The sequence below is a fragment of the Topomyia yanbarensis genome, chromosome 2, assembly GCF_030247195.1.
Source record: "Topomyia yanbarensis strain Yona2022 chromosome 2, ASM3024719v1, whole genome shotgun sequence".
Taxonomy (NCBI): domain Eukaryota; kingdom Metazoa; phylum Arthropoda; class Insecta; order Diptera; family Culicidae; genus Topomyia; species Topomyia yanbarensis.
In genome coordinates this window covers 32,734,206-32,802,881 of record NC_080671.1, presented here as the reverse complement: position 1 = coordinate 32,802,881, position 68,676 = coordinate 32,734,206, and the positions used below count along the sequence as shown (strand labels likewise).

Sequence of the window (68,676 nt, the reverse complement as noted above, 5' to 3'; positions counted from 1 at the left end):
CTGAACCGATCTTATCCAAACCAATTTTAAATGAAAGAACTAAAAAACAGTATGAACGCTATTAATTTGTTTTTGATTCTGATGTTTAGTTTCCAAGATATGAATGTTTGAATGCGCAAAAATGGCGTTTTTTGCAGTTTTTTTGAATTATCTGCCGAAATTGACAATATAGATTAACAATTTATAAGTTTTTAGACAGCTTTAACGAATACCTTTCGAACAAGCTATAGATTGTTGAAATCGGACTATTATCAAAAGAGATATTTAACATTAAATGCGGACGAAAGATTTTTATCATTTCCCATAGCCAGAAATATGACCAAAAACATGTAATCTATTATTAACGACAAAACGGCTTATTTTAGGTCAATAGTATCTTCGGAGAATTTAATGGAGGCAATATGCCCTTTCTTTTGGTATTATGCTTTTGCTGATTAATCCCCCTATGAGTGAGATATTTTCACAAATTTTTTTGGAAGTGATTATATCGAAATGATGCCTTCAGCAAATTTGTAGCTCTTACTTTTGCGAATAACTTTACTGAAGACTTCAAATATCTATTTTGAATACTTTAAAAGTTATGGCTTGTTGTTTGTTGATTACTCTTTGTCGCCTATTTATTGTTCAATATAGTAATAATCCATTGAAATAAGCCAAACATTATTTCGATAAAACGAATTTTGTATTTCATTTTACTATCTACAACCGCTAGAAATAATCACCGAACACTTCCAAGTTGTCTGGAAGGAACTTGATAACTTATCAGTACAAAAATGTTCATTTGTGCGAACCTTCTGACTGCAATATTTCTAACTTATAACTATCGGATCGATCTGAAACATATCGGAAAATGAAAAGCGAAATAAATAACTCCAAGCAACGGCGTAGCCAAGAGAAGGTTTTGGGGTTTAACACCATACAACCCCCTTCCCCCCTCCACCACACCCAAAAAAAATATTGGATTGAAGTTGAAAATTTATTGATGCAGACTGATTTAATTCAATATTACAATAACAATTATCTGATCCGTAGATTGATAACCTGTTGTTGTAAACATCATGAGGACTTTTGATAAATTGTCGGAATGAGGTCCGGATATGTAACTGATCTCTTGGTCTTGATGTCACAGTTATCTAATAGCATCAATATCAAATTTCTGCCTGAAAACATTCCAATAGAAAATTCCAGAGTTCTGTAATCAATCATAATCCTCAGATTTATTTTCAAATTGATCTCGTTTTTGTAGAGATGTACTGTAATAAGGGTCTTTATTTAATAGGAAGCGAAGTTAAAATTGATTTAATGTCTATGAAACATAGAACTGCTCACCAAAAAATGCATAAATTTCAACATTTGCTAAAAATGTTTTTGCCTTTCTCATTCACTCTAAAATTCGTCGATCTAATCCCGACCGGGAGGGCCGAGTGTCATATGCTAATCGACTCAGTTCGTCGAGATCGGAAAATGTCTGTGTGTGTATGCATGTCTGTATGTATGTGTGAGTATGTGTGTATGTGGAAAAAAAATATGACCTCTGTTAATCAGAGATGGCTGGATCGATTTGCACAAAGTTAGTCTCAAATGAAAGGTACAATCTTCCCATCGGCTGTAATTGATTTTTTTTATTGATTGGACTTCCGGATCCGGAGTTACGAGTTGAAGAGTGCAATCACACAGCAAATTCCAATATAAACTGAAATGAAAAATTTTCAAAATCAAATTTGTATTTTTGATGCCAAATGACATTATAATGCATGAAACATTGAGATTTGATGTAAACTCGAAAAAATTACGTTTGACAAAAATTGATTTTTTTGGACTTTGGTACTTTTTTGCTTGTTACTATTTTCTGAAAAATTAATTCTGCATAATTTTAAAATTTCAAAAATTACGGTTTCGGAATTATGCCGTTTAGACATTAAGATCGATTTTCACCAAACCCCCACCAATTGTAAAATTGGTATTGTAAAAAAACGTAAGGGCGATACTTCAATGCTGATAGGTGGGACCAAAAAAGTAAACAATCGCCAAAGGGACTATATACTATATATACAATCATTTTGTCAATTTCAATAGCAAACACAAATTTTAATTTAATAATTTCAAATACTTCATGAAGTTTTGGGTTTCGATCACTGAATCATGCAATCTAGGATGTAAAAAACACAATAGTTCTTAAATAGGAAATAAAACCAAGTCTAAAAATATGCACTGTTGATTTTCTTTGAATGGTGGGTTTTTTCAAAAAAAAACGTTGATTTCTTAATTCTCAGTCGCGTTGGAAATTTGAGTAAAGTATAAACTTTAAATCGATTAAAACAAATCGATTTTTTTTTGGTTCAGTACAATATACATAACCCCTTTAGAAAAATCAGTTTTCCCACCACAATGCATTGATTGAGGAATTTAGATATTTTATTAACAGAGCATTAGCAATAATTCGTTTGTATGTCTATTTTATGGGCCATTTTTTCGCCTTCCCATTGATTTGGTTTGAGATTTCTAGCACTGATGTTGTCCTATGCTGATTTGAGTGATTCTCTGAGTCCTGCCACTATCCCATGTAGTATGTGTTATCAAAAACATCGCGAAGAATCAAGTTCTAAATGTTCTCAAACGATATAATATCCGAAGATAAGAGTTATAAGAAATGTCTCATCACACTGTTAGGTGGATTAATAACGTTTTTACAGTACAGATCGAAAGACGGTGGTTTTAACTAGCATATTATGCAAAGAGTTGAGGGATAAATGTTAAAGTGACCGAATTATTAACAGAAGAGAAAGTAAACAAAGAGAGTAACTCATTGCAGATATGACGTTTTGAAAAAACGCTCAAGATTTGTGCGATGATGTGCGCTGGATTCGCATGTTCGGGAAATAATACAAACGGAAATGAGTAACTGCCACTGCTGCTCAAAAGTGCAAAACCATGTCATCACTGCCCTTATAGTTTATGATACTTTAAACTTAGATACTTTTACTGCGAAGTACTGATATGATATCACCTGAAAGTATTGTTGATATGAGGAATGCCAGAAATGATTGGCGGGCGGCTTCTATCCGACAAATGTTGAATTAACTTGTTAACCCCATGTTCCCATATAGGTAACTTTTTCCTGCGTATAGTGCACTTAAATAATCATTAATCATTATTTATGAACCTATCTAGTGGCTAGAACTCGCATATCGCTGGTAAATTTAGGGTTTAGAGAACGCCGAAAGCTCAACATATTATCAAAACAAAATCATCACCTACATCCCCACCAATTTGATGATGCTATAAACTGTTCTCTCCAATATGCAGCATGTGATCAGTAGAAAGCCGAAAAGGAAACTGGTCCTTGAGTGTGTATTAGTATTTTCAGAGCGCACATGTATCCCAGTGGAGATGTCCTTTACATGTGCATTAGTGCGGAGTCATTTTAATACTAATACTCCGATATCGTTAAATTTACTAATACATTCCCAACTGTGGGTTTGTGTAAGTTTCTGTGGTGTAATCGCCTTAAGGTTGCACAGAGAATGCGCAAAATTCGCAAACGAAAAAAGCAGTTTTTTTCCACACCGTATGTCAGATCTTCATAACAATCAATCAGCAGTACAGTAACAACATTCTACATACGCTGATGAATTTTTATGAAGATCTGACATACGGTGTGGAAAAAACTGCTTTTTTCGTTTGCGAATTTTACGCATTCTCTGTGCAACCTTAATGCATTTTTGTCCCGGACTAATATCGCTTTATATGCCTTATGCCAGTTATAATGCAAAATTCTCATTAGAATCATGCTTATTCGCATGTAATTCTTACGGTTCGCGTTTTGGGTGCACCAAACTATAGGAAGAATCAATGGTGAAATTGGTATTGCACTCTAAAGCTTACCATAATATAACATTATTTAAGTCTTTAAGTTAATGATCTTTTTCAACTATATGTACACACAATTATACAATTTCCTACATTCGTTGGCCAAATAAACTACACCAGACAAACAAAATATAAGCGAAAACACGCGAATTACTCAAAAAATAATTTAAAGCTTAAGCCAAACATGACCACCATGTTAGCGAATCGCGAAATATAACCAAGTTCATATCAGCCGCCAGAAAATTTGTCTAAGTATTGCAATTTCCTTTACATCGCTTTCGCAAATTGCATTTAATCCTAGGGTCTATTAGCACAGGCGAGTAGAGGAAAACGTAAAAATATTTAACTCCCAACAGCGATAACAACTTTTCAACTCGGACACCGGAACGCATATTTGTCGCAAGCTCTAAGGAAGCCTCCAATCCTCCAAGCACAGTCGAGCCCTTCCTGCCAGCGACCTGCAGCCGTCCCGGTCCTGTGCTTAGGTCTGGAAAGGAGGTCTTTCAAAATCGTTTCACAGGGAAGTACGATGTTAATTTCGACAATTCGTCACCTGAAACTTCTGTTGCTTCCAGCCGACCCCCAACCTTCGGCCCCCACCATCGCCTTTCGAACGCAGCTACCGGGCAGCAAAGCTCTCCGGGTTCCGAAGTAAAATGTCTACCTGATAGTCTGATGCTCTATTACCAGAACGTCGGCGGAATAAACTCTTCCTTTGATGACTACAAGTTAGCTGTTACAGATCGCTGCTACGATGTGATCACGCACATTATCCTCTCCTCCCCCGCAACCCATGGAACAGTCAAAAACTATCCGGCGGAGGCGTCGCTGTCGTTGTGGACAAACAACTGAAAGCTAGAGTTGTCGAGGATGCATGGAAATGTGTTGAACAAATCTGTGTTGCTATTGAGCTTGGTGATCGAACCGTTTTCCTGTGTGCAGTTTATTTCCCTCCGTGTCGCATGCGGGACAATACGTTGATCGATGCTCACATCCAGTCGATTTCGCATGTAATGGCAAGTATGACTCCAGTCGACGAGATCATTATATTAGGCGACTTCAACCTACCTGGACTGTCGTGGCAGCCATCTCACAGTGGGTTCCTGTATCCCGACCCTAATAACTCAGTGTTTCACGCAAGCTGCATCAACCTCATCGACAGCTACAGCGCAGCCACACTTTTTCAAATCAACGACGTGGTTAATGAAAACGGCCGCAGTTTGGATCTTTGTTTTGTTAGTGCCCAGGACGTTGCTCCAACTATCTTTATCGCACCAGCTCCATTGGTGAAAACTGTACCTCATCTCAAACCTCTTGTTGTCTCGCTGAACCAAGAATGGCCTCGTGTAGTCGATAATGTCCCTGATCCGGTTTTCTACGACTATCGTAATGCAGACCACCGCAGCATCGTTGTTTTTCTATCTGAGCTTGACTGGGATTACTCGATAGCAATGATGTTGATCAAGCAGCACAGACCTTCACTCATATCATGGCGTATGCCATCGATTGATTCATCCCGAAGAAAGTAAACCGGAATGAGAGCAAATTCCCATGGCAATCCGTCGAGTTACGGCAACTTAAAACAGCAAAGCGAGCCGCCTTGAGAAAATTCACGAAATACCGAACTCTGTCACTCCGGAACCCCTATGTGAGGCTCAATTTTGAGTACAAAAAGGTGAGCAAACGTTGTCACTCACGTCACAAGCACAATATTCAACGCAAACTCAAATCGCACCCGAAATCCTTTTGGAGGTATATCAACGAGAAACGCAAAGAGTCTGGCCTTCCATCGTCGATGACTATAAATGGTGAAATGGCTACCGATAGCAATGAAAATCTCTTTTCCATTAAATTTTCCAGTGTTTTATAAGCAGAAGTATTAACTCCCGAGCATGTTTTCGCCGCCGCCAGAAACGTCCCTTTGCAAACACGGACTTTTGGTCAAATGGACGTGGATGATACGATGATTACGAGAGCAGCCCGCTAACTGAAGTCAACTCACAAACCAGGACCAGATGAAATACCGTCCGTTCTTTTGAAGTATCATATCGACTACTTGCTGTCTCCCACACCACCACCTTTTCTAACTGTCCTTATTCGAGGGGGTTTTCCCTTCGTGCTGGAAATATGCGCCAATGTTTCGTGTATATAAAAAAGGCAAAAGAAATGACATCGAAAACTACCGCGGCATCACATCACTATGCGCTGTTTCAAAACTGTTTGAACTTGTGCTCTTTTCACTCACTGCAAGCAATACCTCAGCGATGACCAACACGGTTTCATGCCCGGACGGTCGACCACTACGAATTTGCTATGTCTTACATCATACATCACTGCAAGCATGGTGGAACGGAATTAAACGGACGTTATTTATACTGATCTATCAGCAGGATTCGATAAAATTAATCACGATATAACTGTTGCAAAGCTGCAGAGACTAGGACTACACGGCTCACTCCTTAGGTGGTTCAACAGCAGCTATCTTACGGACCGGTCGATGAGTGTCACCATAGGCGATTTTCAATCAGATAGTTTCAATGCTACCTCCGGTATCCCACAGGGGAGTCACCTTGGTACGATAATTTTTCTACTGTTTTTCAACGATGTGAATTATGTTTTGAAAGGACCTCGTCTGTCATTTGCGGACGATCTGAAAATGTATATGCAGATTCGTTCGATTGCTGATGCCCATTTCCTGCAAAATCAACTCGACAGTTTCACAGCTTGGTGCGACTTAAATCGAGTAAATGCTCGGTGATTTCCTTCACAAGGAAAAAGCAACCGATTCGTTTCAAATATACCTTGGGGAGTGTTGAAATCGATCGTGTCACTCACGTTAAAGATCTTGGAGTCATACTGGATAACCAACTCACGTTCAAGCAACACGTTTCGTTCATCGTCGGTAAAGCATCACAAACGCTGGGCCTCATCATGCGTATAGCTAGAGACTTCACCGACTTATATTGCCTAAAGTCGCTATACTGCGCACTTGTACGCCCAATCATCGAGTTCAGCTCTACAGGGTGGAGTCCTATTTACATGAACGGTGCGGAAAGAATCGAATCCATTCAACGGCGGTTTATTCGATTTGTCTTGCGCAGGTTACCGTGGCTTGAACATAAATTATGTTTTTCCCATTGCTAACTAACACGTCGCACCCTGCAGTGTGCTGAACTCAGTCCAATCCCAACCTACTAACTTAATTTTGCAAATCATCAAGTGTACACGACTCGAACTATACCACAGCATTACTATACTCGTACGTTTAAAACCGCGCGCGTGATATGCTTTGCACACAGCAAAGAAACGAATGCAAATTCGAACATGGTTGACGGTGTTTAACCGCTTATTGTACCGTCCGGACATTGTAGTCATGATGTTGCTCGTTTGACAGGCGAGCCAAGAATGATACAATCGGACACGCAGCACTTCTATTTATAACTTCACGTTTTTGATTGAGTCTCTCAAGCGCCACATCCCTCCACATATTGACGACTCTGGCTAACCAACGAGCGATCTGCATATGACGGGCAACTGCAATCATGCTGCAGCTGCTACGGCGTCAAAAAGTAAACTGATGAATTTGACGATAAAGGAACCATGCTAACAACGCTAGCTCGCTCGGTCGAATAGTACGGACCAATCATGGTGCAGATAATCACTGCTTTCACAAAATCAATTATTTTTGTTATTTACACTAATTGTTCATTCTACAAAATTAGTAAAAATTTTGGAACGGGACTCCTGTTTTGGAACGTTAGAAGTATTCTACTAGTGATCCTCCACACACCCATGTACAAAACTCATGTCTGCATACTCTCGTACAAAACTTTTATCTGGCTACAGTACAAGATGCAAATTCAAGATTTCTGAGATAATTTTGCCTAGAAACTGATCATCTAGCAATATTGATTGATTGATTGTTTGGTTTATGAAGGTGTGATTTAAAGTCATCTAGCAAGGAATTTTCAGCTGCGGACTCAAAACTATTTTCAAATGATTATAAATTTACTGTGACTATTTTAAGAAATTGATAAACGCTAAAATATTTGTTCAACTCGAAAGAATTTTTTTTCGCTATTGAAATGGATGATTCTGTAAAGTCGTGTTGTCGTATTTTTTGTTTAAAGTTGAGTAATCAGGAAATGAGATGAATAGAGGTAATGAGATGAGTTAGTGAGCGTCTACCCTATTTGCACTAAGCAAATATTTTTTGTTCACTTATCGTTTCTGCCCAAAACAATCTGTTTACTACAAGAGTAAAATCAACATTTACAATCGGCTAAGGGTAAACTTCGCAAACCGGATTGGCATTCCAGAAACTAAAGTTGCTATATGCTCGAGGAACAGTCCTCACTTACAAGATATGATTTTGCCATCAGTATTTTTTTTCTATACTAGCAATGTTAACCTTTTTATTAATTACAAACCTCCAAATGATCAGTTGTGGATAAAAATAAACATTTATGCTTTGGAACATGGAACCACCAGAAACGTCAACAAAGTACTCACCTCTTAGACAAACAACAAACAACGATTGACAACCCCATGAACAGGGTCCGTACAGTACAAGTCTTGACTGTAGGTGATTCTATCAGTACTCAAGGTCATTTTTCGGATACTTCAGATTATTCAGCATCGACAAAAAATAAAGCAAACAGGAAGAATTGCGAATGACGAAAGCCGTTCTGTGGGATTTCATCTTCATATATATATTTGTTTTTTTTTGGCATCGAAGCTTTTGTTTGGGTAAGAACAACCGTGTTTCCCTTATTCATCAAGTTTGGTTACCAAAAATGTTTACCTTCTCACGCTTAAAAACTACATTTCGTTACAATCATAAAATATTTACACACACAAACAAATCAATCACAGACAGCTGCGTCCCGGTGCACGATGTAAAACCTGTGCCCCTGAAATCAAAAAGATCACTGAACTGCACCCGGTATTAAGTCGATCGCAGCACTCATCGGAAAACCGTGCGCCGCTAAAACTAAAGTCGCTCATACTGAACAGTAGTATGTATGTAATTAGTTGGTAGGAGGCTTGAGAGCACTTTTTTGGTGTTTCGATTGCCGCAACCCCGCAAAGATGGGGCTGTTTGTTGGATTAGGGTTTTTGTTTATTTCGTTTCACTCCGGGAATATGTCGTTCATGGTTGCCGTCTGTAGGATTTCGTTTGCCGTGTTTTTGAACGTCTCCGACAGACTCCGCTCCAAACCGGGTGTCAGCTCATCCAGAAAGAGCCGCGAGTTGTCGTTGATGAACTGATTGCCAACCTGACTCAGCACCGGGTCACCGTTGAAGAGGTCCTTCAGATCGAACTGACCCTTCTCGATCTGGATCTTAACGAGCAGGCGCTTGACGCGCATGTACTGCTGACCGTCCTTGTCGTATTTCTCGTTGTACAGCTTGACACGTGCGCGTGAGTTCTCTGTTCGGGAGGGGGAAGGCGATTATAAGAGCAGGGGGTTAAACAACGATTTTAATTACACAGGGACTGCGAGGAAGCAGGAAGCCAGTAATAAGAGAGAGAGAGAGAGAGAGAGAGAGAGAGAGAAAGAGAGAGAGAGAGAGAGAGAGAGAGAGAGAGAGAGAGAGAGATGAATGCCCTTACCGATCACACCCTTCAGGTCTCCGCTGCCAGCAATGTTCAGCAGCAGCAGCCGCATCTTGAGGTCGTACTTTCCACGGAAGGACAACTTCGGCAGGTAGACGTTGAAGTCGAATGTCAGCTTTTCGATGTTGGTTCTGGAATAGTGAAGGTAATCGAGTGTTAAGTTTATAGTTTTTTAAATTATTGGATGGTGGTGTTGCCATAGAGCAGCCGGATGATAAAAATTTCCATTATTGGGTGTTCGAAGATTGCATATTGCTATTGATCACTAAATTCAGCTAAATTCTTCTCGAATATGTATATGAAAAACTTTGTCGAAGAAAACAACTTTCTATCGCTTTAGGTGAAAAAGTAATTTTTTTGTTCGATCATAGTATTCTACACCAAATTTAAATTTTTAAAAAGGTAATAGTTCCAATAATCAGCCTTTCTGTAAACAATTTACATAGATTAAGTGTCAGTAGAAGACACCGGGTTCAGTTCGAAAGCCTGCTCATATGACCCGAATAGTATATTCGTAATTTAACCTCACGACCTCTTGAGTAATATGTGACTCGTAAACTATTGTATCTTTCTCAAGTAATCTCTAGCTAATTGAAAGCCGTTAAAACTAAACGAACTATTTAACACGGGCAGCTGAACCCTTATTCATCTCATTAGTCAGACGTTTACGCAGGAAGTACGATTAAGCTGACATGTGCGCCGCCACACAGTGGTTGTTTTCGCCGTGCGATCTATTGATTATACCTAAATCGTTAGATTTGGGTCAACGATGTCTTCGGAGAAATTTGTGAATATTACAAGCCCTTCCATATGGTGTTGTTATTTTGATGATTAATCTCCCTAAAAGTGAGATATACATATCTACTAAATTAAAATTATGTCTTCTGCAAAATTGTAGAGCAAGCTTTTACCAACAACTTTGCTGAAGACACGAAGTCTTCATCTTTAATATCTTCAACATTATTGTTGCTTGTTTGTGGATTATCCCCTTAAAGCCAATTCATTTCTATAACATTTAAATATAATTCTGACAAGTTCGGTATGTTCCGTACAATGGTTTGAATTATCAAAATGAACAACTTTCTATATTACAACAACGGCTTATCTCGTGTAATTTCTAAATTATTTCGCAATTTTTGAAAAAATAAAGTGTTTCAAATGGTGATTAGTTGTTAGTGTGGAAACGGCTGATTTTACGTCAATAGTTTGCGGACTATTTATCAAAATTGTAAGGTCTGCAATTTGCTGCTGTGATTTTCGTGATTAATCCTCCTATAAGTGAGATTTTTCAACAACAATTTTTTTTTGATAAAAGAAATGAGCTAACGTCTTTAAAAATTTGCTTTTATAAATATTTTTTCTGAACACATGAAGTCCCTTTTTGTAATGCTTGAGAAGTTATATTTGGATGACCCCAAAAAAATTTTTTTTTTCTAAATATCTATTCAATTATCATTCCTACGAGTTTTATACAGGGTGTTTGGTTCATGGTTAAGAACCTCTCGGGGGGTGATAGCCTGTCATATTTGGAGAAAAAAATTGTTCTACACATACCATCAAATCTCAACCGTTACAGAGTTGTTGAACTTTATGTGTAAAAAACTTATTTGTTTTAAAATTCCTCTAACTCAAAAAGCATACTTTGTATTTCAAATATTTTAGGTCCACTGGGAAGGTGAGAAAATTTCGCATTGAGTGATGCCCTCATATGTTACAGCTAATGAGTTTAAGTGGACTTTTCAAAGTAATTTAGTGAAAATTGAACAATTTTAATCGATTTTCGTTCATTTCTTGAAAATCCTAATAGTTAACCTCATCATTTTAATAATCCAGATTGTTAGTCTTGAAGAGCTGCATAATTCGTTCTTTGACATGATACACTTACCTTTTCTTATTTTCATGAGTTTGGGTTATTCAACTTGGATATTCTTATCTTATTTTCACTAATACCAGCTCTAATTGAAAAAGTATGGTACTTATTGTACTTTTTTCTTTTTATTCGAATGCCAGGAAAATTTTACAGAGAAAAATGTATTTATACCTTTCAGTTAAGTGAATTTAGTATTCTTTTAGAAGTAAATTAGTTTAAAGTTAGTGCTATTATTTGCATTTTCGTTAATTTTCTTAAAATAGTAAATAATAAACATCACCATTATTATCTTGGAAATAATGCATCTCAGAAAGTTCTACAGTTCTTTCTTTGACTGCATTCAATTATCTCTTTTGGTTTCGACACAAAATCGTTTTTATCACATCGTTTCATATTCAAAAATAACGATTTCGAACCCACTACATTTGTGGCGATGTCATGCTGTGTTAACTATTAAATAGCAGCAAAATGAAAAGAGATATAGACAAAGTGTCAAATAAAAAGTTATAGAGAACATTAAGGGGCATCAAATGAACAATAGTAACGATAAATTTTGTTGATTAATAATTAGAATAATTAAAAAAACTCTTCAAAAAACACAAATTGTGAGTTATTTCGTTAGTAAAAAATCAATTAGTACACTTAACTAAAAGATATTTGTACATACACTGACAGGACATTTTCTCAGCTTTCCAATAAAATCTTGTAAATAACGATATAAAGCATATTTTTCAGATTAGAGCCTTTTAAGTACTTGCAAGTCGGTTACAGGAAAAGTATAGTAATGAAATTACAAAGAAATGAGAAGAGATAGGAATATGTCGTCCAAGAACAAATTATGAATCGTCCTAAAACCCAACTTTTGGATAAAGGATATTGTTATAATCATACTTCATTATTTCGAGAAAATTAACAAAAACCTACTCAAAAACTAACTTTTAACTACTTTACAAAAAGGCAATTAAAACTAATTAACTAAAAGATATGAGAACACCATTGAATAGGAAATTTTCTCACCTTTCGAATGGAACTAAAAGATTTAAAATACAAAGTATACTTTTAAAGTTAGAATTATTTTAAGACAAATAAGCTTTTTACACAAAAAGTTCAATAACTCTGTATCGGTTTAGATTTGATGGTATGTGTAGAACAATTTTTTTTCTCCAAATATGACAGTCTATCACCCCCCGAGAGGTTCTTAACCATGAACCAAACACCCTGTATATTCTATGAAGTTATTTCAATCGTCAAAATACAAAATTTTTTATTAACGTATAATTTTTCATATCTCGAGTATTTTCGAAGATTGGACTTTTTTAAAAAAAAACAATAGTTTTTTCAAATCATCTATAACTTTACTGAAGACAACGAAAAACAAAAGAAATCTATTGAATTTTATAGTGTTGGTGTAGCATTTTTAATTGCAATTAGAGTTGGCTGTCCGTTTTTCCCGTTCAAAAGTTTCTAAAACTTTTACTAATTTGATCAAAAATTACTCAAAAACTTTTAAATCGCAAGAGATAGACTAATGATTTCTTCTGGAAAGATACGAAAAACGATAAACCTATTTTGATCAAGCTAAGTGCTTCCTTTGCTGTGCTGCAAGCTGCTCAATTTCTAAATTCCATTACATTTCTACATTACAATCTCCAAGAATATTTACAATGCTCCAATTGCATGGAAAAGATAGTCGAAGACCACTGGCGGATCCAGAGCTGCGCACTGGGGGGACACCCCCTCCTTTTTAGCCAGAAGCTGTATTGAAAAAGGTATTTGCATTTTCATCTGACGTACGTAGCTTGGTTTGAACATTTTGCCGTATATTTTCAGTGCAAGGAGTCAGGAAGCAAGTTATTGGTCAGGCATGTCGCAATCTCATCGTTCAAACATCGTTGAGAACATCCGTATGGCAGTTCTGTCAAATTTCAATTGAAATTGATCTCACTTCTCTTTGTTGTGCCATCTCTGTCAACGTTCTTGTACCCAGGGGTGATCATCACGAAAAGACGGACAGGTACGGCAATGCTTAACATCAACTACTACGGTGTGACTTTATACACTGTCCATAAAAGCATAAGAGTCCCATATTGAAAAACAGCAAGCCGAGAAAACACTGTTCAAAATTTATATTTTTAGTGAGCTTTATGGATGGGACAACCATGTTTTAGTTTGTTTTTTGATAATTTCTATAAAACCTGGTAATCATTTTAACTAGGAGCCGTTTCAATAATAATAGCCATCCTACATTCTAACTTCATAGATTCATAAATAGTATTGTAGTTTCCAAAAGCCAAATTCTACTAAACGCATTAATATCAGACACAGGTTATTTAGATCCGTAGGTTTTTGAGACTTCCAATATTACAATCTTTTTTGACTCAGAACGAAATTGATAAAATAAACCTTAGGTGGCACTTAAAACTAGGCTATTCTATTGAAAGTACTCATAAATCAGAAATATAATCCATTTCTTCAGTCCATAAATTTTCTAAGGATGAAACAAATGAAATAACATTTCATTTAATAAAACTAGCTGTGTTTATCTTTAGTTTTCGCTTCATTGTCACCCTAGATTTCTTTCTGAGATGGAACTGGTAACAATTTGGCGGCCTCAGTTCTTTTGAGATGAACCAGCTCCATTGTCGTTGTGCCATGGCACGCTTTCTTTGCTATTCTGAGAGTGGGCTAAATATGGCTAAAACGTAACTGGTCATATGACTTAATGATGGCAATAATGTGTTTATTGAGGCATCCTTTTAAATACTTTCGAGTGCATGATCTTATCCGTCACAAAAATCTGGGTTTATTATCACAGGAATACATCTCTTGCTAAATCATATTTTGTGAACTTATTCTGGAACCTTCTAGGAACATTATCGCGAATAGGAGCTTTAAAGAATTTGAACCCCGGGTTTTGCTTGAAATTCTCATAAATTTCATCGTCGATCAAGTCATCAAGTTTAATAAGCACGTGGTCGTGCAGCCTACGGACCTGTGTTCTGAACGCTGTTTGTTATTTAAGGTTGAATTGTTCACTTGCTCCCTAACATGTATACAGTACAGTATTCAGTTTTTTCGTCTAATCATAGGCCGAGGTACTGGGATCAGACTTGATTTGTCGTATGACCTTCGACCGCAGATGACAGTAAACGATTCCACTCTGACACTCGGATGACGTTTATGGAGAAGTTATGAGATTTTCTTTGTACTTTTCAATCACTCGAATCAGCATTTTTTCCAGCTCGCAGGTTCACACTATTGCATTTTTGAGTAACTGTGTATTAATTTTTTTTCTCCTTCCGCATGAGAAATATCTCGGAGCTACGCTATGAACTACTGTTAAATAGATAGACGTAGCGAAACTGTTTACAAACAACAAAATGCTTCGAAAAGCTTCCATATTCGACCACTTGGAGCGCTGCCATCACCAATTTTTCCCTATTTCTAAATGATCTAGCCTATAGAACTAAATATTTGTAGGTCATCACGATGGCAGCATAGAGCAATTTTACAAACAACGGCATGTATCGAAGGCACAAAGTTCAATTGTCCTAGGTGGCTTCCTTGAGTGAAACCTACAGATATTTTAGCTCAGATTGAGCTATCCCTATATCGAGATTTTAACCAAGTGGCAGACGACTGGGCAGCACAGCATGTTATCGCATATCAACAGGCTGACCTACAATGTCAACATCTACTTGGACTTCTGCTACATTTCCTCTTACTTCTTCCTTTGCTGTTTTTCTGAAAATACCAGCTTCAACAGCGAATCTGAGATGGCCTCGGTTATTTCGTTTTTCTGTAATTCTTATGATTGATTTTGATCGAGTAGCAGCATTCTTCCTGATGTAGCACTAACAGATCTGCTATACCGAAATCCTTCAGATCACCCATCGTATTCTGATCGTTTTCGTCCGATTGGATTCGACTAACTGGAACGCAGTGTACCGCGAACAACAACTAGCAGCCTTTCGATTTGGTGTACATTGTTTCAAGAACAATGGTAATATAATAGTTTTCGAAATCTTGCTGCTTCGACCCAACACCGCAGTCATTGACTTCAAATTTGTTTCTATATGACTGAATCTTCATGAGTTGGAGTATTTCGGTACAAGTGGAGCTTAGGCTTATGGAAGTCGACTATCCTCAGTATCATCGCCTACGCAATGCAGGACTGATATTCCACAGGTTATACCAAGCTGAAAAATTTGTTTTACAACAACCTAAAACAGGTGGTTGAAATTGACAGCATTGCAAGCAAGATTTTCATGTACATGGAAAATGACAATATGAATGTAAGGCTACATGACCTACCGCCACGTACCCTGCCACGAATCCGTTACTCCTAATACTAGGAGAAATTTCTTCCCGGATATGCGTTTTGGTGAGAATTTGGGTTGAAAGACCTATGCTCGCCTACTTCATAATAGAACTCAAACCACACTGTAGTGTCCATTAACCCTTTCATGCCCAACTTTTTTCTAGTTCCGGTGGCGTTTAAAAACTATTTTTTCTTGAAAACGGTGGGGTCAACAAAACACGAAAAGCCTTTCTTCATAAAGCTAGGTGCTACCCTCGCAGTGCTAGAAGCTGCTGAATTTTTACCTTCCAATGCTCAATAAATTTTTTTTAGAATATTTACAAAAGTCCACTTGCGTGGAAACTGTAGGCAAAGACTGTCTTAATTGATAGAATTTATCACTTTTCAAAAATATTGCAACATAACGAAGATATATGAAAAATTCATTTTCCGTCTTCAACGTAAACTGTCCCTGGCAGCACTGCTCCATCTGAATCCAATCAGTCTAATTAAAATAACTTCAGTTCTAGAGCGGATCCTTGTAACTGTTAATACTCAAATGAAACGCAATAGTCACATTTATTAGCCTTACTTGTTTTTGTGAGCAAATGTTGCCTCAACCAAAAGTCATAGCTGTTTAAAAACGTTGTTGTCCACAAACAACATGGGCATGAATGGGTTAAAGCATAAGAGTCCCATATATTTAGTATTATATCTATTTTAACCCTTCCATGCCCATCTTTTTTCTTGCATTTGTAGGGTTACGGGTGTACCCCATTAGGCATAAATACGTTAAGCATACTGACGATTGGCATACGTACGTTAGGCATAATGGACGTTTGTCATAATATACGTTGGGCATAATGGACGATAAGCATAAATTATCATTTTGAAGTATCACTTTAAGGATTTCACTTAGTGGTGGTAACAGCCTCGGGTGGTAAGAGCACAAATGTTTGAAATATTTTGATGTTGTGAAATTACTCTGGGAGCTGATCAAACTCGATCAACATCTTATGCTATCGTGCATACCTAAAAAAAATTCACACAAATAAAAGAATCAGAACGAATGCTTGGCATGGGGAAACTCAGCTTGCGTTAATTTCTCGGCAAATGACAGATACATTGCACAACACTAAAATCGGCTAAACTCTCTTGTTTAAAATTAGTCTCATTTGTATTTAGGTATGGATAACGCACATCAACCCCTTTATGCCCATGTTGTTTATAAACAGCAACGTTTTTAAATAGCCAAAATTTCTGATTTATGCAGAATTTACTCACAAAAGCAAGTAGGACTAATAACTGGGACTATTATCTTTCATTTAAGCGCTTAAAGTTATAAGTATTTCCCCTAGAACTGAAGTTATTGCTATTAGTCAGATAGAACTCTGCTGGAGCAGTACTATCAGAGATATTTCCAGGTAGCGCTGATAAATAAAATTTTGATATATCTTCATTATTTCTCATTATTATTGTAAACTGCTAAAACGTTTCAATTTGGACCGTCTTCGTCTATCTTTTCCTAGCGTATAAAATATTGTAAATTTTCTAGAAGAATTGTATTGAGCACCGCAAGGTAAATATTGAGCAGCTTCCAGCGCAGCGAAAGAAGCATCTATTAAAGCGGGTTTTTCGTGTTTCTAGAAAAAAGTTTGGCATGTAAGGGTTAACTTAGATTAGTTCTTACATGCATGCATGGTAAAACTGTCCAAGAAGAAAATATATAACCTTGAAGAACAACTCATGAAAGAAGAATGATGCATTTTATGATTCATTCAACGAATGTACGAATATTGGTAGTTCTATATTAATTATCTCCCATATTATTAAATACAATGATTGTTTTCTCGAGGCCACCACAATAAGAACTACGGAAAATCTTTGATACGACGGAGAATGTCTATAGGTTCCAAAACTTAATATCTGTTCATTATTTTGCTTTTTTTTAATTATTTGGATACAACTGTATTGGTAATACATCTAAGAGGTTTGAAATGTGCTTGTACCAAAACTGTTCACTTAAATGAAGGGATACTTTACGTATCTCGTCTACAGAAGAAATAGAAAGAAAAACTCTACACTTGCAAGGGATAAATATCTCGCATGGTATTTTTCATTTTGGAGTCCCTCGCTAAAGTTATTCGAAAGCATGGTATAGCAAAGCGTAATTTTTTTCTAACCCGAAAAAACAAGCGTAAGGTTGAAATCTCTATAATAAAGATTGCAATTATTTTTATATTTTTGTGAATTATGCCTATCGTCCATTATACCTAACGTTCATTATGCCAAACGTACGTATCCAACGTACTTATGCATAACGTATTTATTCCAAACGTCGCGCACCCTTTCAAAACTATTTTTCCTTAACTTCATTGAGCTCAAAAAACATGAAAATGCCATTTTTTGGGACAAGATAGATGCTTCTTTGGTAGTGCTCGAATCTTCTCAGTTTTTTTCTTTCTGAAGCTGAATACATTTTTTTTGGAATTTTTGCAACAGTCTTATTGCACGAGAAAGGTTTTCGAAGATATACTAAATTCATATGTTATATCAATTTATGATAATAATTAAAAACGTCGAAGATATATCAAAATTTTCTTTGTTTTACCGTTAACTGAACTATCACTAGCAACACTGCTCCAGTGGAATCTTATCAGTGTAACTACAATAACTTCAGCGCTATACATAATACTAATAACTGTTACTGCTCAAATAAAATGCAATAGTCTCTGCTATTAGCCTAACTAGTTTTTGTGTTAGCCAACCTTATCCGAACCAAAAGTTATAGTAGTTTTTAAACGTTGTTGTTTTATAAACAACATGGGAATAAAGGAGTCAATCCCACGTTCAACAATTCATCTCCTAGGTACTAGAGGCAGTCATTGCACAGGTCAGGAAACAGTTATGTTTTAAATTATAAATGGTGTTTAAATGATCTATACTGATCTTGATAGTACTAGATGACTTATAAGAAGCACTAGCGCTGGGCTTTCTTAATATCCCGTCTGCCTACAGTACTGACTCATGATGTGGCGTCTGAACAATAACAAGGAATTATCATTTCATTTCTCCAGATCTGATAGTAAGTTATTAGTCGAGCTTGTCGCTTACTCATTAGTCGGAGCACCTTTAAGAACATCAGGGTTCTTTCAAATCCCAAATCTCAACCTAATTTTAGTGCGACATCACGATTGTGCCCATGAATAGATGAATGGGAACGTCAATACTTAACATAAAGCCCTACGGTGTATTTTCATACAGGGTGTTTGGTTCATGAGTAAGAATCTCTCGAGGGGTGATTTACTGTCATATTTGGAGCAAAAAATCGTTCTACACATACCATCAAATCTCAATCAATACAGAGTTATTGAACTTTTTGTGTAAAAAACTTGTTTATCTTAAAACACCTCTAACTCAAAAAGTATACCTCGTATTTTAAATCTTTTAGTGCCATTGGAAAGGTGAGATAATTTTCTATTGAATAATGTCCTCATATCTTTCAGATATTAGTTTTAATTACCTTTTAGTTGTAAAGTAGTTAAAAGTTAGTGTTTTTGATGAGGTTTTTGTTAATTTTCCCAAAATAATGAATTATGATTATAGCAATATCCATTATCCAAAAGCTGGGTTTGAGGACGATTCATAATTTGTTCTTCAACATAATATTCCTACCTCTTCTCGTTTCCTTGTAATTTGACTTCTAAACTTTTCCTGTAATTGACTTGCAAGTTCTTAAAAGATTCTAATCTAAAAAATATGCTTTATATCGCTATTATCAGGGCTTCATTGGAAAGCTGAGAAAATTTCCTTTCGATGTATGTACAGATATCTTTTAGTTAAGTGTACTACATGACTTTTTACTAGTAAAATAACTCAAAATTTGCGTTTTTTGGTGATTTTTGTAATTATTCTAATTATTAATCAACTAAATTTATCGTCACTATTGTTCATTTGGTGCACCTTAATATTCTCTACAACTTTTTATTTGACACTTTAGCCTTATCGCTTTTCATTTCGCTGCAATTTGATAGTTAACACAGGATGGCCTCATCACAAATGCAGTGGGTTCGAAATCGTTGTTTTTGCATATAACGAGAAGATAAAAATGATTTTGCTTCGAAACTAAAAGAGATAATTGAATGGAGTCAAAGAAAGAATTGGAGAACTTGCTGAGATGCATTAATTCCATGATAATAATGGTGAAGTTTATTATTTACTATTTTAAGAAAATAACGAAAATGTTAATAATAACACTAACTTTAAACTAATTAACTTCTAAAAGAATGCTAAATTCACTTAAGTGAAAGGTATCAATACATTTTTCTCTGCAACGTTTTCCTGGCTTTCGAATAAAAATAAGTAAAGGTACAATAAGTGCCATACTTTTTCAATAAGAGCTAGTATTAGTGAATATGAGATAAAATATCCAAGTTCAATAACCCAAACACATGAAAACAAGACTAGATAAGTGTATCATGTCAAAGAACAAATTATACAACTTTTCAAGACTAAAAATTTGAATAATTAAAATAGTAATGTTAACTATTATGATTTTCGCGAAGTGAACGAAGAATCTATCAAAATTGTTAAATTTTAAATAAATTACTGTGAAAAGATTACTTAACCTCATTAGCTGAAACATTTGAGGGCATTTTTCAGTGGAAAATTTTCTCACCTATCCAATGGATCTAAAAGATTTGAAATACAAAGTATATTTTTTGAGTTAGAGCTATTTTAAGACAACTAAGTTTTTGACACAAAAAGTTCAATAACTTAGTAACGGTTGAGATTTCATGGTGTGTGTAGAACGACTTTTTTCTCCAAATATGACAGTCAATCATCCCTCGAGAGGTTCTCAACCATGAACCAAACACCCTGTATAACAGGGATATGACACATTGTTCTTTGTTTTCGCACAATATACAAGTAATCAAAAATCTTAAATCTTTTGCTTTCAATATTGCTATCCGGTGGAGTTAGAGCAGACTGGACGATTGATTTTTATGATTATGCACGAGAAAATGATGAAATTTAATATCAATTAGACAATGACAAAAGACCCTACAGCCCCAACTTTTTGTATTCGGACAAAGATCGCAAAGGTTTCGTTCGATTTCTTAGATTTTTTTGCATTATAAAAACTGCAAAATATGTATGATTTGCATCGCGGAGCAGACAAATTATTTAAAATAGCGGATTTTGGGGACAAACTGACCAAGTACCCCACTTACCCGTATTTTTCAAAAAGCGGAAATATTTCCATTCAAATACTAAGGCTAATTTCTTTAAAATGAGGTATGAATTGTAATTTTCTGAGTGCTTCTTCAAAAGTTATAGCATTTAATACACTTTTTCTCCATATTTTTCCACATTACCAATTTCAAAAACTTCAAGCGAAGTGGACAGGCGTCCAAAATTATCCAAATGATCTGAAATTTAGCATCTGGGCTTTCTTTGACATTAGTCACAATATGACAGTGTGGGACTTTGAGAATTCAAGAATGAGTGATTTTTTGCAATGGCCTACTTTGCATAGCAAAGATTTTTTTCACACTCAAACGGATGTTGAAATAAAATCGATTCCACGGCTTGAAATTATACCTGTGGTTCTCATTCGAGCCCTTTGTGATTTTCTTCAGCGTCAAGGAAAAAATTAAAAAAAAACAATCCTGACACAACGATATCGACTGTGCCCGAAATATCAAAGATTCGCCCTAATAAACTCTTCTTGCTAGATTTCGCGAATCTACTCGAGCACGGGGTTGGATGTTTTACGTTTTATTTCTCAATAAACATTTCATTTCGCCAACAGAAGAATGAATGGTATTGTGTTTTTTTTCGATGATGTTTTGTCTATCCTGAGCGTGGGATAATTTCACACAAAATTTCAATAGAAAACACATCAGTTAGGCAATTCAATTCCGTACACCCTTTATGTGAGCGAGGTACATGAGTGACAGTTTTCAAATTAAGTTTTTTTCAAAATTTCGAGTGCTCGTTACCCATTCGAATATTTTCAAGTGGATAGTACTACTCATACTACTCACATTATCCACCGGCCCTGCTCCCAAATTTTAAATATGTATAACCGAACAGATTTCCATAATTTACTCGATTCGCACTTAGTAGGCAAAGCGACCTATGTACACCTTGCTATGGAAAACGAATGGTGCTCAGCGGTAGATAGGATAATTTGTATTTGTATTTAAAATTTGTGTTCATCTGACACTAAGTCTTAATGAACTAAACTAAAAGTAATTAACCTAATGTAACAGCAAACGGTGACGAAATTGTGATGAATTATAATTGAGGTCGAAGTGCTCGGCAAGCTCGTTGAAGCGACGAACCATCGATAAAATCGGACTATTAGCAGCGTAGTTGGTGTTTCGCATTTCGATGTGTAGTAATGTCCGAGGGCGAATAACACGGGTTGGGGCGTAGAGGTTGATTTGTCCAAGGAGGTCGGGAACATCATACTCAGCCAACAGAAGCTTTGATATGAAAACGGCCTGCGAAGTATGCCTACGTTCTTGCAAAGTATGTAGTCCTAATAGTCTGCAACGATTATCATATGGTGGCAGGTTCAACGAATCATTCCAAGGCAATTGACGTAAAGCATATCGTATAAATTTGCGCTGGACAGCTTCAATCCTTTCACTCCACGTTGCATGATAAGAACACCAGACGATGTTTGCAACTTCCAACTGCGAGCGCACCAGTGAGCAAACACAGAGGATCCCGGAATCCGCTGGAAATTTTGAACATAAAACCTAGAAGTCGATTTGCTTTGTCGATAGTCGCTGATTGGTATAAGTTAGCCTTTCATCGAGAATAACACCTAGATCTTTCACGTGGTAAACGCGTTGCAGCTGACTTCCGGCAATGTTGTAGTTAAAATTAAGCATGTCCCTTGTACGATGAAAACTGATGACAAAACATTTCGTAACACAAAGGATCACCATGTTTCTTTGACACCAATTGTAAAATGTATCAATGAGACACTGTAACTCACGACAATCGGCTTCATTCCTTATCACGAGAAATATCTTCAAGTCATCGGCGAAAAACAGTTTCCCTCCACGCATTAGAACAAAGACCGCATCATTCACGAACAATGAAAATAGTAATGGACCTAGTGTACTACCTTTGGGAACTCCGGAATTAATACAAAAGGATTCAGACACGTTGTCAACAATTTGCACGACGCACTCGCGGTGAATAAGGTAGGATCGAAGCCAGTGGCAGAATCTCGAGATACATCCTAGTTTATCAAGCTTTGCACGCAGTATCTCATGGTTAACTGTGTCGAAAGCGGCCTTAAGATCTGTGTAGACCGTGTCCACCTGGAGTTTCCTGGATATGTTTTCAATGCAAAACGATATGAAGGTACGTCAGTGGGATCGCTAAGATATCGGAACATTTTTTCAGAACAGCAGACGGCATAGCACTTTGTCCTGGAGCATAAGACGATTTTGTTTTCCGTATTGCTGAGAGAACCGATTGTACTGAAATAGTGAATATATCCATATCCACTGCACCAATGGGAACATCACGGGTCGCGTTTTCGAGCTCGATGGCAGATGGCACATCAGTCGTGAAGACACTTGAGAAGTAGCTGGCAAATAGGGAGCATTTTTCCGACGTTGTAGTCGCTACTTCGCCATTGTAGACCATCCTAGACGGAAGACCCGTTTCCTTTCTCTTCGTTTTAACATCGGCATCGACGATTTGTATACGCACGTAGGGCTTTGGCACGGATGCGTTTCAGATTGCGAAGCATGGCGTTAAACCAGGGAGGTTTCTTGGGAGGTTGATATTCTGGCACAGATTTTTCAACAGAGTCAATGAGTAATTGGTTATAGAGATCGACTGCAGCATTTACATCAACTTGATCAAGTAGTACACTCCAGTCAATCAGCGATAGAGTGCGACGTAGTGCTGCTAAATCAGTTTTGCGAAAATTACGACGATTCACAGCTAAAGCTTCTTCATATTGTGGTGAACTAATGATGGAAATGGATATGTCTAATGCGGGATGATAGTTATCCAAAGGAACGATAACACTGATAGCTTCACTCACAGAACACTCAGGCAAAGCATTGACTGACGAACACAAGGTCAAGAAAACGGGATTGATGGTTAGAGATGGTGCTTACTTGATTTAGTCCGTGAAAAGCCATCCCGTCCAGAAGTAAGCGGCTGGCAGGATTTATTTTCGATGATAACGGGTTAGGGTAAGCGTATCCACGTCCAGAAGAAACCCACGTCAGTCCTGGTTGGTTGAAATCACCAAGAACTATTATCACATAGTTTGCATCTACCTGAGAAGAAGCGTGTTTTATACAGTTTAGATGGAGCTGCGTAATAGTGCAGTCAAGTCGCTTTTCTGGAGGAATGTAAATAGCTCCAATAAAGTAGTTCTTCGTCTGTGTAGTAATCTTCGTCCAAACAGCTTCAATGCTTGATGAACTATCCATACCAAATTCACAGGAGGCTAGTGCGGAAAAAACAGCGATCAAAACTCCCCCGCCGCGACCATGAACACTGTTATGTGCGCTTCGATCCGCACGATAATCCGCATAAGAATCCCCGAAGAGCTGCATCGATGTAATACGATCATCAAGCCAAGTTTCCGTCAGAACGTAAATATCGCAGTCGCCGTCAAGAGCAGCCAAGTACAAGTCCTCGATTTTCGTCCTTAGCCCTCTGACGTTTTAGTAGTATAGCCGCAAATCGTCAGCGCCACGTGGCAATCGTGCCGACATGTTGAAAGGACGTGATGTACCCAATGGCATGCTTGAAACCAAAAGGTTTTCAGGGAGCGGATCGTCATTTAAAGCAAAATACTCGCCTGAGAAGGGAGTTCGGAAGACCCCTTCACGACCTCCGAACGCAGGGCCGGGACGTCTGAGCTGGTCGCTGACTGGTAGCACGGCTGCGTCGGAGTGCTCGGGGGCTTCCGTAGTAAGGTATAAAGGCGTCCCGGTGATGGCAGCGCAGCGTGAATTTGTTTGTGCAGTCTCGGCGATGAACCCATTATCGCTATGTTTCTATTATCACGCTACCCATTTGAAGCCGTTGGTTAGAGCAGTGTTTGCCATCTTTGTTTAACGCATTGAGTCAAATGGTAGCGCAACAATAGAGGCACTCGATTCGTGCTTTCGTTGCGCTCAAACACGAGAATTTCAATGTTTTCAGAGCATTGGTTTTATTATATTGGTTTTTAACAATGAAGCAAAGCTGTTGATGCTAATTTGTACGCATTCCATTGTTTGTAGACCGAGTAATTAATGAATCAGTGAGGCACCCTCCTTAGTATGGTGAAAATATGCACTTCACGCTATCTTTTCAAATGGGAGAGAATTCGAGCAACGAGTACTATTGCACTATGCTCATATACCAGCCCTATAGAACAGTAATGGTGGTGGTGAACGAATGCTGTCAAGTTGCGTAGTGAATGGTTCAATGGGTGGTATATTCGTGAAGGGAAAAACGAATGAACAGTGTTGGTTAATTTCCATTTAATTTGTTTTACAAGCTTTGATAATTCGGCAAAACGGGTGTATCGGTCGAAAATAGGTCAATTTCAACTTTCATTTTGCATTTAAAAACCTGCACATTCCTCATTTTTAAAATGTATTTATGTAGTATAATTCCTACTGTTTGAGTTTGGCATTTACACTTCAGTTGTGAAAATGGCATCGAAGCAAGAGGAGCAACGGAGGAAAACTTTGCTCGCGAGTTGAATCTGGCCAAATCAACTCCAAAGTAATAAAAATGCAGGGAAATGTATGTTCACAGCCAGGAAGAGTAGATCGGGTGAAAGACGAAGGCCGCAAAAGGGACAAAAAGAGTGGCCGGCTTTTCAAGCGGAACCCCACTATCAAGATATCGCAAGCAGGATGGGAATGTGGTGACTACAAATCGTAACGATAAGAAAAACAAGCCCGCCAGAGAATGATCGCGGAAGCTGTGCATAAAATGCCGGCGAAGTTTGATTTTATGGTACAGGAAGACGAAACTTACGCCAGGGCGGACGTAAAGCCATCTTCAAGGACAGGAATATTATACGTCGACTAGATGAGGAAAGATGGCAGAGATTTGTAAAAAAATTAAGCAGTCGAAGTTCACAAAGAAATAACTCGTACGGCAGACCATCGATTCCTGTGGCTGGAAAAGTGGCATTCATTATCGCATATAGGACCATCAACCAAAAAATTTATATTCAGGTGTGCCTGGAAAAACGTTTGTTGCTTTTTCTTAATCAACATAATTGTACCGCACTGATTTGGCTGGATTTGGCAACATTACGGAAAAAATACAACGGACTGGTATACCGCGAACAACGTTCAGGTAGTGTTCAAGACACGAACCCTCCCAAAAGGCCAGAGCATCGGCTAAAGAAAAATTGGGGCCAATCGTTAAACGGAACCTCAAGAAGACCCGAAAGACAGTTGTCAGCGAGGTGAAGCTCAAAGCAAACTGGCATTCTGTGGTGAGGAAAGTGACCAAGGGTGTGTAAAACTTGGCGATTTGCATTCAGCCCGGTAGTTCGCAGTCGCTAAAAAGGAAGCTTGAGTGAATACTTTCTCTTTATATATAAATTGAGCAAGCAAAAGAACCGTGATTTGATTTTTCAGTAAAAAGTTTAAACGATTTAAACACATTCTTGTTTGCAGTAATTTTTGAACGTCACACCCTTTATGTATGCAAAACATATAACCAGGTACTACACAACTAACCTATTGCATAATATACAATGTTCATCTCAAAATTGAAGATCACATAACCAACAACCTCCAGACATATACTATATGATTGTCCAGCTCTCGCCAAAATCAAAGTGAGTCTAACGATCTAACGAAAAAAAAACAATTAATCGACTTACTTCAAATGATCGATCTGGAACTGACTCGGTCCATTCACAAGCAAACTGCTAAATGTGGCCTTGAACTCCTGTCCCTGATCCATGTTGATGTTGGCCAGCGCCAACGGTTCCAGCGGTGGAATCGAAAAATCATCGGAAAATTTCCCCGACGCCAGAAGCGGCTTGAGTGCGATCACCGATTCCGTGATGCATTTATTTAACTCGGGATGGTTGCGCGAACACACTCGGATGGCCGAGGCTGAAAGGGAAGAAGCAAAAGATAAAAATTAATGATCGAGCAGCTATGCCAAGACAAATGGCAAACGTCATCGCGAAATTTGCCTACGCCGATTATTCCTGAAGAAACGATTCGAATATAATATAATAAACGCTGAAACGGTCACGTAGGCAAACCTTGGATCGTGTAAGGGCACCGGGGAAGGAAGCTCGACCGGCCGGCATACCGGGAATACCTTTTGATTTCGATTCAATGTTGAAGCTATGATTCAAGATTACAATTAGCGTTCGATTGCCGTACACTGGGAGGTACAACCCAGTTCTTGGTAGGTAAGTGACAGCTGACAATCAGCTTTAAAACAAGGAGAGGGTGTAAAAACGATCGACTTATATCATCGGAACACCGGGTCTCGCATATTAATTGAGCCATTGCGGAGGTGTTATCGTTTTTGGAATGGGTAGCACGTGGATGCCGTCAATGGTGACCGCGTGTGTACCAAGGAAATTAATTTTATACCACATTCATGGCTGATTGGATGGGAGTTTTATCTGAACTAATATCGTTGTTATCGATTACATCGGTATGCTATATGGAAGTCTATTGGGAGTCAAGTTGATTTGCAGTTTCTATGAAGGAAAATCCTTCCGCATGATTCAGAATCGCTAAAATCGTTGACACGAAACGAAATTCAAACTGTCACGGCGTTCAACATGAACAACGACAACAAAATGATCCATTATCATATCTGACATTTCCTGCTGACTAGCATGTCGCGGTTGAATTAGCTGACGCAATTTGATTGTTCTTCGATCATAGGTTATGCGGGTTGGGGAGAACAAGTCTCGCCAAATACGCAAACCAACATATAGGAACTGCAGAAATCAAGCGTTCAATATAGCTGGAACCTGATGAGCACGTTCATGCCTGTCGGCAACACTTATCTTAATTTGCCTAATGGTACAAATATGCCTTCTTCGCTATACCTTTGTTACGATATCATTGCAGTGGAAATGGAATGTGGAAAACTACTCGTGATCGTCACACTCTATCTGAACTTAAAATTTACAAGTATGGACAATGAACTTGTCCTCTTCATTCGAAATTTTGTAAGCCTATCGATGATTTTGAATTGCAACGTTTGAAAGATTCATGTATACCCTTATGAAATTGATGTGGACGGCAAAAGTTGACATACAAGAAATCGTGCAGAACTTTCGATTGCTTTTTCCATATTTTTCCATATATTCAGAATTTATTAGCTAATAGTCTGGCTCTGTTGGACGCTATGAAAATATTGCAGCATACAGCAAACTTTTCGCATTTTTCCCGAAACCACTTTTTCGAGTGGCCAGAGAGATTCGGATCGTAGTAGCCATGCGCGTTGGTGGTGCGAAAAGTTTTCACTACCGTCAATTTGCGTCTTGTTTGACAGTGAACATTTCAAATTTCGGAAAAATTAATTTGTGATGAAAGTGGTAATATCTTTGGATAAAGACTAAGAGAACGAAGCACATATGTGAGTGACGTACCGCTAAAGGAACAGAATGGTTCCGAAGTGGATGATGGAGTGAAGTTAATGCCCAGTTGGTTCGAAGTATTTTGAACTCCATGCTTGTTTTCGGTAAGTCCGTTCTACTTACATATATTTTACATATTACATCTACCTTTTGTGCGATTGTTCTTCAAATATTATTGTTCATTTGTTTCAATGAGAATTTCCTTAGCGAGAGGATAGTGTTCACCAGTAAGTTGGTCACAGTTGACTTTCTCCTGACAAAATCAGTCTAGATGCAGTGTGGTATTGGGCGACTGGAAGCGGGATTTGATGCCGTGAGAGGAGAAAATTTCTTGCATCCCATAGGTTATTTAATGGCATATTCGTTTTTGACACTGCACTACGCCGATGTAGTCGGTGCTACACTCATTCAAACTTGGGTGTAATCAGTCTATCTCTTTCTTTGCACTACACCGGTGTAGCACCAAGAAAAAACGAAAACGCCATTAGTTTTTTTTTTAAATTTTAATTGTTTAGAGCAGTGAATACTCAGAATATACGAAATAAAATCGTGTAAGAATGGTTTAAAGTTTGTGGAGGAACTGAATCCATATTAACAAAGAAGATTCTTCAGAATTGTACGATAGGAAAACAGTTAAAAAGGATCTGTTACAAGCTGCGAATAAACTATGTCTCACTGAACCAAAACGTACTTGCCATCCATGGGACACGATGTTAATACAATGCTGAAGGATATAAGATCTTTTGGTAAATCTTTTGAATTTATTTTATGATTCCGATTAACTACATATTTTGAGCGATTGGTTTTCTCTTTCCATAAGAGTGGGTAAAGCTGCTGTAATCTAATCTAGCTATATCACTCTCAACGATTTATCAAACTCCCTTCAGATTTAAACCGTCTGTACGGATGTCCTAGTTTCTTCATTCTTTATCTTCAAAATGTTTTTCGCTGGTTCGCTGGAATTTTTTATGAAATGGATAATTTGATTGTCGTATTATTTTGAATCGTCTTCTACATAATTTTGTACGCTAAACTGTTGGCTCGGCCGCTTTAGTGATTGTGACACATAGCATTTGATCCAAAAAACATTATTGACAAGAAAATTGTAAGCGAACGTTTGCAATTTTCCAGGTTCCCTACATGTATTAGCTGTGTATGTATAGACTAGACTAAACTATATTGATTTTAATGACTTTTTCATCGCTTCTTATATTACGAGCGTTTATTCTAAGGAATCGAAAAAAAAATGCTTTTGGTTCTAGGTAAATATTTACTGGAGGCCGATTTCCGACCGCGGACCATTTAAATAAAGACGCAGTGGCGGGGTAATGCTGTATAGTTGCCATCTTGTGATAAAATTATGTTTAGTGTTTCACACTTAGTATTGTAAGCTAAATTTAAAGGTTCTAATTTCATCTCTTCTTTTGCGCTAAGAAAAATCGCTGAAATATGCTTAGTTTTTATGATCTACAGTGGTGTAAAATAATGTGCCCAAAATAATTTAGATTTTTGCAGCGTCCTGATGATCTTGTTAATCATGAAAACTACATAAATGTTAATGTTAAAGTCAAATTGTTATCAAAGCATTCAAGACTCCAAGAAAGTTTTAATCTAATTTCAAAACAGTATGTGACAAATCAATCCCAGGCCCGAGTATCAAGGTGATCCATTTATGATTTCAGATCAACATAATTGCACGACTTCATTTATTTTTGCTGAACTTTAATTTATTTAAATTTTGCCAGTATGTATCCCTTAATATCCGAAGTTTCGAAATCCATAAATATTCGTATATAATGTAATTTTTTTTCGGACCAAATCGACTTACTGAAATCCAGAAGCTCTCCAATTACTAGCTGATAAATCGACTTGTAATGCAGATTTTGTCTATTTTCAAAATTTCACAAACCCATTTTTTATCATTTTTGATGCCTCGGTAGATATGTGAAAAAAATATGATCTCTGAGTTTATTTTAGTACTACCATAATGTAGAAGTAATTGATCGAAAAATTTGGTCGAAATTATTCAATTACATGCTTGCAGCCGAAATTAATGTTCAACTAATATTATATATAAAATCAAAATGAAACAGTGGAGTGGACCATATTGTAAATTTAAAATATTTGGCGGTTCTATAGGGAAGATATCAATGAAAATGGTCATCTTAAGGGAACCTTCTCCTGGATTCGGCAGAAAATCAAGCAATATTTGAGAATTTTTTGCGGCAAAATGAAAAGACATACGAACTTCTGCTTTTGATCTTTTATTCGTTGTTCATCGATAATCAGAAAATGATTTTTTTTGGGAAATTCAAAATGGCGGATTCAAAATGTCGGATCTCGTCGGGCTCTGGTAGTTAACCCAAATTAGAAATTGATATAATTTAATAAAATAGATAAAATGTCCCATGACTTATAGCCAATTTCAATAAATTTAGCTTTAGCTTAAGCTAATAATTTTAATAAATTTAGATGAAGAAGAACAATGGAACGGACGCTAAAGAAAAAAAAAGAAGCAAAATTTGTCTCTTTTTTACTGTAATCATGTTTAAAAATTATAAATAAAAATTTTTTCATGCCAATGTTAGATATAATCCACACAAAAAAGAATATATTTCCAAACGTTTTTTGGATAAAGGAAATCAGATCAATAGACCAAGCCCTATTCTTGCCGTTAGACGAAAAACTATAGTTTTGAGAAAAATGCCATTTTCAAACCGCCATTTTGAATTTTCGAAGAAAAAAAAACATTTTCTAATTATCGATAAATAACGAATGAAAGATCAAAAGCAGAAGTTCGTCTTTTAACTTTTACACAAAAATTCTCAAATATTGCTTTGATTTTCCGCCGAATCCACGAGAAGGTCCCCTTAAATTTTCGCATAAAGTCTTACATAAAATGATTATTACATCGAAAAATAAATCTAGGTTTTTTTAGCTCAATCGGGCATTAAGGGGATGCAGTGTTCGTATATTGATTTTTTAATGTTCGAAAAAAAATCATACATCAAATGATGAAAATCAAAAAAAAGGACGAAATATGTTTGAAAATAGCATGAAACACTAACATCTAGTGTCAAAACATATGAAAACCACAAAAACAAGTTTTATAAAATGTTAGTACCAAGAACTTTGGAAATTTTGATGAAAAATTCGGAAATCAAATTTTTTATTCTAATGTCAAATGATTTCAATATACATGAACCTTCGAGATCTGACCAAAGCAAAAACGTAAGATGGGAAAAATAAAAAAATAAAAGAAATGATCAATAAGGGTGTAGAAAATTGTTTTTGGGGATATGCTTGTTGTAAAAAAGCGTTTCTTTGGAATTGGAAAAACTTTTTGGATTTGTTCTGCTTGGCAGCAGAACAAATCCAAATGTTGGCAAAGGTTTAGGGTTCCAACCAAATCATTGCGAATTTTTTTTTGAAATAAATTGGAACGGATCTTCAAACCAAAGTATTAACTCTAGATTTACCTCAGTTATACAATTAACTAGTGAAACGGGCTTGTATATTATAGCTGTTATGCTGAGCCTTACGCGGTTTCACATTAAAACTGTTTCTACACCAGGTCCGCGCGCAAAAAATTCTCCAGGGGAGGGCTTCGATTTTTTACGTTTCTCATAAAAGTAAGGTATAAAAACCTCAAACTTTGAATATTTTTGTCCGAAGCCTGGAGGACCGAGTTTTGTGTACCATCTGACTCAGCTCAACAAATTAGGTAAACGTCTGCTATCGATAAGGAATCATCAACAGACACCGCCGCCTGCTGGCTAGTGGTACTTTCGAATTGGTTTGTAGTAGTTAAGCCTACCGACTAAACCTAAACCGCTTGTATCTCGCAATCGCCGCCGTCCGGGGCAACCGTTAGGTACTACTTCGGTAGAAATTGTATTCTACTCTCTTTGTTTTGTGTTAATCCTTCATGGTTTATTCCATTGCGACATTTTCTTGTTTGTTGTCTCGGTAAATCGGACCTGCTCAAGTCTTCTGCATATCTCGTCACCTGTTGAGACACGAAATAACCCTGAAGTATCGACCATAATGGTTTACATCTCTTTATAACCATCTTCGCAGGGTTTCTTATCCTTCTTGCTGCTACTCTTTCCTATTTATCTGTTAGCTGGTGCTGAGAGTTCTTCGGCGGCGGTATTTCTCCCGATACCGATACCCATTTTCGCGAGCCACAACGGCCGATTCTCATGCCCGCTTTCGCTGCTTGTTTTCATACCTCGGGATAGCCTGTCTCGATCTGCGTGGACAGACCAGCTATGTCGTAGTGCAACAGTTGGTCGGACTTGCCACGCAGCCTAGCATTACTTTCTGATACCTCTATCGTCTTGCTCATTTCGAACCATCTGATGGAACCTGTGTTTTCGAGATGCTCCTAGTTGTGCCTTACACCTCCGGTATATCCGCATACACTGTTGTAATCAGAAATGTATTTTTATAACGATTACCACACTCCCCATAGATAGATTTTTACCAACATGAACTAAAATTTGGTTGTACGAGTACAGGGCTGATATTTTGCTGGTAGGCAAAGCTTACTAGGGTCCTTCGAATGCCGAATAGTAACTTGTTTTCCATATCTGATATCGCATATAATATATATTTGTACAGCTCCCAAGCCCAGTTCGTTAGGAATATTCGTTGGTTAAAAGCTTTTCCAACTCCAAAGAAACACTTTTTTTTGCAACAATTTTTGCATTCTTCTTTACCATTTCTTTTCTATTTTTCTTTTTAAAATCTTACTATTTTCTTTTGACATTGACTTTGATTCTCGTACACTCTGAAATCATTTGACATTGCAATATTGTCACTTTTTTTAATTTGTTTTTTTTTGCGGGTTTCGTGTGTTTTGACACTAGATGTTGATGTTTCATGCTATTTTTAGACCTATTCCGCCGAAAATTTATTTCCGATTTTCAACAGTTGGATTTTTTCGAATATTAAAAAATTAATATTTGAATACTGCTACCTCTTAATGATGTCCGATTGAGCTAAAAAATTTAATAGATTCCTTTTTTGTTGTAATAAGCATTTCATATAAGTCGTTGTGCGAAAATTTAAGATTAAGATTTTTATTGATATCTTTCACCCTAGTTCTCCATACATACTTAGGTTTTATACTGTGAAGCCCCGTTCCAATTATCCAAATATCTAAATATCCAAATACACCCAGGTTTTTTTACGCGGGGGATACGTACCGCGTAAAAAAACCGCGTTAATTGGAAAATCTACGTAAAAAAAACGCGTTAATTCGAAAATCCGCGTAAAAAATACTCACAGCGAAAGACTTAGAATATTTTTAGAAGATTTTTTTTGCACGGATTTCGCAATTAATGCGGTTTTTGTAAAAATATTCTAAGTCCTTTCGAATACAAAAGACCTCAAAGATTTTCGGAAAGATGGAAGAGACGGGTCTGCAAGACTCCTTATGGCCCACACCCCAACAATATGGGTATTTTCGGAATGGTCTTGACGAGTAGGTGCCAAAAATGAAAAATTGATTTTGAGCGCCATTTTCAAATCCCAGATTGCGACTTCCGGCTTAGCGAGATTCTCTACAACTCAATCAACATGAGTATTTTCGGAATGGTTTAGACGAGTAGCAGACAAACGTCGATGTTTGGCGTCATTTTAAAATTCTAGATGGCAATCATCTAAATCACCCTCAAATATAAGCTCTAATCATAAACCAGCAAAATGCAAAATATTTTTATGTGTTCATCCAGAAGAATGCGGTGAGAATGGAAGAGAGAGTAGAAAGAGACATATGTGGTGTGAGTTGGGGGTTTGAATTTATTCAAATTAAACATATTGCTTAAATTTAAGTAAATTCAACTGTTTAATTAAAACTTTTTGTACTACAACTTCAACTTCCAAAAATACCCATATTGATTGGGTTATAGCGAATTTCGCTAAATTGGAAATCGCCATCTTGGATTTAAAAATGGCGTCAAAAATCAATTTTTGGAACCTACTCGTTAAGATCATTCCAAAAATACTCATATTGACTGGGTTATAGTGAATGTGGCACCGTATGCACCAGTTTATCTCTGCAAGTAAAAATTATAAAGACAATTTTATTGCCTACAACTTTGTCGAAGACTGCAAATAAATCTAGCTGCCTTAGGAGAAGTTATTAAACGTTTAATAAAGTGCTATCTGAGCCCGTTTTCCACGGGGCCTAACAACTCTTGGGCTATGAATCGCTTACTACCGCATACCGCAAAAATAGAACGTTTGCGGTGGGCTGGACACGTCGTAAGAATGTCAGACGACGACCCGGTGAAGATGATTCTTGAGGGCGGCCCTACAGAAGATGGGGCGCACAGCGAGCACGGTGGATCTACCAGATAGAGGACGACCTGCGGACCCTTCGAAGACTGCGAGGCTGGCGACAAGCAGCAATGGACCGAGTGGAGTGGAGACGGCTTCTGTATACAGCAAGAGACAACAAGGCTCTAGCCTGAACGGTAAGTAAGTGATTCCTAGTCCAAGAGCTGTTAGGCCACGTGGAAAACAGTCTCAGATAGCACTTTATTAAACGTTTAATAACTTCTCCTAAGGCAGCTAGATTTATTTGCAGTCTTCAACAAAGTTGTAGGCAATAAAATTGTCTTTCTAATTTTTACTTGCAGAGATAAACTGGTGCATACAGTGCCACCTAGCGGTGGAGATGAAACTTAGTCTGCTTTCTCTGTGTAAATTGTCAAAAATCTCATACAGACTTTTGGCGAGACTAGGAGTAGACACAAATTTCTGGGAAGCCTACAATAGCTGTCATTACGGATGGAGGCCCTGCATATTCCCTCAGCCTCGAACAGCTGAAATCAACTCGTCATGAATAGAGCTTCCATTTCCCGACGGGCTTCAGCTTCCCGGGATTTGGGAAATAAATAAAAAATTTCCCGGGAAAATCCCCGCATCCCGGGAATACATAAGAATAAAAAATGAATGACATGTTTCCTTAAAAATAAAAGAACAAATTAAGAAGTTTTCAAACCTGATTAATCGCATGTATATCTGTCAGAAAAAAAGTTGCCAGAAGATGTCGTTTTTGACGGACTATACAGCATTGAATCATTTGATAACTCGTCACTCAGTTTATACAATATCAATGATTTTTCTTAGATCAACATTGGATAACTTTAATTCTGGTAACCACGATTACGATTGCGACGATATCCCGAACGTAGCTACTGGAGTTACTGTCCAAAATTGGAATTCGTTGAAGAACATTTTGATGGGATGGGATCAATTTAATGCAAAGCATCTTTGGTTACCTTGGATGAACTGTTTCAGCGGCTACAGGGTAGTGTGCGATCAAGTGAAAAGACGTGATATATCGAATCTGTTCCCGGCACAGTTGGATCATCATCACTACGAATTAAGATTCAATCAAATTTAAAGCGGATAATGGACAAACTACGCAGCGATGGGTGAAGTCCTGTTCGGAGCGAGTATCCGAATTGCTTTGTCTTCAAAAACATTGCATCCTTGAAAGCGACATTGAAAGATTTTGGATGTGCAGGATTGTGGACAGATACGGCGTTCTGTACTTCTTTTCATACAAATTTAAATATCCCGGAATGCAAAATTGTATACGTGGGTCATTCCACGCAAAGTGATCAAGGCACGTGTATTTGAGCTTCACGGATTGGAACCAAATTTGGAGGAATTGTTCATCTAGGGCCAATATACAACAACCTATTTTTTTGTGTCAAATGAACCAACTCTCGGGCCATGACAGATTTCCAAAACCCTTGATTTTCTTTTGATTATATCTGCGGTTCTATTTACCCAAACCGCAAGATGTTTTTTGAACAAAATTATTCAAGGAGTCTAGAAAAAATATAAATTTTTGGCAACAGTGCTGCCAAAAATGCAATTTTTTAGTTTAATATTAAATGTTGATTTTGCTCTCAAAGCATGTATTTTAATTTTGAAAATTCTAATGCCATCGTGTTCCTCAGATATTTTTACATAAAAAACACTTATAATCTCAATATAATTTGAGCGCATCCTGAATACTCTATGAACAATTTTCTTCAAAAACTATCTTGCGGTTTGATTCTAGAGTAAATAGAATCTGAAATATGATCAAAAGAAAATCAAGGGTTTTGGAAATTTGTCAAAACGGGGGGTGCTCCCATGGCTCGAGGGGTGGTTCGATTGACACAAAATTTCGGGTTTTTATATATTGGCCCTAGATGAATAATTCTTCTAAATTTGGTTCAAATCAGTGAAGGTCGCAAATTTGCTACTTTTTTTTATCACTTCGCTTGGAATGACCAATGTATAATTCATATAATAAAATTGATATAGCAATTCCAGTATAACGCATTGAACGAAACGTGCATTTGATGGACGGAGCAAATAGCGTTTGCGTTAAGCACGATATCTTTACAAACCATTCCAATTGTTGAAACTAAAACTAATCGATTTTTTAAAGAAATCAGCCCAATTTCCGTAACTAATCTCTATTTGCAAACACTTTTATTGAAGATCTATATTAAAATCAGAGCCGTAGCGCGATCTTCTGGCGCCCTTGGCGAAGTCTCAGTTTTCCCCTTTGGTGTTTACTTTGGCTTTATTTTTCAGTTCAACCTTCAAACAATGCTTTGTGTAAATGTAAATGACCTGCCCCTACTTCATCCATGTTTGACTATCGTTCATTTTACATAAACACCAGTCACAATTCTTTTACTGTATATTTATTAAATCAGTTGACGCTAACCGAACACACCTCAACGGCATTTTCACTACGAAAAAAGTCTCTTTACAAAATTTTAGCTAAGCTAGCCAGCTTAGCTTTAGCTTTAACTATACTGAGGAGACCATTTTAGGAACATTGAACTGGTTAGTGGATTTTTGATTAGGGTGCATATCATTAGATTTGAATTACCAAGCCAAGGGTCGTTACGTCATTCCGATTATAATCCAGGCAGCACCCATCCAGCTCTTTGCACAAGTAAGTGAACCAAAGATGCGTTTATGATCTATCGCTGATTAAGTTTTTCATAGCTTGTTTTAGTTTCAAAGAAAATAAGTCATATATCGAATAAAGATAGATGACCACATTATTACTTTATTCAGATTTGTCTGTCAAATTATATCCCATGATCTCTATCTCTTCCTTCATATCCTACAGTTTTCACTTTGCATCTGGCTCTAGGCCCGCGCATAGATGAACTTACCAGAAATGACCCAAATTATCCTAAAATGGTTGACGAACAAGATTCGTCATCAACGACTCCGAGTTTCCATTTCAAATTAAACACATTGAACTGGGTTTGACCGTATCCGATCTTCTTGCGGATTCGCGAAGTATTCTGATATTCCGCAAAACGCCGAAATATTCAGATGTGCCTGATATCTCGAAACTTTTGTGATATTTTGTCAAAAGCAAACAAATGACGACAAGACTTTTAAGAAGAACTAATGCGTTTACATGCCCGCTAACAAAGTTGAGATCGGTAGTTTTGTAGTTATAGATTCGAACATGGCATGCGGGATTTACTGAAGGACGGGGTTGGCTGTTTAAAAGACCCCTTGCTCCAGTGAGCGAATATTTTGCATGACAATTGCACTGGGCGGAACAAATTAGTGTGTTCTAGTGTCGGTTGACCTTTGGCGAGTTGCATCTTCTTCGACAAGAATCGCCTGTATAATCGGTTGCTTGTGCAGCGCGTCATGCATGCAGTATTGCACAAATTACAAGCAAATGGGTCTTTGTAGCAATATTATTTTCTCTCTTGAAAGGCCGTCAATATACCAGCAAAAGAAGGCTCTGCCACAAATCCGAAGCAAACAGCACCTGGTCTTAGACATTTGAGAAAAAAATGAAGAGTTTCCAACGCTTCCAGAAACGAAAATCTAATGTGATATTTCAACCAGAGATTCAACTTAGTGCAGGATTGGTTTGACCTAGGTTGGCGGGTCCCAACTTTGTTATATTGCGGAACTCTTTGCAACATCGAGGAAACTACAATTTTTACGGTACGGCATGGGGTTATCTTGTCGATGATAATTAATCTAGCTTACTCAACGATCCTTGCTACAGCTTTTAAAAGGCGGCCTGCTTTGCTGCCCATTAGGGTGGGACAAAAATTAGATTCCAGCTCCGAGCAACTTTTTAGGTACCATTTGGGTCCTAGAACAACTGTGCAAATTCTTAGCTCGATCGGATAACTATATTTGTGCGCCCACTGTTTAAAGTTTACATTGGATTTTGTATGGGAAAATTAACTTTTACAAAATAATTCCTCCAGGAGTCGCCCATTACTTCCTAAAAATAAATCGTTATGTGACTTTTAAAGGAAATTTAACAAAGAAGCAAAGTCTAGAAAATCACAAAACGATCTGACGCTTGAGAAAAAAGTTATTAAGCAGAAACCGATTGATGCTCTGACGATTAATAAAATATTCATTTTTTCTAGCACCACTGCTGTTGGTTGTTCAATCATACGCAATTTTGTTTTAATCCTCTCTTAATGTGTCTAAATCGTTTATCTACACTATTTGGCCACTTCGCAAGGTTCTGAGGGATAAATTGAGGCTTCTTTTGTACACAATAAGAGAAAGTTAAAAAATTTTGTATATAATTAGACCGTCAGAAGCAGTGATGCTACGAACGTGAAATTTTCATCAATCTTCAGGGCATCAATCGGTTTTGGCTTAATAACTTTTTCCACAAGCATCAGATCGTTCTGCAGTCTTCAAGACTTTGTTTCCTGGACAAATTTCCTATAAAAATCAGACATATATTTATTTTTAGGAGGAAACGGGCGACTCTTGGAAGAATTAATTTGCAAAAGACAATTTCCCCATACGAATTCCCATGTAAACTTTTAACCGCGGGCGCAAAAATATAGTTTCACCGATTGAGCTGAAAATTTGCAGAGTTATTCTACGAGCTAAATGGGACTCAAAAAGTTACTCGGAGCTAAATTTTATTTTTTTCATATAGCCATGGCCCACTCTACTGCCCATGACCACATTTCCGTTCCACTTGTTTTTTATGAAACTGAGAAAACGAGCGGAAAAAGTTTGCAATAATTTTCGCTGTTTTTGTTGAAATTAGAAGCCTTTGTCTTGTTCGTTGTTTATTCTGGACTAACAGGACCGTAGCGTAGTCTTCTGGAGCCTTTTTGCCTTTTTAGAGTCTCAGTTATGTGCCTTTTTGCTGTCTACTTTAGCTCTCTTTATCAGTTCGGCTTTCAAACGATAATTTGCTGACTTATTTTATGATTTAGCCTCTCTTATTTTAGAAAGTAGACCAAGGTTTTAGCGCCCCCGTAAGATTGGCGCCCTTGGCGGAGGCCAACCTGGCCAACCGCACGCTACAGCTCTGATTAAAATAAGAAAAAAACTATTTAAAAATCCATAAATTGGTTCATCGGTTGCGGATATATCATGCGAGCTACTAACACTGCTGTAAAGAAATACTTAGCGGTAATAATTGAATTTGTCGATTTTGGCACGAAAACATGAACTTTTTACAGCAAAGACTTGCGTAAGCTTTGGACACTATACCTTAAAAATCACAAAAAATATCTTCATATTACCGAGTTCAAAGATATATCGCCCATTGATTTGCGAAAATCTGTAAAATTTACCATTTTTACTCACTCCAAGTGTTCGCTGGGCGAGATATTGCTTGCAGAATTTTTATGGAATAAGTAGAAAAATTCTTTTCCCGGGATTACCGAATCCCGAGAATGAGAAAACACAATTTCCCGGGATTTGGGAATCCCGCAAAAGCCAAAAATCTCGGGATTCCCAAATTCCCCGGATGGAACCTCTAGTCAAGAAGTTAAGCTCACACAAAACGAGACCCATATTCCTGAAGTGCACCTTTAAACAAGAGTGCACATTAGAGTGGGACATGGTTATATGAAAAAAATAAAATTTGGCTCCGAGTAACTTTTTGAGTCCCATTTAGCTCCCAGAAGAACTCTACAAATTTTCAGCTCGATCGGTGAAACTATATTTTTGCGCCCGCGGTTTAAAGTTTACATGGGATTTCGTATGGGGAAATTGTCTTCTGCAAATTAATTCTTCCAAGAGTTGCCCCTTACCTCCTAAAAATAAATAGATGTCTTATTTTTATAGAAAATTTGTCCAGGAAACAAAGTCTAGAAGACTGCAGAACGATTTGATGCTTGTGGAAAAAGTTATTAAACAAAAACCGATTGATGTTTTGAAGATTGCTGAAAATTTCACTTTTCATAGCATCACTGCTTCTGACAGTCTAATTATATACAAAAAATTTCAACTTTCTTTTCTTATGTACAAAAGAAGCCTCAATTTATTTCTCCAAACCTTGCGAAGTGGCCAAATAGTATAGATAAACGATTTAGACACATTAAGGGAGGATTAAAACAAAATTGCGTATAATTGGACAACCAACAGCAGCGGTGCTAGAAAAAATTAATATTTTATCAATCGTCAGAGCATCAATCAGTTTCTGCTTAATAACTTTTTTTCTCAAGCGTCAGATCGTTTTGTGGTTTTCGAGACTTTGTTTCTTTGTTAAATTTCCTTTAAAAGTGATTTAACGATTTATTTTTAGGAAGTAATGGGCGACTCCTGGAGGAATTATTTTGTAAAAGTTGATTTTGCCATACAAAATCCCATGTAAACTTTAAACAGTGGGCGCGAAAATATAGTTTCACCGATCGAGCTAAGAATTTGCACAGTTGTTCTAGGACCCAAATGGTACCTAAAAAGTTGCTCGGAGCTGGAATCTAATTTTTGTCCCACCCTAGTGCACATGCTCAAATCGCTTGTGCGAACAGGGAAACAGCTAAATGGTAACAGGACATCACACCTGTGAAAAGCCACTAAGCTAATTGGAGGCTGGTGAAGCTACTCAGATTCCAAATCAGGCACTTTACATTGAATATTTTGCCGACAGCATCGGCTGGTGCAGAACCAAAATAACACAGTAGTTCAGAGGCAATGGTCAGTTATTTTCGCCCGCGTCCCTTATCACCTATTCTTATTAGGTGTTTTCATCAACAGTGCTATCTTTGAAAACAAGCCACCTTGGTTATGCAAATATTTTCCCGTTCTTATTTTATTGCAAATAAGTCATTCTATTATTTTCAAAATTGTACATATTTTGTCGTATGTAGTTTTAAATGTTCGTTAATTTGGTAGCATTGTAAGGGAACACGTATCCGCTGGGAGATGCTAATCGAACTGACATATATTTGGACTGACCAAACTAATTTCTAGGATTGATTTGTGTTTCTTTGACCAACCACGAAACTAATCCACAGGGTATTCAATGTGCATAGGAAAAACGCATGGTCTAGTCTGAGTGAAATGATGACTTTAATCATGTATAACGTTTTGAATTTGACAATTCGCCGGAAGGATCGAAAACCAGTTATTAATTGCCATGTAAATCATATTTCATAAACTAAATGCTGTGCTAAATGGCGACAAAATCACCTCTTTATTTCTTGCATCTTCTGCAAAAACAAGATCTCTCTATACTTCGTCTCCTGTATCTTTAATACTTTCTAGTTTTTGTACTAAATTAGTAAATTGTTCAATAAACATATGGCGGTTGGTTCTGGTTGGTAATCGAGTGACTGGCATGGGCTATCTCTACTATGCCTCTGTAGTAAATTAGTAGCTTTACTCTGATCATTCTTCTTTTCTATTCGTGATAGACCTACTTGCCTTTTCTCTCTAGTACAGGTCGGACTCGATTATCCGGGGATTTCAAAAAAATCTCACACCGGATAATCGAATCAAACTTTTTTGTGTGTTATTTTATGAATTTAAGCTTCATTCGTGGAGAAATAGAGAATAAAAGGGTAGATTTTCCCATCATGGTAAATGTAAATGTATTTTGGCCCTAGTCGTATTTCTATAATTGCAAGATGTGATTTGTATTTTCAGTTTGTTTTCTTTTATTATTTATATTGGTATCGATTTAACGGTACGTATCAGTTGTTTATAGCTATTTGTTTAAGAATTTTTTAATTTTTTTAGCTTTCTTTGCTACCCTAAATCGTTTCTAGTGACTGCCGGGTCTCTTATCAGAATCTTGTTAACCCTTTCTTGACCAACATTCTTCATCTGCGTATATGGTTCCAAAACTATTTTTAGAACTGTTGGTGCCATGAAACGCGAAAAACCTGGTTTAATAAAGAGAGGTATTTTGCAGTGATAGAAGCTGCTCAAAATTTACCTTCTGATCTAATTCAATTACATGAAAAATGTAGATGAAGCCAGTCAAAATTAGAAAATTTTATCAGTTTTTAATAATATTGCCAGGCTACGAAAATATTCCAAAATTTCATTTTTACCATTAACAGAAACTATACCTGGCAGCTTTAGCGGAACCCAATCAGACTAATTGTAATAACTTTTGTGCTAATGATAATATTTATAACTCACGCGAGAAGAAGCTTATCCGATGTCCAACTTTTCCGAGATATGATGATTCGCAAAATTCTCCATCTCCACAAATAGCGTGAGAATGATTTTTCAGATAAAATTTATTTGTCGTTTTCCTTCTCACCGCAGAAGGCGATAAAATTTTAATTTCGTGGAAATCAAAAAAAAAACTTCAAAAAATACACTTAATTACAAAGAAAAGCGGCAAAGAAGTATGACAGACTTGTTTTTTCGTGTTGTGAAATAACAACAGCAAAGCAGCGAGCGCAAAAAGGATACCGTGATAAACTCATTTACTCATTCTCTGGCTGTTTTATTTATCCGGATAAATAACACGTTGTATTTATCCGGAGAAATTGTGTGAGTGCCAATAACTTTTCGTGTGAAAATGTGAGTTTTTATTGTCGCAGAAGCAAACTATCCGGGCGCATTTACTCATATGAGCGATCAATGAAATGCCTGGAGAAGAGCAATATTATGTCAAACAGCAACTCTGAGCAGGATATCATCCATTAGAGTTTTACACCGGATTTAATTGAAAATAAGAACATGATTCTATTAGCTTGTTAAACAAATCAGAATCTTCAGCAGAATTCTATCTTGAGAAGAATTCCACCAGACCTCTAAAAAGTTTTTTCCAGAATCCTGCATCAAAATTAAAAAACCGTAGAAATGCGGATAAGAATTCAATCGAAATTCTGAAATATATGCCATTGGAATGCTAAGAAAACTTCATCAGAATCCTGGAAACTATCCAAACAGAATCCTGACAAGCACGTCTTCAATATTCGAAAATAGTGTCAGAAACCTATGGAGCCAAATAGATATGTGTATTACGAGAAAATGTACTCTTAGCTTAAAATTAAAAAGTTTGGCAACACTGCCGTTAAAAACTAGTATTTTTCCTAGATTCCTTGAACAAATCGTTCATAAATCATCCCACTGATTGATTCTAGTACAAACAGTTACAGATACATAATCCGAAGAAAAATATTTTTGTGTTCATTCGACCGAGGGGTGCCTCAAACGACACAATAATTTAGATTATTATACATTAGCTATAGATGAACGATATCTTCAAAATTGGCGCCAATCCGTGAAGGTCGATTCCAAGTTTTGTTTTTTTGTCAGTTTGCATGGAATAACCCCGATATAAGCTATTTTTGAGGCTGGCGAAAATTCGAGATGAGATTAACCCTGGATCCCCCATTCCTCGAAAAAAAAGTTCTATTGACTGAAATGATCGAATTAGCACTATTATCAGACATTCTAGTTGATTTTGATTTTTTTTTTTCGAAGCACCCGGATAATCGAATCATTTTCCCCGGATAACCGAATCACGGTAATCGAATCTCCGGATAACGACGAGTCCGACCTGTAGTTGGAATAATAATAAAGTAAACTTGTGGAATCTAACTAATTAAGGTAAATATGGGAATATTTTTGTCTACGTTATCATTTGATAACTTTTAATCATAAATGTATACGCCCTTGATTTTTAATCATTTAATTTGTCGTTAATAGTATTAAAATTAAATTAAATTGTTAGAAGAAATCCAAAAAAATCTTATTTAATAAAAACTTTAATATCCATAAATCTCTTAAGAATTCCGATCAAGAACACACCTGCATTTATCAATACCAAATGTCATATTGAATCGACACAAATTCCGTTAGACTAAGATAGGTTCTATGCAGCGGCCCTACTTCATTCGAAGGCAATAATTACCGCTATTTGCAAATTACGAATAATCAAATCACTGAAGTACTTACGTAATTTTCCATGGACAGCGTCCATTCTCAGTATAACTCCGATCACTATAAATGCGATGATTGATTTCATATTGCAAGCCTTATCTTCCCCGTTCGCCTTTTTCCAACGCATACACTTGTTCCTGTTTTCAGTTTGTTCAACTTTCACGGCACACCGTTGACCGTGAACTTCCCGATCCTTCTGAAAAAACACTTTTCTTTCCACGACCTTTCTTGCCTTTTTATTTTCTCACGATGTCTGTTTGTTCTCCACCCGGTTATCCTTGATAGCAAAAACCGTTGCCCGAGAATCACAAAGACACAAAGGATCCGTCCACTGAACCGAACCACCCCAATCAACCAAAGCTACGGTGGAACTACGAATCTAGGAAATTCCTCAACCGCAACTCCGACTAGCAGAACCGAAGCCGACTGTTTTGATCATTGTGCAATCGGGCGCCTTTTATAGAATGTGTCCGGCGCTGTGGCTTCTGGTCTTCTGGCTTTGGATGATTACATTGGTGCGATCGTGTATGCGTGCGTACGCAGATGGGCGATCGTGTGCGAGCAGGTGCCGTCGTCGTCGTCGCTGCCACTTTAGGTAGTAGGTACTCGAAATCGATGCGCGTCGACTCAGCCCATAGTGCGCGGGTATGTCACACCGAAGCAGCCAAACAAGAACGTAAGCACAGCGCCGGACTTGACGAGCGCAGACAAACAAACAGAATCGTGCTTTGTCGAGCCGCGTCAGAATGCCGCCGCCTGCCTGCTAGAACGGGGTAATCAAAGCAACCCGCATGTGGCTGATTTTAAAAAGCTCTCGACCACGCGTGGTCACGGTTGAAGCGGGCAGCAGCGCAACGGTCGGTTGGTGTTGGCGCTTTAGTAAACAAAAAAAAAACAATCAACTGGTTGCCGGCAATTTTGACCGGGCGGTTTTTTTTATGGGAAATCTTGTATTGAGTGTTTTGATTCGAGTTCGTCGTTTACGGTCATTTAAGTCTGCCTACGAAAAGATAGGAATTTTTGGAAGATTTTGGGAAGCTAATTAGCAAGTCATCCAGCCTATTAAAACGATAAGTTGTTTACATCGGTGGATCATTGGGAAGCAGGTCGTTCACTATTAGGAGCCATCAAATATTGACCGCATATAAAAACACTTTTTATGTCGTTGAGGCTTGTTATCGTTTAATATTTGGTTTAGCGATTGGTAAAAAGCAAAGCATTCATACTAGAATCCTGTTGCAAAAATTCTCGAAAATCAAAAGGTCAAAATTTCGAAACGGGAGTGTAGTAGCACCGAATTGCTTTTTGTAAATTATTGTCATCCATGCTTATCAGATAAACTCATCTGGGTAAGAAAAACCAGTTCAACAAACCATTCCCATTCGTGGGAAAATGGCATTTTCAAACGGAGTAGAAATATTTGTATTCGATTTTGAGCCCGTTCTCTTCACATATCGCTGCAAATAAATGCATAAACATGTGTGAATACGGATTTGTAAATATTGACTTTATTGTGTTATTGTATTATTGTGTTTAAGAGTTTTTATTTTCCGTTGAAATATAGATTTTTTGCTGGAAAACAAGTCAAGTTTCTGCATGATATATTCACTGGTGGCTCGAGGGAGAAGCAAAGGGGCACGTGCCTCCCTATTCCACCGAAAGCTGTTTTGGTAAAAATTTGTTTGCATTTTCCTCCTTCAATATGCTAATATAGTAGAAGTGATAAGCACTATACTGATTGTGATCATACTAGATGATTCTTAGTAGTAGTGGACTCGCGATGACCTGACGCGCGTAGCTTTTTCTGGGCACTAATAAAAACTCATAGTCCGAGACATATATTTCAGTAGGGTTCGTCGCGGTGCGGATGTGGGCGGTAAATGGATAGTCCGCACCGCAACCGCATAAAAATAATAAAACCGCACCGCTTACCACAACCGCACTGCATTTACCGCACCGCACCGCGCGGTAATGCGGTAAATGCAGTAAAATTCTGTATTTTTGAAAAGTGTGTTGAAAAATTATTAATTCATTTGTATAACTACATATAATAAAAAAAATATTTCCTATTTACACGAACATTAACTTTGACGGACTCCTCAGAATGTAACATTTATTAAAAAATGTCAACTTTGCAAGTTTTATTAATAAAATGCAGTATATATTGAGATAAATACGTTCGAAACAAGCTAAATATTAGCATAGCACTGAAGTCCTATGAAATGTAGCTGTATTTCATCATTATACATACATAAACGTTCTTTCGCAGCAATTAGTAGTAAAACTTTTAATTTAATTATCAGAAGTCGTTCTACACATAACAGAACAGGTATCCATCCCATCTCAAAACACTTACTTTGTATTTTTCAAGAAATGGATGCATTCTTATTGAAATACTATGGTTGCTCCCTTAAAATTGTATGAGTTGTAACGAATGATAAGGTTATCAGCCTAATTTAGACCCCTCCTTATTTTGAACGCTTTTCAAACATTTGTCTCCCTTACTGCTGATTCCTCCAAATTCGTTTATTTTGATGATGATAATTTCATTCTTTGGGTTGTTTTTAAGTCTTAAGACTTTTTTAAGTTCATCTTTAAGTTCTCCAAATTAATCAAAATTCACAATTGAGAAAATGTCATCGTAAACGATTCATAATTTCACGATTGCCAAGAGGAATCGGGAGAAATGATGCATTTTTAAATTGGATTTGACAGTACAATTCAATTGTTTTTCAATGATTGGATTGTGCATTTTATATATTTGAATAAGTTTGCTTGTAAATTTTTCAGTGTTCAAAATATGTCGTAAAAATAGTAATGCCAAATTATATAGGACACAGCTTATAGATTTTATTTCTTAGTAACAGATTGTTTTACCATATTAAAATTAACAAATTGTAAAAAGTCAAGTAACGATAGGTCGAATACAGATTATATTCGGATTTCTTTTCAAATCATTGTCAAGTCCATGGAAATTAGAGCAATTAAATGTTTATTATGTTTCACTATTGTAAGGTAATAATAATGAAGACTTTATCAATTATTTTTTGAGTGCGGTTGCAGTAATACCGCGCGGTAAAAGCTCATATCCCGCACCGCATCCGCGAGAAAAAGTGTCTCACCGCACCGCAGTTTTTGCGGTGCGGGTGCGGTAAATACCGCGCGGTTGCGGTAATTACCGCAACCTGAACCGATTTTCGCAAACTTAGTTTCATCTGAAAGGTATATATATATATAGGCTCCCATAAGCTGCTATTGAATTTTTAGTTGATCTGACTTCCGGTTCCGGAGTTACGGGTTGAAGAGTGCGGTCACACAGCAAATTCCTGTATAAACTGGTACCACCATGATGTTCAAATGATGTAAAACATATTAAAATTGATGTAACATTACTCTAGTTTGCGGGTCTGGATCACTAATGATCAATCAAAGCAGCTTTGACCACATTAGTCAGTTATGACGGTTCATGACGCTCCCGGGGAACCCGCCAAGTTCTTAAGCTAATATCACACTCATTCCACAACGAATTCTCTACCGATTTATACCAACTTGATTTCAAATGAAAGATACAGTAATGCCATTGACTGCTGCTGCATTTCATTCGGTTCTGACTCTTGCTTCCGGAGTTACAGGGGTGTTAGTAAGGATACACTGGAATTTCCCATACAAATCGGTACAATCGTAATACCTCAGAGGCTAAAAACTATTGAAATCGTCACCAAATTACTTCTAATCGCAGATCTAGATCACTGATTGCCAATCAAACATTCTTTGAATATATTGTCCACTATCGACGATTCCGGAAGTCCGGAATTCCGGGCATATTCCACAATTAAAGTCACATCGGTTCTTCGGTGATGACTGAACCGATTTTCTCAAACCAAGTCTCAAATGGAAGGCAAAATATGCAGTTGAGTATTGCGTCGCCGCCCCTCCCCCCCCCCCCGCCTTGCCCTTACACCTCCCTCCTTCATCACTCCCCTCCTCTTGGACCACCTTCACGTCCGCATTTCCTTCATCCACCCCGTATACCGAAATAAGATGAAAGATTTCTGACGCATCCTCAACTCCCACTCTACCAACCCCCCATTCCCTACACATTCAAACCCATTCCACCAACATTTCCAAATTATAATCACATGAAGATAACATTGAACTCATGCTTATTAAGCTAATTAAATATTATTCTTTTGCCTTTCTTATATAGAAAGGTTAAGCAATTGCTCCAAAAACCGACTTTCTAACCGAGGCCCGGAGGGCCGAGTCTCATATAACATTCGACTCAGTTCGCCGAGATCGCAAAATATCTGTGTGTATGTATGTATGTATGTATGTATGTATGTATGTGTGTGTATGTGCGGATTTGTTAACAAAATGTCCACATCGGTTTCTCGGAGATGGCTCAACCGATTTTAACAAACTAAGATTCAAATGAAAGGTATAATATTCCCATAGGTTGCTATTGAATTTCATTTTCAACCGACATCGTGTTCCGGATTACGAGTTGAAGAGTATGGTTACAAAACAAAACTTGTTGATTTGTCCACATCGGTTTCTCGGAATTTTCTGAACCGATTTTGACAAATTTGATTTTAAATGAAAGGTCCATCAGCTGCTGTTGAATTTTGTGTGGATCCGAGTTCTGGTTTCTGAGTTACAGGGTGATACGTACGATCACGCAGCAAATCCCGATTCTAACGAATTCTGCGATGAATGTAAAAAGGTGAAATTTTTTCCAAAATGCAAACACAACTGTTGAATTTGTAGATCTAGGTCACCAACAGTCATTCAAAGTCTCTTTGGCCACCATCGACGGATTCGGAAGCATCCAAATTCAGAATAACGGTTATATTGGTTTCTCGAAAATGTCTAGACCGATTTGATCAACTTAGTCGCAAATGAAAGGTGTTGCGTCCCCGGAAACTGATATTAAATTCCATCTCAATCGGACTTCCGGCTCCGGAGTTACGGGTTGTGGAGTGCGATCACATAGAAAACTCCGATTCAAACCGATACCGCGATGAATGCAAAAAGGTGCTCTTATATATACTTACCAAGTGTAATAAGAATGAAAGACATTTCCATAATGATATATTGTACGAACCAGCTATTAAATCATAGTTTGGAGAAATGAGAAATTGCACCTCTAGGTGGATTAAAACAGGTTTTTTTTCTAATATAAATGAAAAAATTGAACTTTACCCGATTAATTTCCGTTTTAAAAAAATATAGTGCTCGATGTACACATTTGGTTCAACTAAAATTTCGTGCTTTGGACCAAATTATTACTTCTGCAGTTCAACTGTATTCTGTAGTTTTTAGACATAATACAATTAAATTATGCAGTGGATTCTGGAACTCTTTCAAATTTTCCATTAACATAGATTGAAAGGTTTTTCCTTTAATTTCATTTGAAAGGTTGAAACGAAAATTTCAATGTACTCGAAGGACGAGACTGTTGGGTACAATTGAGTATTTCAATGTCAATTCTTCAAAAAGGCTAATGAGATTTTTGTAAACAAACTTATTTCGCTCATTATTCCGCTGTCGAGTTGAATTTCATGAAAGATACACATGAATCAACATCTTTACCGTTGGTAGAATCAATTTCAAATGTCTTCTGTGTTGAAATTATAACAAATTAAGAGAAATCAGCAAAACAAAAGTTTGTTTACAAATCTTATTAGCCCTATTCAAATGTTGATATGGATTTAATTTAACGTTAGATTTTCAGCCAGATAAACTGATCGGGCAGCTTAATGTAAGCGTGGGCACGTATTTTTATATTCAGTAATCAATTTCTTCTTGTGCAAAGAAGAAACTTTTTTGACTATAATGTTGTGCACTCAGTGCACTACGCGGCTTCAAAAGCTTTTATAAAATTATGGCGTAATAGAAATTGTGTTATATATCAGGCTCGTTTGTATCAACGGGAGACACAGGTCTCTGATCAACAAAACCGTCCATATTTACTGCTGTAAGTTGTGGTGGTGAGATTTTCTACTTCCATTTCAGTTATTGGGATGATTTTCTTTTACGAATTGCCTCTTTTGTTATGGTTTTTGGAAAATTACCAGACAACGCGATCATTCAAGAATACAGGCACATATGCGAATTGCCACACTATTACAAAATTGAATTTATGCACGCTAGCACACGCTACAAATACGTTAACATACAAACGCTTGAGCCCTTCGCGATCATCCACGTATACCTACGCTTACGATCTTGCAAACAGAATAACACCCCGGTGTCTAAGTGAACGTTTTAGCATTTATAAATTTACGAATGCAGTTCCAAGAATGACCCTACAAACGCTCGTGTTCACGCGATCATGAATTGGATACGTCCGGAAGTTCTTTTTCCCGGTCCAAGCAGCCTAGGTCCAGGTCTTCAGTTGGACCAATCAGAAAAAAATGAAGCTGATAGAGTTGATCATTCTCTTCTAGAATCTGAACCATACACTAAAAATAAAGTATACGCGAATATGCGAATGGACACTTGGTTTTACAATCGAATGTATACATATGAAGTGAAACGCTAGCACACGCGACATACAAACGTCCACGCGACTAACAAAACGCCCACGCGATCGAACACGATAACATACAAACGCCCGAGCCCTTCGCGATGGTACACAAAGACGAACATACAATCGCGATCATCCACGCCCAACTACGCCCAAGATTTCGCAAACACAAAAACGCTCCAGTGATTTAGTGAACCCTACAGAACTTTCAATCCGATTAACGCGGTCTCATGCGCACACAAATACATTCTCATTGCCACGCGATCGTAAATTCCATACGCCCGCACAACTTAACCGTACACTCAATATCACAATCAGAATCATGGCCCGCGGCAATTGGACTTAAGCAGTGTTTTAGTGGGTGACATTTCCCGTCTCGTCTGTAATTGTAATGAGTGGTTCTGATGGGGAGCCCTTCCGTGAACCCAGCTCTACAGCTCCACTAGGATCACTCTCGAAAAAGAAAGAAAAAGAACAAAATTTTAAAATATGTGTGAGAATCCTATTATGTCTTAAAATTTTGCTTTTGTCTGACAGTTGAAATTTAGAAACATGTATAAAGTTGTTGCAAGAAAAACTTTTTTACCAATTTTTACCAACTTCTCCGCAATGCAACCACATTAATTATGTTTGCATTTACTTTAGACTTTCGTTGCCAAAAAAAATTGAAAAATGTTTTTTTTTGCAGTTTTAGTTTTTAATATAAGTAGTAAATTTTTTGAATAATTCACAACTTTTTAGTCAGCATTTTTTTTGCGATGAAGAGATTATTCCCACTTCGCAGCAAAACACTTCGAGACTTTTTCTCGAAGTGTTTTGCTGTACAAAATACGGATCTCCAGCAACATATTTTTGAAAACGATGCCTACGAAAACTCCTAGGCACTTTTAAAGTATTACTATTGAAGCAAAATGATTTGCTTTGCCGTTCAAAATTCTCAGAACACGTGCTGGTAAAACGTCTAATGTTTCATCTTTATCGGAGATGGTCGTTCGTGATTTTAAAGATTTTTGGGTGAATCTTGGAGGAGTTACTGTAGTGTAGAATCTGACGGAAAGTGCCGATTTGAACAACAGTCGCTGTATCCAGCATATTTTCTACTTCAGTTCGAATCAACGAAACGAACGAAAAAAGTTATCTTATGTCCGGTATGCATTGTCTCAAGAACACAAGAGAGTGTAACTTCAATTCTTGCTGAAGTGTCAAGATGTGTGAAGATAAAAAAACAAAAGTGGATCAAAGAACGCGACTTCGAGTCTTTTCGTATTAGTCCGAGCTTTTAGAATGTAAATACATACAGGTTTCATTGCTTAGGCTTGCGAAATTCACCACTATCCAATTCCATCATATCAGGCATTCGAAATAATAACTTTCGATAAATTGCCCCAGGCGGATAGAATAATTTTACAGAATATTTTAAAACATGTCGCTGATCGTGACGCATTAGAAGCCAATTCAATATCCTCGTGTTTATGGATAATGGCAAAACCGAGATTGGACTACTCGATATGACACCTCGAACTTGCGATACGGCCTTTAAAATGTGTCGATATACAGAAACGTGGAATCGTTACAAAAGATGCATGGAACAAATTATTCCTAGATATTACAATGGCGATTGCACGGTAAGATTGCGTGCTTCCTACCTGATCCGACTATACAAAACACAAGAAAGTTCGATTCTACAAACAACGCTTTGCAGTTATCATTGGCAGATTCCTACCTCTCAATTCTATGATGAAACGGATCACTATCATAAATTGTAGACAGCAGTCTTTAAGAAATACTCATATTTAAGCTGACCAACTTTGGCGAAAATCCGTTCTGCAAAGAAGCTCTATCGTTCACCACGGTCAAGTACACAGTCCGCATGGTGTAAAAAGTAGAATCTGTAAAAATGCACCTGGTTCTCAGTAATTCGGATTTAGGGAGGTTTGTTCCAATACTGGGATATTATTAGTGAATTTCAATGGATATGGCAATATGGGTGTCGAAATTCTAAGAATAGACTCAAAAGACTGCACCTCTTGGTTATGGGAATATTCGATTAATTTACCCCTCAACGCTCTTTCCGAAGCAGATATTCGCAAGGCAGTGAGTGCCCGTTGCGAGGTCAAATCGTCATATGATAAAAAATAAACTTCTGAGACGATTCCACGAATTTTAACATCTATAGAATTTTATTAGCATTTACAAATTGTTTCCCAGTACTAGGAATATCCCTCCGAGCCTCGGAATTAGTGGGAATCAGATGCATCCGTAAGCTTCCATTTTACAGATTCTAAAAGTGGCTGAATTCAAAACATCCAAAAGGGTCCTAAATCGGTTAAAAATTGCCATAGTTATCGACTTTTAAATTTACGTGGTACTCAGGTGCCACTCGGCCTGTTTCCTTTTGGTCGCCTTCTGTAGTGAAATTAGAAACCTCCGACCAGATAGCCTAACAAGTCACCCGGAAACACAGCTTAGCGTACGGATAGGAACGATCAAGTGATGCGACGAAAAAAGAGCACTATTGGAAATGAGGAACTGGAAGTCGCTTGGCTTCCAAGGAATCGACCGAATTCTGCACGATGAGCTGCAAACGCACAACTTCGGGACATTGCAGAATTCTTGCTTGGCGGGACAGAAGGTGTAAAAAAGTGGGCATCGAGCAAATACATTCTACCAGAGCGGCGACACAACGAACGAGCTGGAATTTTTAAGTAATATCGAGAGAAGTTTTGTAGTGAAAAGCAAAAGTCCGTTTCTTCAACTACCGAATCATCAACGTTCACTGCCCACACAAAGTGAGACCAGCGAACGAGAAAGATGCATTTTAAGCGGAGCTGGAGCGTTTCTATGACAGCTGCTCACGGTGGGATGTTAAGCTGATTTACGGCGACATGAACGCCCAGATAATGCAGACAATGTTCAAACCGGTGATCGAACCGGACAGTCTGCACTCCGTTACGTTCACAGCCTTCCGAGAAATGTTAGTACTATACTCGTCGAGCACAGCATCTAGCGATCGTGATGCGGTAATACGTGCAGCATCTGGAAACGGCACTACCAACAGAAGTATAGGTCGGCGTGGTTACTGTTGAGGATGACTAGAGCAACTCCACTAGCACTATTGAGTTGAAGAGCGAAATACGGCATAGGCGAGAATGCTGCAGCACCGTGCGGGGGTGAACGAGAAACGTCACAGGCAAGCGTGTATCAGGAAAAACTTGGTATTCGAACGATGAAAGCGGTTGATCATTACAACGAAGCGATGAAGCTATACGACAATAATAAGACACGGAAGTTCTACGAGACGGCGAATCATTCACGCGAAGGCCATATACCACAAGTAGATATTAGGGTGTCCCAAAATGACATCATGTTAAAAAAGTCATCGGGCTCACTTCTTAAATGAAAGGTATTAGGACCACTTTTTTCTTCGGAGTGAGTTTGCTAAAACGCTTCCTACTGGTGGCGACTTTTGATTTTTTGAAAAATGGGCAGATTTTGGATAAAATTTCAAATTTATGCCTGTTGAAGTGGTCCTGAACTGTCTTAGATATTTTTTCAGCATTTATTATTTTTTTGGAGATCCAAATGGAGAAGTTTGGTTAGTTAGTTTGTACAAATTTTGAATTATAAGAGCGGCAGAGCCATTAAAACTTAGTAAAAAGTGAAATTTTTGGTGCTTTTCAGTATTTTTTCTTCAAAACTGGCTATCTACAAAATTTTAAAAGTACAGAAAACACTTTTTATATTTGAGCCGAATTTAGGGGCGTAATTTTGCTGAAGAAAAGGTATAGCTACAGCCAATGGGGTATAAGTTATTTACGTTTTTGTTAAATAACCTTTTGACATTTTATGATATTCATAAAAACTGTTCTACAAAATAAAACAGCTTAAGTGGGCTTAGTCCGCATATTATTTTTCGGAAAATGATGAAAAATGGCGTTTTTCGCTTGTCTCTAGTACATCAGAATCGGTTTTTATGAGCATTTGACGATTTTTTAAAAAAATATTTTCTATATTAATAGCCTCCTAGCGGGCTTGAAAATCACTCAAATTAAGCAAATATGTCGAGTTAACGGCAAGTTATGGCGTATATTTGAAGGCTGAATTGATTAATGTACTTACATTTTGTATATAAAGTCTTATTTTCATGTTAGGAACTTTGAAGTGGAGAAAAATGCAGAAGAGTGAGGTGAGTGTTGAAAAACTGATACTTACTGTTTAGATCACATAATTCCGATATAGTCAAATTTGGGGCAAATATTCTCGAAAAAGTTTTACAACAGAATACAGCGCATCTTCTGACACAATCGTTTTGTTGAAGATGCCTCCTAGAAGTAATTATGGAGAATTAACTCTTCAAAAAATGACTTGGCGTCATTAGCAAAGTTATCATTATTTTTATAATTTAAGTTCCAAAGAATCATCAGATGCTCATTAAACCTCGTCCTGACATACTAAAGACGTACAGAAAACGTTATTTTCATAATTTTCCTTCTATTTTCGAAAAACAATGTGTGGTCAAAGCATATTTGAACTGATTTACTTTTTGGAACAGAATTATTTTTGATAAATTGCTAAAAATGTCAAAGGTTATCTAACAAAAACTTAAATAACACATACCCCATTAGCCATAGCTATACACTTTCCTCAGCAAAATTACTCCCCTGAATTCGGCTCAACTATATAAAGTGTTTTCTGTACTTTTAAAATTTTATAGATACCCAGTTTTGAAGAAAAAATACTGAAAAACACCAAAAATTTCACTTTTTACTAAGTTTTAATGGCCCTTCCGCTCTTATAATTCCAAATTTGTACAAACTAACTAACCAAACTTCTCTGTTTGGATTTCCAGAAAAATAAAAAAATGCTGAAAAAAATCTAAGACAGTTCAGGACCACTTCAACAGGCATAAATTTGAAATTTCATCCAAAATCGGCCCATTTTTCAAAAAATCAAAAGTCGCCACCAGTAGGAAGCGTTTTAGCAAACTCACTCCGAAGAAAAAAGTGGTCCTAATACCCTAACCTTTCATTTAAGAAGTGAGCCCGATGACTTTTTTAACATGATGTCATTTTGGGACACCCTAGTAGATATGTTTGAAATGATCGAGAGGTGGAAGCAGTATTATGACGAATATATAAATGGTGATCCATGGTTAGAAAAAAAAATCAAGTTGGGCACATTCAAGGAAAAAAATTGTAAAAAACATTTCCTTGTCCATACTGAATTTTTTTCAGTGTATTTTTATCGAAAACTAAACCAATGATAGCCAGGAGTTGATTGAATAACTAACTAAATAACTAACCTAACTATAAACAAATCAGCAAAAGAACTCCTCCGTAGGGGATTTCTCGACTCAGACGCATAAAGGCAAGGGGTCACAGAGGCCCGGCTAGTTACAGTTCTCTAGTTTCAATGGATTTGTAATTTGAAATACAAATGACCGAGCGTTATCGGGCCTTCGATTCTCTCACTGATAAAACAAAATAAAGGGGTTTTTGATTTCATTGGGTCTTATGAGCCATACTTCTTGAAGTCACAATGTTAGCTTGCCTTTTGAGGGTCAAAATCGTGGAACTTAAGCTCAATAATGGGAGTTGCATGCATCAAGTCTTAAACTCTTTTTTGACGTAGGACTACGTCTTTGTTTTCGATATGGGGGTGCACGTTGCAAATTCAACAAAAATGGTATGTAACGAAAAGTGGTCCAATTTTAAACGCTTATAATTCAGCCATCTTACGGTAAATTTTCATTTTTTTTGCGCATATCGCTCAGAAATACTTCTAAGAATAGATTCCAATAGATAAACCCAAAGATTTTTGATATAATGGCATTAAAATTTTAAATAATGTTCAACATAGTTAAAATACCACGCATTTGCACACAGAAGGCTGCGCTTCCCTAGTCTGGCACGACAAATTTATGTACCTAACGCGCAACGCTTCTATGAATGACGTCACCATCGACTATTTAAAGAGCAGATTTGGTCGGGCAAGCTCAGTTCACTCTTGGACAGCAGGCAGAGCAGAGCACTGCGCTGCATGTTCCCACAGCCAGTGTAGCAAAGGCTAGCGTCGTGGTACTAGTTGTCTTTTTCGCACCACCCATCATCACCAGCGTTGACTCATTTTGCTTGGTGCGTATCTTCCATTCGTGTACGGACACGATGTACTGGCACAGCTTTTTGATTCAAGCACGGTACACCGTTCGCTTGGGTTTATTGTTTGAGGCGAATGTGTACGTATATCCAAGTGTTGTGTGTATGATAGAAATGTGAGCTTTCGTTGCGCGAAGCGAAAGCTTTCGGTTTTTCTTTGCGTTGTCGTCTCCATGACAGGCTAAGGAGACGAAAACTTTCTTAGCAACAAATTCACGCGAATGGATAGAAGAAAGTGCAACGAAGGTTTATTATTTACGTTTCATTAATTTATTGATTCCACGAGATTCATTTCCACTCAACCTATCCCAATTTGATTCTACCAATACATAGGTACTACAAAGCCTATTTATGAATGGATGCATTGTTACTCAAAAAATTGCTGCAAAAAATGCGTCTAAGTACATCCATAAAACTACTTTCGATTCTTGTATATGGTTTGCTTCGATATATGATTAAGACCACTGCGTTCGCTACATTTATGTGTACTTTAGGAAAATTACAATAATGGCAAAATAAAACTATAAAGCTTGCCCTATACAAGAACTGTGACTGTATTGTCTAAAACATGATTTTTAAGCATCGGTCTGGTTGTTTACCGCACACAATATAATTTTTTTTAAATTTTAAAGCAGTTCCAGATATTAGTTCGGTTTTCCATCACAGTTTTCTGTCTGTTTTCTTTAATCGGATTCGATCGCTCATTGTAAATAACCTGATGAGCAAGACGGTTTGATTCATGAAGTGAACTGTAGAAAGAAATGTTTGATTAAATAATAATCCAAATGTAATAAGAAATTAAATATTTCACGTATTGCAGTCCTACGTCTGCAATTCGTACAACCCCATAGAGCTGTCCCTTGTAGTTTTTCCTAAGTAAATCGATTATCGGAAAGCTACTTCCGCAATGTGCAGAATCATGGTAGATGCTGGAGCATAAACAGCATGTATTTCGTAATGGTCCTTGTGGATATGCTTGTCTACGCCTAACTGTTCCTCTTTGTCATTTAAACGCACTAAATCTTTTGAAGTTTATCCTGCGGAGCTTTTGGGGCTTCTCGGTTATTTTCTTTGCTTGCCTCTCAATTGTTTGTTTTTATCCTTCTTTTTATCATGAGCTGTTCTTTCGAATTATACATAATGTACACATCCTATCCAGCCAGGCCTATTAGATAATTGTCAGCATTTTTATTACGGGATGTAACAAAGTTTTAGAAGCGACAACTTATTGAATATATGTACACATGCTGAACCATCGGTTTCTACACTGCTCTAGTTCTTATGGTGAAGACAGTGTAATACGGCTTTGCGAATAATTTGTCCCGCGCAAGCAAGTAGTGAATGCTGTTACCGAATTATTTGATTGTGCCTTGTTAGTTAACAAATTAGCCTATTCTGAAAGTATAGCGATGACGGATCGGCTTGTTATTCCATTTCTTTCATTCCTTTTCAGGGTTCTACCATGAAGTGAACATTATTTTTGAATATATTTCGTTATCGATACCATCAGTGAACATTTTAGTTGCATTAGATTGCAAAATCTATGATCGTTGAACTGCAGACCACAAATCAGATCACAGCTAGATGCTTTTACGAAACCATCTTTATCTTTAAATTCTGGTAATTGTATCCCCTACGGAATTGTTGAATATTTCCTATAAAAGGTCGTGCAAAAATCTATTTATTTCGTTCAGTACAGCGGCAATAATTGATATTGAAAAACCACTCGGCAACTTCAGCTGCCAAACGTTTAAAAACAGTAGAAGTTTTTGTCGAGAGGGAAAAATTTGTGAGCTTTACACGGTTATTTCCATTTCTGTTGGTTAGAAAATAGCATGCACTACGGAAAACCGGATTTTTAAACCGCAAACCGAAGCTTGATTGGTTACCGTGAATTTCATGCATCGAGCCGCAAATCTTAAACGGAAAGAATTGTGATTTTATGTAAATTCCGTAAATGTTTTGGATAACATCGAATTTTTGTGCACAAGACCTAACATAAAGTATGTTTTTTTTAGTGTTTCGGATGCTCCTCGTCAGTAACTAACACCAACTAAATGCTAGTTAGATAGCTCCATACTAGTACCAACTTGGTGCTAGTTAGACACTAAAGTCACACGTCTTTCGTGAAAACTAAACAACTGGCTTATACCGAGTGATGTCCCAATAGTAAGCAGAGAGGTTCTGTTTGCCGACGAGAAATGTGAACCGAAACTGTCTTTTGGAATAGAATTTGATGTTAGCCGGAGACTACATTTCAAAATCGGGAGAGAAGGTGATTAGTAGGGTTCAGCCGGATCCGTAAATACTGACTGCAATAATTAGTTTGTAACTAGTTGCTAGTAACGGGGGCCAATTGGAACAAGCATCTCCCACCCAGAGAACATTTTCTTTGCGAAACAAATTAGCCCTTATCCGTGCTATCAAACTATCAACCATGAATTAAATTTGAACATATTTTCCTTCACCAACTGGCATTTTTATTTCCAACGGGACAAAATTAGCACACACACACACACACACGCGAAAAAACCGATTTTAAACCATACGACTGAATCTCATTCCTGATTGGTTCCCGCTAATTACATGCACCGAGCCGCAAATAAGCCGGCGCTACAGTGATTTTGTACTTTTCAAATGACCAACTATAGGTTGAAAATCTCATCAAATTGAACACAAAATAATGCATGAAAAATGTTGTATACCATCAAATTTTTAATAGCAAAAAACAACTATTTTTCGGAACTTTCGGCACTAAAAAATTTTCTGCGCTCTCATTTTTCAAACAATTTTTAATTTTTTAAGTATTTTGGAAAGGAGAGGAAATGACTTTTTCAATGATACGCCTTGTTATTTTCATTTTTGCGATTTTTTCATGAAAATATTACTCAATATTCTTCTTAGAAGGTATATCTGTTTCAATTAAAATTTACGAGAAAACATTCAAATCCGCATTTAACGACCCATCAATCAACAAAATTGGTTGAAAAATGGTAGAGTTCTAATTTTTTCCCAAATTAGAAACTTGCTCGCATGAACTCTTAAGAGCTTAGTAAGGCATTGTCGCGCACTATTAAAATCTAGAATTACATCTTCCGTTATTTTTTCCAATTTTAACTTCATAGTTCACACTTATACTTTTGGATGTATGCGTAATCGAGCAAAAAAAATCGATCCTTTGAAAATTTTATATGAGACTGCCCTGTTAAAAGTTCCTGCGAGCAAGTTTCTGATTTGGAGAAAAAAAATAGTAACTCTTCCATTTTCTAACCGATATTAATGACAAATAGTTCGATGGATGCAGAATTAGATGTGCTCTTTAAAACTTTATTAGAATGAAGACGCTCCTTGATAAAAATGTTGAGCGAATTTCATATTTTTCATGAAAAAGTCGTAAAGTAATGGTTGATTTCATATTGATGTCCCAAAAACGAATAGTATTGTTAGAGTTTGCGCTATCAATCAAAATTTTGATGGTATATTAAATCGATCAAAGGTAGTTTTGCGTTGTATTTGACCAGACCTACAAATTTTAACAGATCCCTTGAAATATACATTACTTTTTTATTTTGAACAAAAGCTATTCTTTTTTTGTAATGAATAGCTTTTGTTCGAAGCTCTTTGACGATGGAGGTAAACTGATTTCACTCGATGGCCAGCCCATTTGACTTCGAACGTAAACTGAACCGAATACAAAACCGGGAGTCGTATGCGAGTGCGGCATCATTCGTGTGTTACAATCATGCTGGCTACACCACACATACGCTCGCTATGTCAGGATGCGGCAAAGGAAGAAAGGTGAAGGAAAAACCAAAAAATCCGCTCATGTCGTGCCGTATCCAGGTATCCAGTTTCCTGTCGATCGGATCCACTGTCTGGTGAGAAAGGGCTACTACGCTGAGTGTGTCGGTGCTGGAGGATCCGTTTAGTTGGCGGCCGTAGTGGAATATCTCGAAACCGAAACCGCTAATTCGAAATTCGAACGGAAATTGGATGCAAACCATATGCAAACTTATGGTCGGGTAGCTTATCATATAACGAACAGCTTTGTTGAAGAATACATATTGATTGGAGAATCTCCGACAAAGTTATTGAACTTTGAAGACCAACCGATTTTTTTTATTTCTTTTTCTAAGCTTGTGCGAGAATGAGAGGCAACACATAACTTCACAAGAGAATATCTTTTTACTGCAAAATCGGATCAATTGGCAGCCTTAGGCAATGTTGATCCTCACATCTAAAGCTATATATCTGCAGATTTTGGGATGCACAAGATGATACTTGCATTTTTTTTACTGATTTTTTTGTTTCTATTGCCAATTTTTCATATATTTTCACATACAAACTTGTAAACTCTTGTGAGTAAGCTAGAATTTTCAAAAAAAAAATCTCATATTTGACAAATGAAGCCAATTATCGCTTGCTTTAACAGTGTTCCCAAAAATAGTCAAAATTATTGCAAATCTAAGGGGTAATGCCAGAGACATAACCGAAGTGAAGTAGGATACACTTTTGGCTGATAATACGAATGCTGCAAATTTTTAGTATTTTCTGAAAGGTTGTATTAAATCCAATTGCTTCGGCATTTCTAATGGAAATACTGACACATTGGTACATGTATATCGAAATTTGAAATACTCAAACATATTTCATATGGTAACCCCGAAAAAAGGCATTTAAAGATAGTGAAACAATACATTTCGCAACAGCAGAAAATTCGATATACGTATACCGTTATTTCGATATTTCTATTAGAAATACCGAAATTACTTAAGGCTTTCAGAGGATAGTAAAACTTGCAGTATTCGTAATAACAGCTTTAAATGTATTCTACTTTACTTCGGTTATATCTCTGACATTACCTACCCATCTTTTTTTATTGGAGCTAAAAACTAGGGGTGGATAATGTCCGGGACATAACCGCGGTGTTGACGTAGGACTATTCGTTGGCGTATCATGTTATTAAAATTCTGCTTTCCAACGACTAAATTTACTCATTAAATTTAGTTTGATTCACCGGGTTCAGTAATATTTCCTGGAGATCTGGGTAGTATCCCGTTCGGTAAAACAATTTTATTACCGAGTTCTCCACATAAAATATATAGATTTTTATCTGTCAATAAGAGTATATAGTTTTCGGTAAATTTTGGCGTTAAAAGTTAAGGAATGTCGACTAGTTCAGTAATTCGAAAATAAAATTTGGCGAAAGATCAGTAAAAGTAGCTTGTTTTAGTCAGGATCAGTGCAGTAAAATTTCATTTCATTCAATCGAAACTGAATGAACGCAGTCAATCAGTCGTCTACGGTAGCATTCATATTCATTTAACGCATCAGATGCTGTTGATCTGAAGCTCGGTTCATGGCTCTTCACTCACCGTCGCTTTCAAATGAGTCGCAATTCATAGTCAACCTCCTTCGTTTGATCCTCTCAAATGAATAGATCCGCTTTCAATTTACCCAGTGAGCACCAGTCAAATGAGATCCAGGTAAGCCTAAGACAAGAAGAGACAACTGGCTTCGTGTTTTTGGTTATCTTGCCTTTCTTGTGCCAGATGACAGATGAGTGTATGCAGCTATCGAGGTTGGCAGTGCAGCCAATTTCTTTGTCATATTTAGATATGTTGCTATAATACACATAATAATGACCGTTTTATTAACACACATTTCGCCAACATTTATCTGGTACTAATCAATCCAACAGTTTTATCACATACTTCTTGTTTCTAGCAAATTTGGCCAGCATAACAGCCTATTCATCAGAATCAAATTTGCAACAAAAATATAATAGAGATGAACGTACTACCAAATACGTTTTTCATTGCAACCAGTTCCAACAAGCTGTTATTACTAGATTCATTATATTTTGTCTGAAATCTGCGAATTTAAGAAATTGTGAAAAATAATTATGCAATATGCTATAATTATTGTACGAAGCTGTCAAAGTCATTGCTAAAATCAAATATGTAATTCAGCAATTTTCTTTGCACCTCTACCAATATTTTCCTGTTCCGATGACATGGTGAAGGGGTAAAACACTTCCACACTGGTTCTATAGGAACACATTACGAGCACAGTCTACAGACACGAGAATAGTCGATGTTCTCTATCAGAAAAAATTCGAAAAGATTTTGCTCGACATGAATGCTATAAACAAGTCATATCGATGGTGGGTTTATTGAAGTAACCAAAAGTCGCCATATTGGATCGATTGCAAAATGTCCTCAATCATCAGTTTACGTCAACTACTGACCAGGACTACTTGTACTTGCAAAAGCAATGTAGACATATATTGATTATGGTTTCGCTTTAGTGGTTACCGAAAAACCGCCATCTTTGTTTTCATGATGGTCTAAATTCATAAATTCCGGTGTTTTATGACTATTTTAAATGATACCCATATTGATAGTTGTTTTCACTGTTTCTTGGTAACCAAAGGCCGTCATCTTGGATTTCAAATAAACCTCTTTTTAAATGGTATCCATGTTGCCTCATCTCTGATTTTAAAATGACTTTAACCATCGAGCTTGAACTTGAGCTTGACTTTATACGACCACCCCTGGCTGCCACTCCGTTATCGATCTGGACTAGCTGAAGTTGCACAGGGAATCAGAAGGTAATTATGCTTGGGATTAGGAAAACATCTTTCAATGTGCAACTCTTGGTAATCCTAAAGTGTTTATTGATCAAAACCGGCATCGGCCAGGCCCGAAAGTAGATCGCAGAAGGAACGTTCGTCCGGCCTACAGCAAGTGCTTTTGCTAGAGGCCGTATATACTACTGCGTACTCCAAAAGTATCACGGGAGGAGGACATTTGTTAGTAACTAGATATCGACCCATCAACTCATGGACCGGAAATCAACGGCCTTACATCCCTTCCGAAGGAAAAATTTTCAGAAAAATCTCTACGACCTCGGCTGGGATTGAACCCAGACCAACTGGGATGGGTGGCTGTCACGCTTACCACTCAACCAACTGCGCCTTCGTTTAAAATGACTTTAACCATCGATTTCCGTTATCTATCATCTTGGACCTTTAACGAGTTCGACCTTTTACTCTTAAGACAAGACAAGGCAACTAGTAATACGATTTCTGTATATTTCTGTATTTTGATAGTACGGCCATCTCTATATAAATTTTAGTGGCAAATTTGATTCTGATAAATAGGCTGTTATGCTGGCCAAATTTGCTAGAAACATGTAGTATGTGATAAAAATGTTGGATTGATTAGTTCCATTTTGGAAAATTAAGAGTTAATAAAACGGTCATTATTATGTGCTATAATAAGCAATATATCTAAATATGACAAAGAAATTGGCTGCACTGCCAACCTCGCTAGCTGCATACAGTCATCTGTCAACAATCATTCAGCAGGATAAAAGAAAGGTGAGAAACTAAAAATACAGAGACAACTGCTCCAAGATTAGGAGAAAGAAAGGGTCGGTACATTTGTCATTTTTGAGTGAATTTGTTTAAACTTGTAAAATTAAGCATGCCCACCGGGCCGCTGGTAGTAAACATAATCATCCGGACGAGCATCCCGGTTCTTTGGCGCACGGTGAAAAGAGAGAAAAGGCCGGGTTTTACATTTTTATCTCGAAACTACTGATAAAAAATAATTATTACCAAATCAAAACAATACTCGAAAAAATGACAACCTCACTCATACAGAGAAAAAATGTTCCTACCTGTATCCGTCTTGAGTTGTCTCGTCTTATCATAGCCTTTACCCTATATGTATTTATTATCTTGGTCGGAGTTATTTTCATCTCAGTGAGTGTTCATTCATATTCATTTGTGAGTGGTTCATTGGAATGGTTCACTTCCATTAACTGAGACCATGCTAATGTGAGGTAGGTTTTCAATAGAAACTAAACAGGCAAAAACGTCAAATGACCAGAACCTGTTATTCAATTGACAGTGAACTCTGAGCGACTCAAACGAAGACGGCAGCAGAACTCAACTGATATAGTGGTGGTATGCTTACAGTGAAAGGCTCGCAGTTTCAATTGAAACGAATATTTTCGTTTGAAATTGATATTTTACCGCACTGGTCAGGATTTTTTAACGTTATGCAGAAAACTTGTTCACAAAATAATTGTCCTACGTCAATACCACGGCATTACCTATCCCTACTTTTGTGTTTTCACTTGCAATAATAAACTGATACCTACAGTACCATCTAGCGCTGAAAATGCGTACTTCGTGATGAGATATTTTTTATTAAATTCCTTTTTTAAAACCAGCACGTTTTCGTTTCGCATAAGTATTCTCAACGATTGAGAAAAACACGTTTATTTACCAAGTTCTTCAAACGGATGACACATTCAAAACAAAATGCGAATCATCTTCCGCGAAATATTTTCGTTTGCTTTTCTAATTGCTTTACGAATTTAATCACCGATCTAATCAAACACAAACAACATGGGGACTAAAGATGACTGAACTTTGGAGCGCCGATGGCAGATCACGAATTGATTTTTGGACCAAAAGCTGGCGCTCACTCGCTTCGTCGTCGTTCTGGTTACTTAACATCCTAATTTCATTATCAGCTATAGTCTAACAGTGAATCACACACGTCGTAGAAAAAATATCACAGAGGCAGTACCTCATCCAGATAGGCATCCCGTACCAACCCGTTGGCTATGGTGGTAAACATTTCGGAAAAGAAGTCCCGAATGGCGGGAATAGCTTTCTCCAGCAGCAGGTCCGGATTCTGGTTCAGTGCATCGTTGGCTGCCTGCACCAGCTCCGGCCGTCCGTTGAGCAGATTCGCGAGATAAAATCTCACACCACCGGCAAATTTGACCTTGAAGTCGATCGGCAGAAACTGCAATCTCATCCTTCCGTTATCCGCTTCGTGCAGGGTGTAGCGAATTTTTAACAATAATTTGACGTCACCTGGAATTAAAATTGATCGTTTGATGGACGGTTTTTTTTTCCTTTGCTGATCGATCATCACACTTACTTGTGTTGACAGTAAAATCTCCCTGTCCGTCGAGTTGTAGCAAGGAGATGCTCATGTTCAAACTATATTTTCCTGTCAGATTCATTTCGGCCAAGGTGACTAGAATTTTTATCGACTTCTTCGGAACATTGAAACTAGTTGGAACAAATAAACGTTAATCACACCGTATAAATCGCTTTAAAACCAATCACAATTACTGTAGCTTATCGATGTGAAATGTCCTCGCTCCTCGGATGGTGCAGTTTTCAAAAGTGGCCTTCAGACTGGACCCACCATCGATATCCAACCGGCGTACGTACGCCGGATCCACAGCCGGTAGTATGGTTCCATTTCCGTAATCGCCGGACATGATGTTTGGTCGTAGCTTATCCGCGACATCCGTTATGCACTGATCCAAGTCCGGATCCGATCGGTGGCAGACGATGATGGAAGGTGCTGTTTTGAAATACCGGTTGGGTTATTCTACGAAAAGTATAACAGGTTATAATCACTAACGTACGTAAATAGCAGTCTACAGTGGTTAATCCTAAAATCACTAGAACGAGCAAAGCGTAAAATTCCATAATTAGTCTATGTTCCTCGGAAATACGTTCTTTAATAATGAAATGGAAATCGTAACACTTGCTTCTTATATATAGTAATCAATCAGCAGGTGGTGTTCTCTTCTGTGCCATGCTCTAGGGAAGTTGTACTGTTTTGGAACAAAACAGGACAGTGGCAGATAACAGCCGAAAATTGTGTATTCGCAATTTGGTGTTAATTGGAACCAAAAAAAATACATGCATTTTTTCGAACATTCGTGGAAGATAGTTTGTACGCTGATCTCATGCGTGAGTTGTCGAATTTTTAGCAGAATGTTCATTTATAATGGTGACTAGCCGGAGCCAAGAAGTTAATGCTAATTTGTATCCAGGATTAGTGTCTGATTAGCCTAGCAAATATTTTATACGCTAGACGTAGTTTGTGATGTGGACATTGGCGTGCGCAAGGGGGGGCTAGGGGGGGGGGGCTATAGCCCCCCCTATTGTTTTGTAATTTTTAAAAATTTTAATAAGTTTTATTAAAATGTTGAGAACATATAAGAAAAAACATGTCAAACTTACTGCATATCAGCAGAGAAGAGAAGTACCACTTCGAACAAAAAAAGTCACGAAACTTCTCACAAAAGCGAATCGGATTTATTGCTGGTTTTCCTTGCTTTGATTTGAGAGTGCACCCGTATGACGTTTCAACTAGTATAACTTTTGAGACTGGCTCGTATAAATCGTTGCAGGCGGTAAGGTCGAGCTTCGCTAAAGCGTACAGTAAATAACAGAAAATGTATTGTTACATTTCGTATCATAGATTTTACTTTTCTGATTGATATCATGCTTATTGCTGTATGTAATCATTGAACGCTCGTTTTCTAAAACGACATTATCTGTTATTTTCGCGGGGCGTCCGGAGAATATTCCAGTTTCAACGGAATGTTATCTGAGTACCTGGTCCGACGGAAATGCTTTTATTAATTTTGCACATTGAAGAGTAACTCGTAAGGAACCTTTACTAAGTAACATATGATTGCAGAGCCCTCTTTCTAAGTAGTGGAACGTGATCATGGGTGACGGATTTTTCCATTTGTCATAAATACTACTTGTGATAATTAAGCGGAAGAAGTAAACTTTTTTTTCTGAATTCCAATCCAATGCACTGAAAGCTAATGTGAGTACTTAAAACTTAAGGTCACAGGAGCACTTAGCACATATTAGAGAATCCAATGGAAAATTTTGTCGTGATTATTCAATTTTGTAAAAAAAATATTTGTGATTTCGCGAACAAAAAAAATAAAAAAAAGTTCTTTAACTTGGCTGCTGAGTAACTGATTAATAATTGCTTCTCGGTACGCAGATCTGAAATGTGAGTAGCAGCGATGCCACAAGTACGGATTTATCTAAAAAGATACAGATTTTTAGAGTATTTTTGGTACAGATTCTGTACGATACGGATAACATATTTTGTAAAAAATTACAGTTTGGTACAGATTTTTTTAACATGACATGTAAAATAATTTAACACTGCAATGCATACCAGTAAACAGGTTGTAAATGTTGAGTTAGACCGCTGACAGAGTGATGGCGAGAAACTGAGCTGGAGCTGACATTAGGAAGCGGGATTCGAGAAACTTGCTTGCAGCAAATCAAAGGGTTGATGTCAAAACAGGTTTGTTATAGTACCAGGAGACTCCGGAAGTACTTCTCCTTTTCTACTTCTAGTAGCAAACCGAATTAAAAATTAGCATGTTTTTTTTTGTTCCTGTTTGCTACGGAGCAACTAGGAGCAAGAAGCGTGTATTGAATCAAACCTAATGAAAGCCGAACGGATCTGCGCGGATTGCTTGCGTTTACTGTGATAGGCCGCTTACAGAGTGGCGGCGAGAAAAGTGTAGGGGCTGGTACTGACAGTAGGATGCGAGATACGAGAAACCTGCTTGCAGCATATCATATGGAACCTGTCAGAGTAAAAGTAGGTAGCCGGTGTAGATCCGGTCAGCTTTCACTCTGACATCATCCCTTT

General features: G+C 37.3%; 2 protein-coding genes across 2 annotated transcripts; both read right to left on the bottom strand.

Moving 5' to 3' along the window:
* Nucleotides 1-8,537: 8,537 nt before the first annotated feature.
* LOC131682259 (protein takeout-like) lies at nucleotides 8,538-44,920 on the bottom strand. The gene is made up of 4 exons (XM_058963613.1): nucleotides 44,489-44,920; nucleotides 26,552-26,789; nucleotides 9,488-9,621; nucleotides 8,538-9,304 (listed from the first exon to the last, which is right to left on the bottom strand). The coding sequence occupies exons 1-4, from the start codon at nucleotides 44,598-44,600 to the stop codon at nucleotides 9,003-9,005; spliced, it is 786 nt and encodes a 261-aa protein (XP_058819596.1). The 5' UTR covers nucleotides 44,601-44,920; the 3' UTR covers nucleotides 8,538-9,002.
* Nucleotides 44,921-64,060: 19,140 nt separating this feature from the next.
* Nucleotides 64,061-66,883, bottom strand: LOC131682358 (uncharacterized). Its single transcript, XM_058963778.1, has 4 exons — nucleotides 66,623-66,883; nucleotides 66,321-66,558; nucleotides 66,124-66,257; nucleotides 64,061-66,056 (listed from the first exon to the last, which is right to left on the bottom strand). Exons 1-4 carry the CDS (start codon nucleotides 66,684-66,686, stop codon nucleotides 65,749-65,751), a joined length of 744 nt encoding a protein of 247 aa, XP_058819761.1. The 5' UTR covers nucleotides 66,687-66,883; the 3' UTR covers nucleotides 64,061-65,748.
* Between the last annotated feature and the right edge of the window lie 1,793 nt (nucleotides 66,884-68,676).

Coding starts and splice junctions, on each gene's coding strand:
- LOC131682358 (XM_058963778.1), bottom strand. CDS start 66,686: ATGGAATTTTACGCTTTGCTCGTTCTAGTGATTTTAGGATTAACCACT. Junction 66,559..66,622: donor CACTGTAGACTGCTATTTAC/GTACGTTAGTGA, acceptor ATTTCAAAACAG/CACCTTCCATCATCGTCTGC. Junction 66,258..66,320: donor TTTCACATCGATAAGCTACA/GTAATTGTGATT, acceptor TGTTCCAACTAG/TTTCAATGTTCCGAAGAAGT.
- LOC131682259 (XM_058963613.1), bottom strand. CDS start 44,600: ATGCGTTGGAAAAAGGCGAACGGGGAAGATAAGGCTTGCAATATGAAA. Junction 26,790..44,488: donor CGCTGTCCATGGAAAATTAC/GTAAGTACTTCA, acceptor CTTCCCTTTCAG/CCTCGGCCATCCGAGTGTGT. Junction 9,305..9,487: donor AGACCTGAAGGGTGTGATCG/GTAAGGGCATTC, acceptor CCTCCCGAACAG/AGAACTCACGCGCACGTGTC.